Source organism: Magnolia sinica, chromosome 17, assembly GCF_029962835.1.
Source record: "Magnolia sinica isolate HGM2019 chromosome 17, MsV1, whole genome shotgun sequence".
NCBI lineage: Eukaryota > Viridiplantae > Streptophyta > Magnoliopsida > Magnoliales > Magnoliaceae > Magnolia > Magnolia sinica.
Window position 1 is genome coordinate 11,509,963 of NC_080589.1, and position 59,795 is coordinate 11,569,757.

The following is a 59,795-nucleotide window of genomic DNA, read 5'->3' on the forward strand; positions in this document are numbered from 1 at the left end:
CAAGTACACATCACCTTACACCCATCCCCAAGCAACGTCTAAAGTCAAAAGTTTCTTATAAGCCCATACCCCTTCTTACACAATCTACCACAAAAGTCAAAAAGGCTCTTACACATCCATCACTCCATCACCCATCTCTCTTTACAACCCTCTCTCTATCTCTCTCATTCTCAAAATACTTTCCCAAGCAAGAGAGAGCCACACGTCCAAGCCATTTCTACCTTCTAAGGGAATTGTGTGTGGTCCACTTGATACCCCCCTCATCTCCCATCTCAACCATCCAAACTCTATCTCCTCCGTTCAAATCGAAGCTAAGGAGCAAAAGAAGCCAAGGGAGCAAGAAGAAGACGGTGGGTGTTTATCCGTCAATTTTTATGTTTAATGGCCCACTTGTGGTGGGACCCACTTGATGTATGCATTGTATCTTGCATGGAGGAGCTCATAGTGGCGGAGCTCCTCCCATCTCCACCTCATGTTTTTATCTCTCTCTCTCTCTCTCTCTCTCTCTCTCTCTCTCCTTCTTTTGATGTGTGTGGCCCACCCTGATGCACCCCACCATGATTTATTTATTATATGTCCAGTAGATCTGGACGGTGGAGATCCACCCCACTTTGTCGTGTGTGGTGTGTCCACACCGTCCAACAACTTGGACAGTGAGACCCATCGTGGCGCATGTGTATCATCCACATCGTCCATTCACGGTGGAGCCTACTGTGATGTGGATTTCATCCACGCCGTGCATCCGTTTTGTTGCAGCAGCAGCAGCTGCTGCTGATGTCAATAGCCCTGAGGGCCTGATCGCAAGGTATATGTAAAAAAAAAAATTTCCAGGCCGTCCACTCATGTGGACTCCACCTTGATGCACGTATTATATCCATGACCGTCCATCCATTTGTTGGTGGGTCCCACACGTGTGGACCCACCTGCCACGTGTGGACCCCAGCTGAAACGTGAGGATTTTAAATCCACACCGTCCAGCTTCCAGGGATGGATCCCTGGACGCTGGCTTGATTGGTTTTATATATATATATATATATAATATGATATTATATATTATATTATATAATATATATATATACATCATATATCTGGTGGGCCCCACGTGGGACCCACCTTCTATGTATATGTATTATACCAACGTCGTTCATCTGCTCCATCCAGCCGTCCATTGGGATGTTTTGCTGGATAGGACTCCCTTTGACTTACGTGCTGTATATGCACACCGTCCATCTGGACGGTGCTACATGGGACCACCATGATGTATTCGTTTCATCCACGCCGTCCAGACAGCGCTGGATGGCACTGCACAATGTTTGGCTGGTGTTGTGGCCAACCATGATGTATTTGTCTCATCCACACTGTCTAGATAGTACTGGACGGTGCTGAACAATGTTGGATGGTGCTGATTCACATGGACAATGTATGGACGACGCTAATTTGTTTGGACAATGTCTGGACGTTGTTGTCCTCTTAAAAGGGTAAATATATTATTATTATAATATATATATAGGTGATATATGTGGTGGGCCCCATGTGGAATCCATGTTGATGTATGTACGTATCTGGTGTCCACCATCCATTGTAGGAAGGTGGGACCCACCTGATATATGTACCTTGTATCCACGCCGTGCATTCCCCAGTCGTGGTACCTCACCTTGATGCATGGGTTGTAATCCACACTGCAATGGATCCCACGTGATGTATGTGTCGTCCAGCTGATGGACGTGGGGTCCCACCCGGAGATTTGTGTTTTATCCGTCGTCCAGAACGCTGGACGGTGGGACCCATCGAGAGGTATATGTTGTATCTACGCCGTTCAGGGCCAACAGGCCCAACCGTGATGTATTTGTTACCCGAGCCATTTAGGACCAATAGGCCCATTTGTTGCTGTAATGAGGCCCATTTGCTACTATAATGAGGCCCACTTGTTTATATATGAGGCCTGTTTGATGTATGTGTAGACCCAACATGAGGCCATTGTGATGTATTCGTGGCCTATGGGCAAGGCCCATTATGATATGTATTAGGCCCATGACGCATGGCCCTTTCGATGTATTTGAGGCCCAGACGCGTGGCCCATTTGATGCATATGAGACCCAAGTGTAGGGCCTACATGTTATGTATATGAGGCCCATGTGTAGGGCCCACCTGTTATGTATATTAGGCCCATGTTCAGGGCGCACCTGTTGTGTATATGAGGCCCTGTGTGATGTACGTAAGGCCCAAATAGCAAGGCTCGATGTTATGTATGAGAGGTCCATGGTAAGGCCCACTATGATATAATTTCGGCCCATTTGGTAGGGCCCATTGTGATGTATTTTCGGCCCATATGTGCGGCCCATTGAGTTATATATGTGGCTCAGGAGTGAGGCCCTGTGTGATGTATGTGAGGCCCAGATGGCGAGGCTCGATGTGATGTGTGAGAGACCCATGCGATGTGGCCCACTTAATGTATATATGGCCCTTATGTGAGGCCATGGGCCCACTATATATTATATTTGGCTCTATGTGGGCCACTTCTTGGGAGCAATGTTGGTTAAATGTCCACATTTATGGGCAATAGTGGTTGAATGCCCACATTTTGACCGATTTCGATTGACGTGACCGATTTGCCGATTCTGATTATCAATTGATTTCGATTGCCGTGACCGATTACTGATTGACGTGACCGATTTACCGATTCTGACTATCGATCGATCCCGATTGTCGTGACCAATTGTCGACTTTGATTGACATGACCGATTTGTCGATTCTGATTATCGATCAATTTCGATTGTCGTGACCGATTGTCGATTGACGTAACCGATTTGTCGATTCTGACTATCGATCGATCCGGATTATCGTGACCGATTTGTCGATTCTGATTATCGATCGATTTTGATTGTCGTGACCGATTGTCGATTGGCGCGACCGATTTGTCAATTTCGATTATCGATCAATTCCGCTTATCGAGGCCAAGTATCGAGGCCGATTCTGATTTGTCGAGGCCGATTGTATAGGCTGACTCCGATTGTCGAGACCGATTGTATAAGTCGATTTCGATTTGTCGAGGCCGATTGTATAGGTCGATTGACCGATTATCAATCGAGACCAATTATCGTGGCCGATTGCTGATTATGATTGTCGTGGCCGATTGGCAGATTATCGATCGAGGCCAATCATCATGACCGATTGACGATGCCAATTGTCGGTGCCGGATTTAAGGCCCAATGTGATGTATATGAGGCCTACGTGATGTTGGCCATTGTGATGCATTTGAGCCGATTGTGGATTCCGATTATGATGTATATTAGGCCCATGTTTGAGGCCCATCGTGATGTATATTAAACTCGTGAGGTATGAGGCCCATGATGATTGTATGAGGATCTCCTGTGAGGTCATGGGTCCACCATATGTGATGTATCCATGAGGGCCATACCTGATGGTTGGCCAATGTTGCTTAAATGTCTACATTTTCGAGGTCGATTGTCGATGCCGGTTGTTGATACCGATTATGAGTATGTGACAGCATATCATCATAATACATACCCATACACATCATTTGCATGTTTGTTATGAGATGTGATTGACCATTGCATATGCCATAGGACAGGTTGTTCATGAGACTCCCTGATAGGCGAAAATTGTCTCACATAAGTACACGATATGCGCAGGATTGATGCATGACTGGATTGTATAACTCAAGCATCTTGTATTGTGTGTTGTGATTATTATACGCCCTAGCGACATCAGGGTCGTAGCCTCCACAGGTATTTCGTAGATTGACAGATGGGACACTAAAAATGCATTAGACATGGGGTTGTTCATGAGATATCCTTGGGTGAAAGTCCCGAACCCACTTGTCTCACATAGAGGTTGCTCACGTTTAGGCGAGATGGATGCATGAGCGCATGAGATCCGTATACCGTTATTCAAGCATCTTGTATTGTGTGTTGTGATTATTATACGCCCTAGCGACATCAGGGTCGTAGCCTCCACAGGTATTTCGTAGATTGACAGATGGGACACTAAAAATCTGTTCTACATGGGGTGTTATAGATATCCTTGGGTGAAAGTCCCAGAACCCACTTGGTTCCAGAGGTTGCTCCAACGTTTAGACCGAGTGGATGCATGAGCGCATGAGGGTCATATACCGTTAGGCCGCGTCTCTCACTGTGTCATGGTCGGTTGGAATGGGGTACGACCTTACTTGCCCGAGAGGAGGGGACAATGCTAGGCTGAGTCTGACCAGCTCGAGGAATGGGTCTGCTATCGACGAGTCGGGCCCGATATTGGCAGGCAGATAGTGAGGTCTCTTCCACTCACCTTATTGCGTGCGATTGGGCGGCAATTTGGTTTGGAGTGTAATAGACCCCGGTGATTCCCTAGAGAGAAACCGTACTAATATGTGGACTTATTGAGCAAGAATTGCATATTCATTCATTCACTATCCACTCAAGTTGGTGGTGCGTAACTATTTGTTACGGGTACTTTCGATGGCTAGGATTTTGGTTGGGCGCGCGACTAACCTGAGATCAGGAGTTTACCACATTGAGTCTGACTATCTAAATTTAGGTATGGGACTGGTTTGGATAGAAGTTCCTTGTGGTGAACCCCGTAGCCTGCGATACTACGTACTATCATCCTGACTTCATACTCCAGCATGGTCATTTCATTCGCACCGCATATTACATTGCATCCGCAGTACTTAGCATTTTGGGTTATTATGTTTCTGCACTTATATGGCCTAGACGGACTTAACAGGATTTACATATTGCATTTTACCTCGGCATCTGATATTTGACTTACTGTCCTGGCATTAGATAGTCGATCTACATTGCTTCATCAGTGTATGATATTATTTTTATTATATTTTTGCATCGCATAGCCTGGATAAGGCTGATGATATTTATGGGCCTATTAGCATGTGTTCACATTATTTTGATATTGTATGACTTATGAGCTTGTCAGTATTTCCGCTTACTCTAATTATTCTGATATTGCTTACTTAGCACTTACCTTGTGCACACACTTACACCACCCTCTAAGCTTTCTATAAGCTTATGCATGATAGATGCGTGCAGGTGATGTTAGGTTGCAGCAGCGTGGAGCTTGGAGCATGTAGCTGTCTTTTGTAGCTTTGATTTTATTTTGACATATGCATTTCCCTTTCAGCATTGTATTCAAAGTTTATATTAGTGGATATGTGATGATGATATTGCTTTTGTGATTTGGGTATATTTGTAGTTATGCTTCTTATGAGACAAATGTACGTTAAAAAAATCCTCCTTGTAGAACCCCAAGATCGGAACCTGGCGTATGGACGCTGGGAGCCGAGAATGGGGTACTACGGAGGCTGTCGGCACCGGGTTCGCCCAGTTTTGACCCACTCTAATAACGAGTTAATCTGGACCAGCTTTCTAAGTCAAGTTGTTTGCCATCTGTCGGGCGAGATGGAGCTAATCCGTAATCGAATCATCTCTTACTCCGATAGCCGACCTTATAACCGACCTAATCGGGTCAGTTTTACGGTCAGTCGGGCGGCTTCTGAACTTAAGGTCTTAATCGGCCTTTTAGATGTTGCTGCCTCGTCGTCCGAGTCAACTTCATACATCTATGTAATTTGCATTTGTCTCATGACTATATAAGTCTCGGTTCAAGTTTTTATTCCTTATAAACCGAGCTAAGTCTCTCCTTAAGGCATTTAGGTCTCATGCCTCGGTTAGGCTTATTGCCTCGAACTCCTGGGCCGAGTCAATAGAGTTGGTCCATTCCATAACCGGGTCTCCGGACTTGTCATATTTTTCCCCAACAAATATTTTTACATTATTTTGATGTTAAATTATAATTAAAATAAGTTGAAATTGCTCTTTAGATGGAGAGATTTTTGTATTAATATAATGAAAATGTGTAATTACAAAAAAATAAAAATAAAAATAATAAAAATCCTTGTTGCCTGAATGTATAAGCATTGACCAATAATTCATATTTAGTTTGACAATAGTAAAATTGTAATGATAGCGTATTTCCTTTATATTCTCGAGATAATTGGCGAAATAGAAAGGCCATGGTGAAGAGGGCCATTTTCAGTCACATATATAAATTAAATCTAACGGCTGAAACCACTCCACACATGTTGATGCTAGACACATGCATGCGAGATTTGGATTATTGATCACGGAGACTTCGGCGAAGTGGATCATTGCTAACCTCGCAAACACCTCTACACGTGGCTGCATGTGCGAAACCAACACTTGCGGAGGCCATACATGCTGAAATTTGGTTTTTGAAATTTAAAAATATTCGAGATTTTGGAAAATTTCAAATGAAAAAGTATAGTTTATGCTTTTGTCCTATGTCGAAAATGGAAAAAAAAAACGTGTAGTTTATATGTGGAGGTGTGTGTATTATTCTTACTTGAAGTTTTAGATATTGAAATCCTCGAGTTGCGTATTCCAGTGGGTAGCACTAAAATGCACACGCGTGCTTAGGCACAGGCTTGGGCAAGGGAGTGGGCGGTGGGGTTGTAGTGGCGCTAGTTGGCACACGTGCGCATTGCGTTGCAAAGTGGTCGCTTCCTCATGACCTTATATGAACCGTCGCGAGACGGTGCTAGTGGTCTGATATGAGCGTAGGTGCTATGGATCTAAAATAAGCTGGGGTTTTATAAGCTACTGAGAATAGTCGGATTATTAATCTGAAATGGTTAGCCATTTTTTAGAATGACTAATAACCTTAAAAGCTACAACAGTCCAAAAACGAACGGAATATGATGATCCAACAGTTAGATCTTTCGATCCGATGACTAGAAACGGCTCAAATTAATGATCAACGGTAAAAAATATTTTTCAAACGTTCTGAACCATTAATGGTTACTTAGCAATGGTCCACTCCCTAGTGCTTATATAAATTGGACCATTTCGGTCCAATACTCAATCAACTCCAACAAATCTCTCCTCATCCATCAGATCATCTATAAAACATCTCCATCAAAGAATACTATAAATACGTCCATTGTTTAAGTTCGTCAAAAGACCTGCTGCATTGAATTGTTTCTAAGTAGACCATTTGTATGTTGCAGGCAAGATCTGGATAAGCTTATCTTATCCTGAAAGCAATTCGCCTGTAACCCATCAGCAATTGATAATGGAGCGAATCACGCTTTAAGGACAATGCAATTTAACAAAAATAATTAATTTTTATTCTATTTTTATTTTTAGGTATTTCCAACAATACATGCAGGTCATTCTACTTGGTGTCCGTAGTCTTCGTATACAGGCAGCCTACTTGTTTGCTAGCCATCGTCTGGTGGGTCCTACCTGATACACGCCTGGATGTCTGCCACAACTACAGTGTTCTCATGTGCAGTTGCATGTGGAGGAGAGCTAATCAATGGCTGGGGCCACTCTGACTTTAGGCCCGGCAATGGGTTGGATTTGGTTTGAATCAGGGATAGCCCAATCCCATCCCATTTAATAAACAGGCTGGGAATCTGGCTTTAACCGTTAAATCCTTTAAATAATAATTGTGTCATGGTCGATTCACTTACCTAGTCATACCTAAGATGCTAATTGTTTTCAACTGTGTTTGTCCATGCTTCCTTATGTTCAAGGTAGCTTTGTTCTTACTCCATGATCCTTTGGAATAGACCAAAACTATATGGTATGGGTATAAATGTTTTGGGTTGTTAGTTGGGATTAGTTGGCCCGGCCTATTGATTCACCATAGGGGCGGTTGGGTCAGGTTGGGCTAAATCCAAGCTTGACCCACTTATTCAACTAACATTTTGGTCCAAACCTGACCCACAACTCCACCCAACTTGGCTAGACCTGGCTTCTAAGTGGGTCGGGCCAATTGATCCATGGGTTGACTTGACCCGTTGCTACTCCTAACTGAGCTTCATGTTGGCCCAAGCTAGCCTAAAATCACTTGGCCCAAATAAAGTATAGACGGTTTCAAAAAAGATTTTTCAGGCATTGCCAAGACTCCACCCCTTGCCCAAAATTGCAGCTCGGTGAGGCCCACACCAACTTGTGTAGGTATTGACACTTCGGTTTGCTTTCTATCATGTGTTGTGTGCACAAGCATGCCAAAATCGATATAGCAGCCCGATCAAAGCCGATTAGCTTTGACCCGTCGTCGAAATAAGCAAATACATCTAATGTGAACATATATTACTAGATTATGAGAAGATTGGTCGTTTACTAAGCCACTTTGTAGATTTTGATAATGATCAAGCAATAATCGAATGGTGGAGTCTTCCTCTGAATAGTGCCTTCTCCAAAAAAGTACAGTCTATCATGTAGGGTCCACCTTGGATGTGGATCATTCATTGTAAGAGGCCTACCTTTAATGTGGATAGTCCATATTATGTGGGCCCCACCTTGATGTTAGTCATTTATCATACGGTGCTTATCTTAGATCTGGGCTATCCATCATGTTCGACATTGGATGTGGATTGTCCATCATATGGGGCCCACCTTTAATGTGGACTTTTCATCAAGCGGGGCCTAACTTTGAAGTGGGTTGTCTATCATGTGGGGTCCGCCTTAAATGTGGATCATTCATTGTTAAGGCCCAACCACTAATGTGGACCATCCATTACATAGGGCCCACCTTCTTGTGGGTCATTCATCATTTCGGCACCCACCTTGGACGTGGATCGTCCATCACGTGGGTCCCACCTTTAATGTGGGCCATCCATCACGCAACACCCAACTTCAAAGTAGTCCATACATAATGCGAGGTTGCCTTGAATGTGGAACATTTATCATTAGGGATCAACTTTTTACGTGGACTGTCGGTTATGTGGGGGGCCCATCCTCATGTGGTTCATCCATCATGCAAAGACCATCTTTGATGTGGCCCGTCCATCATGTCGGACATTAGATGTGGATTGTCCATGACGCAGGGCCCAACTTTAATTTGGATCATCCATCATACAAGGTCTAACTTCAAAATGGTCCATCCATCATTCGAGACCCACCTTGGATGTTGGTGATTCATTCTTAGGGATCAACCTTTAATATGGACCGCCCATTACGTGGAGCTCATCTTGATGTGGGTCATCTATCATGGGGCCACCTTGGATTTGGGTCATCCATCATGTTAGACATTAGATGTGGATTGTCCATCATGTGGAGCACACCTTTAATATGGACCGTTTATCATGCAAAGGCCAACTTTAAAGTGGGTCATCCATCGCGTGTGGTTGCCTTAGATGTGGGTCATTCATCATTGGGGGGTCAACCTTGATGTGGATTGTCCTTTTATGTAAAGCCCACCTTCATGTGGGTCACTAATCATGCCGGGCTTGCTTTAGACATGGGTCGTTCATGGTTAAGGCCAGACCTTTTATGTGGATTTTCCATTATATGGGGCCTATCTTGATGTGTCATCCATCGTGTGGGGCCCGTCATCAATGTTAATTGTCCATCACGTGGCATGCATCTTGACTGTCCATGTGGAGCCTACTTTGATGTCGGTTGTTTGTTATGTAGGCCCCACCTTTAATGTGGGTTGTCCATTGTTCCTGTCACCTTTAATATGGATAGTCTATCAAGTGGAGAGATGAAAAAGATGATGGGAGATATAAAGTAGAAGGTCTACTAGCTTTTATTGGACAAGTGAAATTTCCTTTAAGAGTTAAAAAGATAAAACTTGATCTCCAAGACAATAAGTATTGGACTAAATCATTGCTAAGCAACCCAATTTCAATGAAAATACTTGATTCTATTTAGTTGACTATAAAATGCACGTAAGGAGTAAATAAATCGTCATAATAGATGCTTGCTATTCAATTTAAAATGGGAAATTCACCTAAAAAATCAGGTAAGATAGTCTCTACCATGATGTCTTTGTTATATCCACGCCATTCGTTTTTTGTTCAAATCATTTTAGGGCATTAGTTGAAAGATGAGACAAATCTAAATCCCAAGTGGACCACACCATAGAAAACAATGGGGATTGAATGCTTACCATTGAAAACTTCTCGAGGGCTATAAAAGTTTTAAATATGCCTCTTCTTTGGTCTCATGTTCTAAAATGATATGGCAAGATGAACTGATGATGTGGATAAAATACATACATTGTTGCACGGCTCACAAAATTTTTGTGAGTTTCTTTTTTAAATTTGTGCTAGTCAATATCTTTACTGTTGTAAAAGTTAAAGTAAGTTATCATTATTTATTTACCATAATTTACTTGCATTTACGACTAATTAAAATAGACATTAGAAATAAACAATTAAGTTCTCACATATAAAAGCACCTGACCGCCCTTAGATCAAGTAATATTGTGTTTTAAAAGAGAAAAGAATAGGTGAAAAATAATCACAGGTGGATAAGCCAAAGCAATGAAGCCAACCTCCGTTCACAAGTTAAAGGATATCCCATAAGTTTGAAAGACAAGTCTAAATCATATCAGTGATATTGAGAACCAAATGTGGTGAGATTTGATTGACCCAGCTTGGCTATTGACCCCAGCATAAGCCAGCCAGTTGGTCTCAAATCTCCGCGGGCCCTACTATAATTTATGTGTTTTACTCATGTTGTCCATTCATTTTTTTCAAGTTTATTTTAGGAAATGAGCCCAAAAATGATAAAAATTACCAACAAACCATATTACAGGAAAATAATGTTGATTACTCGTGCATCAATTAACACTTTATAAGAATCATTGTAATATTTATTTACCACCCAACCTGTTGATAAGGTCACACAAACTTGACAAAAGAAAAACACAAACAAACATCAGCTGATCTAAAACTTCTGTAACCTTGCAAAGTATTGTAAGATAAGCGTTCAAACTATACTATTTCATGTGGTCCACCCGAGACTTTGATATGCCTACTTTTGAGCTAATACTCTAGAACTAGCTGGTAAAATGGATAGACACTATAGATAAAACATTGGATACTGACAAAGTCAGTAGCCAAATCTCTACTAAAAGTGATGTCACCCTGCTCCATGAACCCCACCATGATGCATGTGTTGTATTCATACTGTCCAACTATTTATAAAGATCATTTCATGGCATTACGAAGAGAATGAGATAGATCTAAATTTCAAGTGGACTAGCACAGAAAACCATGGGAGCAATCACACCCACATTTGAAACATTTATAGGGCTCACTGTGGTGTATTTTTGAGATCCAACTTATTCATAAGTTAACATAGAGATATATGAAGTGAAAACAAAAATATCAGCTTGATTGGAAACTACTGTAGCCCCTAAGAAGTTTTGAACGGTGGATGTCACTATCCCCACTATTATCTATGGTGGGGTTTGCTTGAACTTTAGATCTATCTCATTCTCTTTGTTATGCCATAAAACTATCTCTAAAAATGGTTAGACGGTATGGATATAACATATGCATCATGGTGGGGTTCACATGGCTTGGTGACGTCACTTCAGTAGCCATTTAGCTACTGACCTTTTCAGTATCCAATCCGCGCCCTATGATATCGGCGGAGCTTTGGCACAGCTAGTAAGATGGTGTTAGGGTCACCAGCCAAATGAAACCGACTTTCAAATATGCTTTGCGTGCTGGCATCAGTCTCACCTCACGGAATACCGTGTTTCGCACGCCTCGCCGAGTCAGTTCTGCCGAGATCTGGCCCAGATACCTGTGCCGGCCTGAAAGCCCACGGCCGTCCCGTTGAAGCTCTAACGTGCGGGGGCGCACGTGGCGCCACTGAACCGTCAAAAGAAGAAAGATTGTTACAAAAGGATAACCAATGGTCCACATTCAATACACCTGCGATCCATCTTACAAGTGGCTCAGTCCGGTTTTTAGTCAGGTACTTCAAGGTGGGCACGCGTGTGATGAATGCCCAGTCTATCGGCGTGCGCACGCCGTGTATTCGTGCAAGGCGGAGCTCGCGCGAACTACTTTTTTCATACTCCCGCGAGTTACCTATATTTCTCCGCTCTCTTTATATTTCTCGATACCTGCACTGCTCGAGGAGCAAAAGCAAACGCGAACTGAGTCGAGCGAGTTCGGTCTGAGTCCTTTCATTTCTAGGGTTTTACTTTTGCTGAAATCGCCACGAGATGAGGTGATTTCCTCTATCTCCTTCTGATTTCTTTCTTGGATTGATGATGATTCTTATTTCATTTCATCTGCAATTTGATGAGTTTGGCTGTGAAATCCTTGGATTTTTTTCGTTCTTCCAGTGAAGTGAGGGTTTTTTTTTTTTAATGATGTTTTTCTTTTAAATTTTAATTTTCTTTCTTGGCTGCGTTTGGATGCACACATTATTTGGTTTGCGAAATTACAGATAGGAATGATATTTCATAGTATTCGTAAAGAGGAAGTAGTGCTGAAATTTTTTAGGTTTCTTTTCAGACCAACTTGAACGTAGTTTTTTTTTTTGGTAATTTCGTTTTTGCAAATCTCTCTTCGGCTGCGAATGGTAGCGTGATAGATGATGCACAGGCACTTAGAAATTACATAGGAATTGCACACTTGGAATACAAATATTCAAATTAAACTGTCCAAACTATGAATCCCAGTCTAGATGTATCATGACCCAATAATTACGCTTATTTCATTATCTGACTATTTTATTGGGCTATTGGTGGACATTAGTTGGATGGTTTAAAATGTAAAAATAAAATAAAAATCCAATGGTCCTATTTCAACAAACATTTGCCCGCTCGCAAATCAGAGGTTAGAATCATTCAATTAATCTGATTTTGTGACTTTTACTTAGTGACAGTGATTTGCACAATTTACCAGGCTTAATTTGAGTTAATTTATGACATGTACAATTTCTGAGCACCTGCATATCATGCGTCATACGCAGCCAGAGTATCAAATAACTCCCTTATACATAATGGGGAAATAGTGCTGAAATTGTGGCTGGGTTTATTTTAAGTCCAACTTGGATGTAATGTGATTGCAATTTGGAGTTGCTTCCTCAATTCGAATGCTAAGGAAGCTACACTGAGGATTGCAACTTGGGTTGATAATTCATCCAAGCTCGATGTAGAATGTTAGATGACATCCGAATGGGAAATGGTGCAAACGGACTGGAATTTTTATGTACAAATGATCATAGGGATTGTTTGTTGATCTTTGTTTTAGTGTCTGAAGTGATAAATTTGCTCAAAATGATAAATCAAGCACTCCTGGCCTGGAAAGTGGTTATGGGATTTCAGCGAATAAGCGAACTTGTGGATGAAAGTGGCGCTGTTAAAATACGGGCCGAGGGAAAATGGTTGGTCCACAGTAAATGTTCAGGATTGTGGATAGTCATTATGGAACTGAGACTTTGTTCTTCCAGAGTATAAGGTTTGAGGTTCGGAATGGATGGATTGCAAGGTTTTGGGAGGATGGTTGGTGCTCAGATGGTCCTTTTTAGAAGATGCTCAGGGGAGGAGGAGGATCTTAGGAGGTTAAGGTTTCTTAGGAGGATAAAGATAGAAGGGTTTGGAAGTGGCCTAAGAAACATATTCTCAATCAGATTTCTTCTTACCGAAACCAGTACTTAGCAGCTGATATTGCTGCCCTGCAGATGGATCTGTTCCATTGTGGAACCACATCCTTATCCACTTTGGACTTTCCATATCCCTTCTTTTATCAGTCACTTTAGCTAGTCCCTTGGTGACTGAGCCAGGTGGAGGAACGGGGCCATCTCGTATTCAATTTCCCATAGAATCTGTCTTATCTCTGTGATTTTCCCGGCTGGGGTTCTGTCTTGTCTTGTTTCCTTTTCATCTGGAAATTTGTCCTAGCTATATATCAATGGTTGTTTGGTGATGGTGCCACTCCCCATTCGGTGTTGTCTAGTCAATTTCTTGCTTCGATGTCCTCTCTTTTGAGGTGTCAAAAGTTGGTCCCATGAAGAGTATAAGGTCGGATTTGCCATGCTCTAGGCCATTTGGCTCGAAAGAAATCATAGTGTTAATTGGAAAGGCAAATAGCACAAGGCTGATAGTCTGGAATGCTTTCAATATGGTGTCGCATTGATCAAAAGTTGACGGCAGTTGCAAAGGTATTTTTCATTTCTATGTTGAAGAAAAATTGAGAAGAGATCCTTGTCTATGTGTAACTCGTCCCTTCAATCATGCTAGCACCTTCAAAGTTTTCTGATGGCTTGCTGCTAGGAATCCAGGATCGGCGGGCAGGCCTTTGTGCTCTGTGTGGAGAAAGAAATGGTAGATGTTTCCGGAATTCGAGCACATCAGTGATTGATGTGTCTAACAAGGTTAAGCTTTTTGTAGTGGAATGAGCCTCTTATATAAAGGCAGCAGAAGCTTGTAAATTTTCTTTTATTCTTGGGATGTAATTTTTTTTTGCAAGAGTTGTAGCTGGTGCGCTATCTTGGCGCCTTTCCTTAACAAATTATTGTTACTTCGGAAAAAAATTAAAGGACCAGCAGGCATTGGAGGAGTCATTTGAGATTCAAAAGGGACAGATCTGTTTAGATTTTTATCCTTTAAAAAAAAAGAAAGATCTGTTTAGATTTTCCGGTCCTATTATAATCAAGGATTCGCCTGTGAAAACCGCTACCCTTCTTCATGCCATTAAAATCATTTCCAAGGAGAATCATTCCTTTCAATTGTTGAAGGCTGACATGAGGAACGCCATCTCTTGGGCTAAAGACCAATAACTGTTCTTGGAAAGCTTGCTGATATGATCAAGGAAGACTGAGCTTTGCAGGGGGGAACAGGTTTCCTACTTGCACACCCTCAGAGAGGAAAATGCTGTTCCAGATGATCCTGTCAAGGCAAGGTTCTCAGAAGTTAATTTAAATGTGGATATGAGCTCTGAGTGACACCTTGTTTTGTCTGCATTTTTGGGCTTAGTTCGTTGCTGGCTGTCTAGCCAGTTTTCTCATTCAGCCCTTGTTTGGCCTCCCGTTGTATTTCTCCTTTTCTCTTTTCCTTGATAAAATTTCCATCTTTACCCTTAAAAAAAGCTTTCTTCCTCTACACTTGGCATCTCGGGTAAATGGACCATGATGTGACTGTTAACCATCATCTTGAAGATACTGGAGAAGTCTGCATGGGTGTTGATCACTGCATGATGAATGCAACCAGAACCACATGGTACAAGTGTAAGACAATCAACGTCTTTAATTGCCAGTGAGCTGCCTAAGGTTTCTTCCTTGACAACCATAGAGCAATCCCACCCCCACCATTCCTAACCTCAAGACCTTCAAGACTTAACTGAGTGGATGCAGGCGCATGACTGCTCATGTCCATTTATTAAATGCTCATCTTTGATTGTTGTTCACGTTTTCGAGTGCTCATATATGTTTGAGATCCAAACTGCTGATTAAGTGGCGCCACCATGTAGATCCCCTGGCCTGAAAATGGGCTGAGCTGCCCATAAGTGGGTCACACTTTTAAAAGAAATGGAAGTTCAGAGAAATGACCAATGGTCCACATTCAATGTACATGGATGACCCCAAAATCAGCAGATTGGTCAATTTTCAGTCTCAGGAGATCCATACTGTGGGGCCCACCTGTTGACTGGCTTTTGATCTTGCACGTGTGCCATGTCGGTGTGTGTGTAAAAATCCCTTGGAAACTGGAAACTCATTCCCATGGTTCTTTTAATTTTAAGATGCTATTGCCTGCGATTGTTTGCTATGCTCATTAAAAAAAACCTCAGTTGCATACTTCTCCATGTACTTCTGTTCTGACATCATTCTTATGTGATCCTTAAACTTCTGCAGTCGTCTTCCCGAAGTGAAGTGGGCGGAGAGGTTGGACAAAGTTTACCTTACAGTGATGTTACCTGATGCCAAAAATGCAAAAGTCAATCTCGAACCTGATGGTGTGTTTACTTTCTCTGCTACTGCTGGGGCAGAAAATCACTCTTTTGAGTTGAAGTTGGACCTTCATGATAAGGTTAATGTAGAGGTAAGGCATATTCCTTGACATCAGCTGGTGGCTGTGAAGAATCCACTTCCACTGATTTCATTAAACATTACTTGTTCTCTAGGGGTGGAAATGGGCTGGGCCTGCCATGGTCTGAGCTCAGATTTCAACTGCTCAGTCTAGGCCTGTGTGTTTACAGTCACTGTGCCTATTCAAAATATTGATTTTGCTCTACTTGGGCATGGCTCACTGCCCAGCCCTAATGTTTCCTTCTTCCCCTTTTATTCATGTTTATGAACGTCTGACTTTTTCAGGAAAGCAAAATAAATATTGGGGTTAGAAGCATAATCTGCGTGATTGAGAAAGCGGAGAGGGGATGGTGGAAGAAGCTATTGCGTGGTGATGATAAGACACCACACTATGTGAAAGTTGATTGGGACAAATGGGTAGATGACGATGACGACACTGGTATGCACTGACCAGTTTATTATGTAGAAAACTTTTTGGCTACATAGTGCATCCTGAATAACTAGTTGGAAGTTATTGAGTTTTAACTGCTGCTTTGATCAGGCCCTGCTGGTGATTTGGACTTGGGAGGGATGGATTTCTCGGTATGGATATTCGATGTATCTGTTGTTTTCTGTGGTTTGCCTCTAGATTTGACCTACTTGTTTTATTTGTTGTTCTTGTCTACAGAAATTTGGGGGAATGGAAGGCATGGGTGAGGACTTTGATGATAGTGATGATGAAGGTAAGGACACTTAAGCCTTTCTGCATCTTGTGTCACACCTGCTGTTTGGTGATTCATTCAATGCATGTGAAGAGAGAGTCAAGGTCCATTGCATAAGTGCAGTGGGTCCAGGTTTCCCATCACACATTTTGGCTGCTTGTAACTTAAATATACTGAAAGGAAGACATGTTTACTGATAATGGTTGTCTGGGTGGGTGGGTGGGTGGGGTGGAAGGTGTCGATGGAGTAGGACCAAAGTGCCTGCCCAATGATATCCTACATGGCACGTTGGCACACTAGTCCAGGTGTTCATCCAGTCAGTTCCATGTTCTTTGGGTCATTGTGCCATTAGACAGTCTTAGCAATCCAATTAGTGGCTGGAAAGAGATGATTAAAGCAATCCATGGTAGACAGTCCTAGCAAATACTATGGACTATGGTAAAGCACTCAGTTAGCATGTGAGGGGTGTGGAGATTGATACCTGCATTCCCATCAAATTTCGTATTTTATCCATAGATAAAAAAGAGCAAGCCAAGCATTGTTCTGCACTGAAGAGAAGCTTTCTGGTGACTCCAATTGACTCTTTTACCTACTCATGGAGCAGAGCGCGGCTATCTAACAGAGTGATGGAATTGTTACTTTAGAAATGGAAAAATGTGAAGATGCCCCTAGGCCATTGCAACTTATTAATAAGTGAACATGTATGGTAGTCTTGACTCCTGAGAACTAGAGAAAGAAGATTACATGAAACTAAAATACAATTTATCCCTAAAACATCTCTACATAAAAATGGCGATTTTAGTGACAGTAGGAGTTGAAACGAGGAATTAGTTAAGATTGCTAACCAAGTGCCCTGAAATGACCATTTTCGATTTCATGGGTTGATAATTGATGAGAACAAAGAGATTGAGAAGGATGTTGCTCATAGAATTAGAGCTGAGCAGAAGTGGAGTTGTGCCTCGGAGTTTTATGTGATTGTTGCTTACTAATCAAACTGAAGGGGGGATTTTACAGGATAGCTATAAGACCAATCGTGCTGTCTTCTGTTTTTATTGTAGACGTTTCTGTATTAGATTTTTTGTGGTGTTGCCTACTGCCATTCTCATAGGGTTCTTCACCGAGATTTGAAACCTCAGAATTTGCTGATAGATCGCCGCACTAATGCGCTGAAGCTTGTAGACTTTGGACTAGCCAGGGCATTTGGTATTCCTGTCCAGACATTCACTCATGAGCTTGCTGGTGCTTTATAACAAAACTGGGATCCAAAATTTATCCTTAGAAGCGATGACCGAAAAGGCGACAACTGAAAAAGCGATGCATTGACTGGAAAAGCGACTACTGGTAAAGCGATGACCGACAAAGCAAAGATGGTAGAGATGACTGGTAAAACAAAGGAGAGTCAAACGACTGAAAGAAGAATCGATAATGGCGATGGTAACGAATGACAAATAGTGACGAGAGATCGTAAATAGAAAGGGGTAGATCTTAATAGAGGGAGGGATTTTTCAGCTTATCCTACTCTATTTGTGAAGGGTTTTCCAGAAGGCTGGCTACCCATTAACTTCTCTAGGGTCTTTGGCTGGGCTGACGCGGTAATGGATGTTGTTTTGCCTAGGAACAGGGTGACTGGCAAGGTGTCCCGTATCGGTATCGGTTGGCGTAATGGTGACCTCCAAAACCGATACGGATACGGGGGCGTAACGGTGATACGGGGGCGTAACGGCCCGTAACGGCGCAAAAAATTTTTTTTGCCAAAAAAATATGAAAAAATATGGATTAAATCCGGAATATTCTAAGCATTCCAAATATGCATTCATTTATAAATTGGAACATGTTTATGGTGGTGTAACGGTCCACTCTTTAGTGAGAAGTTGTATCGGACTGTCTGATGAATTTATGAACCAGATAACCTGAATTTGACTACAAAATTCATATATTTAATTTTCTAACTATCTACTATCAATGATAGATATATTAGAATGAATGTAATATGAAAATATCTTACATTTAGGTGTTTGCAATTATTTTTGAGGGCCAAAATTCATGCGTAAATAGAAAAAAATATAAAATGGCACCCCAAATATGTAAAATGCACATTAACATGTTCTACTATGATTAACACATCATATGGCATCATTAAAACAGCAAAAGAATCATTAAAAATGATTTTTCGAATTTTCAAAAAAAGGGCCGAAATAAATGCGTAAATAGAAAAAAATATAAAATATATATAAAATGGCACCCCAAATATGTAAAATGCACATTAACATGTTCTACTATGATTAACACATCATATGGCATCATTAAAACAGCAAAAGAATCGTTAAAAAATGATTTTTCGAATTTTCAAAAAAAGGGCCGAAATAAATGCGTAAATAGAAAAAAATATAAAAAAATATAAAATGGCACCCCAAATCTGTAAAATGCATATTAACATGTTCTACTATGATTAACACATCATATGGCATCATTAAAACAGCAAAAGAATCATTAAAAATGATTTTTCGAATTTTCAAAAAAAGGGCCAAAATAAATGCGGAAATAGAAAAAAATATTAAAAAAATATAAAATGGAACCCCAAATCTGTAAAATGCACATTAACATGTTCTACTATGATTAACACATCATATGACATCATTAAAACAGCAAAAGAATCATTTAAAAATGGTTTTTCGAATTTTAAAAAAAAGGGCCAAAATAAATGCGTAAATAGAAAAAAATATTAAAAAAATATAAAATGGCACCCCAAATTTGTAAAATGCACATTAACATGTTCTACTATGATTAATACATCAAATGGCATGATTAAAACAGCAAAACAACCATTAAAAACTGATTTTTCGAATTTTAAAAAAAGGGGCCAAAATTCATGCGTAAATAGAAAAAAATATTAAAAAATTATTAAATGGCACCCCAAATCTGTAAAATGCACATTAACATGTTCTACTATGATTAACACATCATATGACATGATTAAAACAGCAAAATATATTAAAAAAAGTATAAATACCTATTTTTGACGAATTTCTGAAAAATGGCCCACCGAGCTTTGATTCAAAAAAATCTATAATATAATGTGTTTTTCTTTCAAATACCTAGCTAAAGTTGGTCGAAATTAGTAGTAGAAGGACTTAGAAACAGTTTGGAAACAAGAGGTTTCAAAAAAACAGCAAAAACAGAGCTAAAAAAAAAGTTACCGTTTCGGGCCCGTTACGGGCCCGTAACGGCCCGTTACGCCCGTATCGGCCCGTTACGCCCGTATCGGCCCGTTACGGGTACAAAAAATCGAATCGGCCGTTTCGGCCCCGAAACGGGTAACGGTTCGCACCGTTACCGTTACGTATCGGCCGATACGGCCGATACGTAATCGATTTGGCATACCATGGTGACTGGGGAACTCAGAGGCTTCGCCCTTGTTAGGATGAGCTCGGAGGTAGAACTCAGCAGGACGGTCTAGATGTTGCACGGTGAAGGATTTGGAGGCGTTAAACTGTTGGTACAAAGAGTGAGGTTCGGATTGGAGCTAAAGAACAAAAAAAGAGGTGAAGCGATGCAGGAGAAGATTATTCCTAATAGGTCGAACCCTATCAGTCTCGGAAGGAACAGAAAGTTCCAAACTGTGGTGAAACGCCTTCCTTTAAGGATATGCTTCTCAAATTGAAAGATTCGTGATCGGAACCGCAGGGTAGTAGAAGAACTTTAGATGATGATGAGAGACCGAAATATAATGAGGGTACTTCCAAAGGTAGCAGCACCTTCATTCGCATCAACTCCGCTCTCTTTAACCGGTCAAGAAGGGCTCTTCAAGATTCGGTGGTGGCGATTACTAAAGAAGGAGCGTCGATAGAACAAGTTAGAAGATGGCTAGATGATTGTTGCAGATTCCTGTAGGAGACTAACAACATCAAACCAATTGGCTACAACGAGCTGTGGATCGAATCGGGCTTAGACATTAACTTAGATTGTTTGATTATGTCGGGAGCAATTCATAAAGACGGGCCGATCAGAAACGTAATGAAATGGGAGGAGTTTTCTCTGTTCGGGATGGAAGAAGTCTAGTTGTTGATTTGGGCAGTCCCTTTGGAACTCTGGTTTGATGAATTCTTTTTATAAGTCACAAATCGTTTGGGGTAGCTCATTGAACTCGACTCTAAAACTAAACTGGCAGAGGAGATGGGTGTTATTAGGGTCAGAGTTAGGTGCAGGAAGGGTGAGCTTCTCCCTCCTCACATTCAGGTGCAGGCGGAAGATAGAGAGCTTCTTCCGGTCCAACGGGAGGAAAAGGACTCCCCATTCCAAGATGGGGTGACTTCTAGGGACAAAAAGGGACTTCGGTTCCTCCAGTAGACGTGGAGCCGGAAGGGATTTTGGAAGGAGTACAAGATCCAAGCTCGCGCGGAGCACCATACACTGCTAGGACGACGTGGACATGTCGAGCGTCCACTGCTAACAGAGGAGCTGCTGTTAGATCTCAATGGGAGCGTTCAACACATACCCCCACTGTTGCTGTGTCATTGACGCCTCAATCCTCACCGCACACTCATCTCGAGACGGTACGGTGTGATCAAGTGCTTTTGGCTCCTTACACGCTACCCCTTTAAAAGGTTAGCTCAGGCGAGACAGGTGGCAGCTTCGGAGCCGTTGCAGGATCCGAACGAGAGGCTCAACAGTCTTTAGTTGGCTCGGTAGATCCTTATATCGAGGCGGTTGCTTCGGAAGCTCCAACCCTACCTACTTTCGATTCGGACCGTTCTCTCAACGTGGTAAGCTCTCACGATCGTCAGATTGTTCCGATCCTGCCTCATATCGATTGTCCTCTCGCCCTATCTATCGATGAAGCCCATCGGAAGCATTGCCTTCCCTCGTCTATACCTAGACAGTTTGTGGAGGAACTGCGTCACTTTCCTGTTCAGTTGGATGGAAACCCCTCTTCGGTTAAGGATGCGTGTTGTAGCAGGAGTGTGTCCGAAGCCTCGGATGTTGAATACCTGCCCTGGAATTCGGATTTCCCTGCTTCCTTTGCTTGTTCCTCTCCCCACTCATTTTCTTCCTCAGATCCTATGAAGGATCGAGCCTTAGCAGAGCTCTTTCAGTCCGATTCTGGAGGAGTTATGGAGGTGGGACCTCTTCAGATCAGAGCAAGCATTCCCGATTGCGATGAGGAAAGGAGACATCAGGAGAAAACAGATGAAGCTGAACAAAGGACAAAGTTAATCGATACTATCCAAAAGAAAAAATGGATCAGGGACGCAATGGGCCATGTCAGGAGATCTATAGGAGTCTTTTGGCGATCATCCTGAAGATTATATTGCTCCTTTTCATTGTATCGAAGATCGCGGTCGTCCTCTGTCTCGGATAAGAACTCCCAGGAAAACTCCCATCAGATCAACAGTGACAAAGAACTCCCATGACGTTTAGCCACTCCTCTTCTACAGGCGGGTCTCATTTGCAATGGGGCAGATCAGTTCCAAAATGAAAGTGCTATCTTGGAACATCAGAGGAGCAGGGTCCAAGCAGAAGAGGAGACTCATCAACGATATCTGCGGCAGAAATAATCCCGAGGTGATATGCCTCCAAGAAACAAAGGTTCAGAAGTTCGGTGATCATTTGCTGGGCTCTATATGGAAAGAAAGAAAAGTTAAATAGGTGGCCTTGGATGCGGTTGGTAGCTCTGGAGGTATTTTAGTGGCCTGGAATTCTTCTTTGTGGTTTGCTATTCACAGCTGGTGCGGCATTTTCTCTATCTTTGTCTTACTCAAAGAGGCTTCAGCTGCCTTTTCTTGCTTAATTTCTTCGGTCTATGGCCCTAACCATGAAGATTAATGGGCAGAATTTTGGGAGGAAGTAAACTCTATTAGACAAAATTTTGATGGCCCTTGGTGCATTGGTGGCGATTTTAACATCACGTGAGCTCCTGCAGAGCGATCTCAGGGCGGCAGGTCTTCGTGTGGCATGCGCGCCTATTTTCTCAATGGATTGAAGACTAGGAATTGGTCGATCTCCCTCTCCTTGGTGCTAGATTTACTTGGTCCAATGGCAAAGCTAATCCAACCATGTCTAGTCTGGACAAATTCTTGGTTTCACTAGAATGGTTGGAAACTTTCCATCGAGTCTCCCAAACAACTCTTCCGCGTCCTACATCTGATCATAGTCCCATTTTGCTGGAAGTGGAGGAGGAAGATTGGGGGCCTAAGCCCTTCTAATTTGAAGCTTCTTGGTTGAAGATTGAAGGTTTTCATCAACTGGTTAAAGATTGGTGGGCAAACTTCAGAGTGTTAGGATATGCTGGTTTCAAGCTATGCAGTAAGTTGAGACTTCTGAAAGTCAAATTAAAATGCTGGAAGGCAGAGATTCTTTGTAAAAGAGAAGAGGAAACAGGTGAAATCTTGGTTGAGCTACAGGCCATAGATCTGAACTCTGAATCTTCTCCTATTTCTCCTAGTTCTCAGTCCAGAAGAATTCAATTGATCCAGGACTACTCAGCGAGAGTGTTGGAAGATGAAATTAGTTGGAGACAGCGGTCCCAATGCAAATGGCTAAAAGCCGGCGACAAAAATTCAATTTTTTTCCATTGCATGGCTAGTGCCCGGGCGAGAGCAAACAGGATAAGAAGCATAGTAGTTAAGGGGGTTCGATTGGAAGACAAGCATAGCATAGCTGCTGAGGCCATTCGCAATTTTAGAGACCTTCAAGGAGAAGGTTGGAAGAGACCCAAGCTGGATCTTTTGCATGTGAATTGTCTTTCCGAGTTGGAGGCTAGCACGATTGAATCCCCGTTTTCCACCCTTGAGGTCAAAGGGGCCATGGATGCTTTGGGAGGGGACAAAGCCCCTAGCCTGGATAGCTTTCCGATGGTTTTCTTTCAATCCTTTTGGGACACTGTTAAAGGGGATGTTATGGAATTTATGGAGGAATTTTATGATAGAGGCAGACTATCTAAAGATCTCGGGGCTTCTTTCGTTGCGTTAATTCCTAAAGTTCAAGGGGCTGAATCTTTCAAGGATTTTAGGCCCATAAGTCTCTTAGGGAGTCCCTATAAGATCCTCGCTAAGGTGCTGGCGTCTCGTTTGAAAGGGGTGATGGGATCTCTCATTTCTGAAAACCAAAGCGCCTTTATCCCCGGTCGTCAAATTGTGAATAGCACTCTTATAGCCTTTGAAAGTCTTTACTCCAAGCATAAATCTAAATCTCAAGGCCTTCTATGCAAATTGGATCTTGAAGAGGCTTATGATCATGTAGACTGGGAATTCCTTCAGTAAATGCTTTCTCGGATGGGGTTCAAAGATAGATGGTGAACATGGATTGGGGAATGTGTTGGTTCAGCCTTTTTCTCTATTTTAATCAATGGATCTCCCAAAGGTTTCTTCCACAGCTCTTGGGGTCTTCGCCAGGGCGACCTGCTGTCTCCGTTTCTCTTTCTTATAGTGGGAGAGGCCTTCTCCAGAATGCTTAGTAAAGGCCAGGAGGTTGGTATTATCAGTGGCTTCAGAATAGAAGGTATGGCTGATCCGATTTCTCATGTTCAGTTTGCGGATGACACACTCCTTTTTTCCGAAGTAGACCAGGTTAAAATCAGCAATCTTCAAACCATCATTAGGTGTTTTGAGGCAGTTTCGGGTTTGAGAGTCAACATGGCAAAGACCAAGATGTTTGGCGTAAATATGGCAGAAGATCAGATCGTCAAGTACGCGGACTTCTTTCATTGTGCGACGGGTCACTTCCCAACCACTTTTGTGGGCCTGCCTCTTTGCATTGGCAAACCCCCTATAGCTTTATGGGACAAGGTTATTGAGAGAGTAGGTTTTTATCTAGCTAGATGGAAATGTAGGTACCTATCTCTTGGTGGTAGGCTCACCCTCGTTAAGGCGGCTTTATTGGATCTTCCTCTTTACTTTATGTCCTTATTCAGATGTCCTCCATCTATTTTGGCTCCATGGCTAAAAGGCTCCTGATCGAATGGGCAGTCAATTCTAAGGGTTTGAGAGATAGCGATTTTTGTTTTCTAGGCTTTTAGCCCTTGTCCGCTTCCTCGGCCGATATGCTTTTCTTTCTGTTGTTTGTATTTTCTCTTTCCTTTTTCAATATTCATTCCCGTTGTTAAAAAAAGAAAAAAGAAAAAAAGATGTCCTCCGTCTATTTTGGCTTCCCTCGAGAATCTTATAAGGGATTTCCTATGGCATGCCAAAGAAGATAAGAAAAAGTTTCATTTGGTTAGTTGGAAGGAAGTTTTTAAGCATACTCGGGAAGGTGGGGCTGGAGTAAAGGACCTCAAAAGTATGAATCGGGCTTTGTTAGGTAAATGGTCTTGGAGGCTTGGGACAGAGAATGGTTCTCTTTGGAATAATCTGATCAAAAGTAAATACAACAGCTTGGTAGGGGGATGGTGGACCAAAAGTTCTTCCTCATATAAAGCCTCGGCCCTTTGGAAAGGTATTCCAGCTAATAAGGAGGCTGTCCTTAAAGGTTCTCGTATTTCTATCGGTAAGGGCAACCGCACTTGATTCTGGGAAGACATATGAGTGGGTGACGTTTCGCTTGCGTCTTCCTTTCGGCGTATTTTCAGTCTGGCTCCTAACCAGTCTATTTCAGTGGATTCTCGATTCTAGGGAGAGTAGTTACATAGAATCCGTTGTGTAGAAGAAACCTTCGCGATCAAGAAGTTGAAGAATATGTTGCTCTGCTCAACCGTATTCAGGGCAGCAATCCGGACAAATTCTCTGAAGATAAATTAGTTTGGCGTCTCGGCAAAGAAGGGCTGTTTTTAGTGAAATCTCTTTTTAGCCTAATTACTAGGAATCCTCTTTCAGCTGATAAGGAGTCCCCTCACTATGTCTGGAAATTTCAGGTGCCTCCAACTTGGTTGGCTGATTGTTAAGAAAAAAGTCCTTACTGTGGAGAATCTGACAAAGAGGGGCATGTGTATTACAAATATCTGCTTATGTTGTATGGCAAATGAAGAATCGGTGGATCATCTATTTGTTCATTGTCCGTTCACATATCGCATTTGGTCCGAAGTTTTGTCTCGTTTTCAGATTCCTTGGGTGTTTCCTGATTCTGTTTGTAGCTTGTTGGTAGCCTGGCGGGATATTTAGTGTGGTAAGCAAAGTTCTAAGCTCTGGAAGATATCCATTTTGGCAGTTTGGTGGGATGTATGGGAAGAAAGAAATGGGAGGTGTTTCAATGATTCCTCTAAGTCCATAGAGGATGTTATCAGGAGGGTTTTTCGCTTTATAGTTGAATGGGCTTCTGTTGTGGAGAAGTAAAAGGATTGCAATTTGGCTTTTCTAGGGAATTTCTGATTGGCTATCTCAGCTGCTCAGTTTCCCTTTTTGTTCTCTTTTTCCTTTTATATAAAACTTGCTCGTCATCTGTCAAAAAAAAATAAAAAATGTTGGGCAGTCAAGGAACAACATGTTCGTAGGATGAGTAGCTGAAGTAACGATGTTGAGATGGATGAGTGGCAAGACAGAAGAATACAATTAGAAGTGAATGCAACCGAGGGACCTTAGAAGCGGCACCAATAGGTAATACGATGACGGGTAAGTATACTTAGATGGTTTTGCCAGTGTGCAATGGAGACAACGACTACACTGGTTAGGAGTAATTTGGTTCAAGTTGAAGGCTCTAAAAGGGCAAGGGGAAGGCTCAGAGGGATGTGGTTGGAGGTAATAAGAAAACATTCGAGGATCTATTGTTTAATTGACGATACGGTCCTTGTTTGATAAAAGTGGAATTGTGGAAGAGGATTTGGATAATTGACCCCAATCAGTTAGGATAAGGCTTAGAAGATGACAATGGAGATATATAAATCAGGTTATGGACTTGTGAAAATCACCTTTAAAAATAAAGGACACAAAACATTAAAAAATGTTTCATAGTTGCATATGCATCAGTAACAAAGCCTACCTTTTCCTTTGCAAACTCCAAAATTGTCTCCTCTCTCTCTCTCTCTCTCTCTCTCTCTCTCTCTCTCTCTCTCTCTCTTTGTGCTAGCAAAATAGCCCATAAATTCTTCCACAGCTATAAGCATGCAAAAAATTGAGTAACAATTTATACTCCAGATATTCTCATATATGTACACACATAATATATGTACATATATGTATGTGTATGGGTGAATCTGGCATTTCGAGACAAATGTGTGTGTTCGTTCTGCCATTACATTGGCAAAGATGATGGATAAATGCCTTTGTTCGTGCATAGTGAACTCATTGGTATTTGCATGTTCTTGCTCTGACTTAATTTATAGAAACCTAAAGACACGTGACGTCTAGGGCTAAGTTCCACAATGGTGGGCTTCATCAGAACTACCATCGGTTGAGGGCCTATATGGCATGACCGATCAATAGAAATACTCCAACACTCCACCTTATTATGTTACAATGAAAGGAGCTTTGCTAAGTGCACATGCTTCTGCAATAAAGCTCATGTACATGCCACACGTGCCAGCATGGCACGAGATCCAGTCCATCTATCAGGTTGGTCTGACCTTCTACATGTTTTCCCAAAGTAAATCTGGTTCACTCAGCATGTGGGCCTCAATATTGGAAACAGGTGGATGGGTTAGAAAACTTAAGCCTAGTTTTTCAGAGCTGCACATTTGTTTAGCAAATGGTGGCCTGCCTAAGTAGTGGATCAACTTGATTCTTAGGCTAAGGCATCAATATGGTGGTTCCTTTTTGATGGGTGGATTCGATCTTGGACCTATTATGCCATGATGCAACATGTGTGGCTTGTACATGAGCTTCATTGCACACGTGTGTGGGGTTAGCAAAGCTCCCAGCCTCCCACGAAAATAATGTCTTTGGTATATTTCCGGACCATTTTTGTGGCATGTTATGTATCAAGAGGAATTGTCAGTACTGAGCCCTAGGAAGCATACGATTTGCTGATGCCTCTAATTTCTTACATGCCAGTTTAATGGCTTGATGGTCCCCGCCATGGACAGGGTTTCCCCCAAATCTCCAAGACTGGATATCCGAAATTCCTAACCCTTCAATTGGAGGTTATGAATGAACAATATGGAAGAAAACGGCAACTGTCCATGTTCAATGGAATTATGGAACAATAGCAAAAGATCGAAAGGGTTAGGTAACTCTAACATGGGAGATGACTGATGAGGCATCCCCATAGTGCGGCCCATCATATCAACAGCATGGATTGAGTTTCAGGCATTTACGTGTTTGGTACTAGGGCATGAGACAGCTCTCATAGAATTGGAATCATAGGGTCCTCATTCTGCAAACATATAGTTCTGACATGCAGGATTCCACACACGGGAACCAAGGTTCAATAATCCAAACTGCTGATCTGATGGGCCTCATGGTGGATACTGGATGCCCCATAAAATTCCCAAATTGAAGTATCCAATCCCTTGATGTTTGACCTGTTTTCCATCGAATATGACAGGCATATTTTTCCTTTTGATGGTCCGTTTGTGTGCCACCATTTAGGAGGATAGGGATATTCCAATCTTGAAGATTTTGAGGGGTATCCAACATAGATGTCGGGCCCCAAATCCCTCATCACAACTGCAGCATGACAAAGTCTCTTTTTTCATTTCCCCTTATACTGATCTGCATATACTGACATTTGGTTGTAGACCAAGAAGTGGAAAAGCCGGAAACTGCAGAAAAAGCTGAAGTGGTCGAGGAGGCAGAAGAAGCTCACCAGGAGGTAAAAACAGAAGCTGCTCCAAGTTCATAAAAAGGGGCGGCTTTTTTCTTTTCTCATGGCAACCAACTATAGCGGGTGTGGGTTGACGTAAGAGAATTATTGAGGTAGGTGTTTGTCACCGCATGATCAGCTGAATGCGTGCGATGTCTGATAATACCAAAGTTCCTGTTTTCGATCTGGGATTTTAGTTTGCTTGAGTGGTAAGGGACTTTTTTGGCTTAGGATGTATTTGAAATTGGGTTTTACATGATAGCATGACAATAGACATAAGTATGGTATTATCTCATGTATCTGTTCCTTTTCATCTATCCGATCTGATGATTCTGACCTGCCCATTGATTTTATACTTTTGTGTACTGCTTGGCCTCTTGATTTCATGATTTTAATACTCCAATGGATTCTTTTGTTCTTTTGGGCATCCTTCTATTATCGGAAATTAATAGTTTGTTTGTTTTTTTTTTTTTTTTTTTTAAATAAATTTTAATTTTAATTATGTTTCACTGGTCAAATATGGATGAGTGAATTGAATTACAAACCCTCAAATTGCAGTTGCTTTTCTTTGCAATCTATCTTGAAAGCAACCTAATCGCTGGTTGTAGAATAGTCTTGATATGAACAGTAAGGAACTTGCAATGTCCTCCTGTAATTATGGCAGAATTCAATCTGCCTGGCACATACAAATGCACTCCTGAAAACAAGTACAGGTTTGTAGATTGTTTGAGGTGAGAAGGATGGCTCCCAACTTATAGTAATTGTAATTGAGCTGTCATAATTTCTGTGAAGGTAAAGACTTGTTGCACACCTACACAGAACATACTTTGGTTTTCCCATTTAACCAATGATCGAGATTGACTGGACAATCTTGTCCACTTTATTAAACTGATTATTGCAAAATAATTCATTGTATCTCTGCGCATTCAGTTCTTTGCTTCTAAATAGCAGATTCAAAATCCTTAATAAAAAGAAAGAAAGAAAAAGAATCCACCCCAAAGTCGGCATATTGGTATTTGAATGGGGCTGTTGCGTGGGGAACCTCTTTGTAATTAACTAATCTACTCCCAACATATCTTTTTTAAAGTTTTGAGTTGTTAGTGCTAAGCGAATAATGCTTTTGGAGTTTTGTGCTCTCATTGCCTGTTCAAGCCCTGAGTAAATGAGGGTTTTGTTGAAACTTTTCACATAATTTCCATAGTAGGGCCTGATAATACAAGTTCTAGAACTGTCAATGGGCCAGGCTTGGGTTGGCATCCGGACAATATGAGCAGCTGTCAATGGGTTGCGCTTGGGTTGGCTTTTGCCTCCCTTGATTGAGCTGGCCATGTCGAGAAATTTTGATTTTTCTTTTCTTCCCTTGGGGTGGGCCGAATAGCAGTTCATGGGAGGTGGGAACCATTCTCCTATCTCGTCTTGGGGTCTTGGGGTAGCATGAACTTTCGGTTCCTCGATCGGAAGTAGGGTGATGGAATAGTTTGGCAGTCCATGCAAGGACTGCAGGGAAACCCTGTGAAAGATGTGCTTTTTTTGGGGATTCCATGGGGGTGTGTGAGAGGAAGGAAATGTTAGAAAATTTGAAGATAGTGGCTGCTGGAAGCTCTACTAAAGAGCGTTTTTATGATTTTTGAGGAATTCGAGAGGATTTCAATTTTTTGGAACGTCTGATTCCTCCAAAGTACCTCAAAGCTGTCGTGGCGCTCTCTCTCACCAGGATATGTTTCTTGGTGAGAGACGTCTCTCCCCTCTGTATCTCTCTATGCGCATGGCCACGCACGGCGAAGCCTATTTTCTGGGGTTCTGTGACATGTTCTCTAATGTAGTGGTGTATGCAAGGAGGATGATTGGAATAGTGTTCTTTTACGACATTCATCTTTTGGAGTGTTCCTTGTATGTGGGAGGAAGGTAAGCCGAGGTCATCTTTTAGAGAGATAAAGCTTTGTATTTTTATTTCTTGTTTTCAGTGAAGTAGGTATATGGAAAAATCATATAAATCATTGTGCCTCAGTTTCTTGTTTTGGTTCGATTCTTTTGACTCTTGTTTAACCATTTTCTTTTATGTTTTAGCTTTGCTCACGTTAATCACGTCCACATGCATTTTTCACAACAAAAACAGCCCTTTTTGGCATTATCATTTCAAATGCAATCCTCACAGTTTTCAAATCCACTAAATTTCACAATATTTTAAATATTTTAAATCCATGTTGCCAAACGACCCCTTAGTGGAAAGGTAATCTCATGCTTACGGCGTGGTAACCTAAGGTGGGGCTTGGTGCATGGATCATGTCCATGCGTTCATCTGGGCCGTAGATCTGAGGTCGTAAAGACAGATGGCAGTATGACAATCCCAACTCAAGAATTTGAGCATGGAACGGGACTGCCATTGTTTTAGTAAAATCCAGTGGTTAGGATTACGTCCGACTGGGAAGCACTTCCCTCGCGATGAGCGGCCTGGATTTTGTACGTGTTTAGACATGCGCGTGTAAGATTATCATTCTATTGCATTATTAACAGAGATTACTGGTGTAAAGACTCGTATACCGGTTGTTATCAAGCACTGTAATTTCCTGGCATGTGCGTAATACTGCGTATGAGATCTGGACAGCTCATTTGTTGGGCCCCAGTGTGGACGGTGATTCTAGCCGCTAATTGGGACTTTCTGTGAATTATGGTTCGCTCGTTGGAAAATGGCCAACGGCCAATATTCACGGGGCGAAAAATGCCCACAATTGGAGGCGAGGATGATCTCACTCGTGTGGTTTTTTACCTATGGTCCATCCAATGTTAGGGTCCAATGGAAGGTCTAGATTTTGCACGTATGCTGAGGTTGAGTGCTGGATAAGAGAGGCATGATAGCAAAGTGTGGCGTAGTTGCTTTCCCAACTAACATTCTGGGCGATTGCAACAGTTGATCTGATTGGTCTTCGATGGCCTGGATCTCTCACGTGTACCGTGTTCGTAAGTAACCAGGACCAAGATTTAAATCCCACACGCATTTGCAAGCTTTTCTCATTTCAATACGTAAAGCTGTGGTATTGGTACTCGCGCGGCAGATACTACCATGGCACATTCATGCAAGATCCTAACCGTTCACCAGGCAGGCCCCACCGAATACATGCCCCTGCTGAAAAGATGTAAACAATCCAGTCACCAGGCTCGAAAAAGCAAGGATAATAAAACGCGTGGTAAAAGATCGGCCAACGGTCCACATTCATCATAAATGAGCTGATGGGCCTGATCGGCCAACGGACCAATGCACTTATACAGCAAGGCCCACCTGATAAGTGGACTGCATACCACACAAATGTGCCATGTTGGACCTGGGACAGTGGGTGCAGATCCACCGGTCCTGTTCACATCTATTCCATCTTGGTTTTACTCGGCGAGATCGAGCTGGGCCCACATTCAGCCCATTATTTTCTCGCGCCTCAAATTCTGCCATTGACCTGATAAGTGGGCCCTCTAACTCAGCCCAAACCCGGCCCAGACTGCCCAGTTGCAGCACTAATCTCATCATCTTAGAGAAATTTACGACTGTGGACCCCACCTTTTATCCATTGGATATTCTTGGAACAATACAAACTTAACTTCCGAACTTAGACATGCTCGTACGGACAGCGAAGACGAGGACGAAGCTACCCCTTCTTTTTAAGTACGCCAGCCTATGGTTACGGATTTAGTGGCCTCTATGGCTACGGATTATAACCGTAGCAATATGTACTACTAATTCGTAACCATGGATACCATGGTCCAAGGACTAAATAAACTGAGTCAGCTAATTGGGGTCAACCAGGTCAATTGTCTTGCCTACTTGTTTTTTTAAATTTGTCTCATTTTTTTTCTTATATCATAACGAGAGTAGTTAAAATGAATTGACGTGAGACCCATATAGCTTTCAATAGTAAGGAGTTCCTACCATAAGTTATTGTGGGCAATCTGCATCCCTTTGGATTATAAGGAATTCATATAACCCTTAGTTACAGGCAAGTTGCATAACTTTTAAATAATTTAGTTTGCATATGACTTAATTGAGTTTTAAAACTCCCTATTTGAGTAACTTAGTTAGACTCGAACAATCTCTAAAAGAGATTTTTGGCAAGTTGTGTTCAAGCCCCACCATGTGGTGTAATTTACTTTAGCAGTAGAGCTTCTTCATTTATTTTATCATCAAAACCTTCCTAGTAATTTAGTGAGGGAACCTAAGAATTGAACGAGGCAACCTAGGAATTGAGCGAGGGAACCTTGAAATTCAGCTTAAAACTTGCACGAGGCAACGTGGAAATTGAGCTTGAGTTTGGGATTACAACAGAATATTCGTCACCTTCTCAAACCACAATTTCAGTGTATACTTATAGCTTGGGTTTGAGATTACAGCAGAATATTCATCACCTGCAAAGATGAATTGAAAAACATGTCAAACATAAAATTCACAAGATAATCATAGTGTACAAAATCAGAAATAATTGAAAACAATGTAGCATTCAATGAATTTGACTTAGCTTCATATGAAATCGAGATAGAAATTGAGCGAGGAAATACCGAAAATTTAGTGAGACAAACTATAAAAATAAGTGAGGCAAACTAGAAATTGAGCGGGGCAAATTGAAAATTGAGCGGGGCAAACTCGATATTCAGCAGGGCAAACTAGAAATTCAACGGGGCAAACATAAAATTGAGCGCGGCAAACATGAAATTTAGCGTGGTAAACTAGAAATCAAGCGGGGGAAACTAGAAAATCAGCGGGGCAAACTGAAAATTGAGCGGGGCAAACTGGAATTTGAGCGGGGCAAACTAGAAATTCAGTGGGGTAAACTGGAAATTAAACGGGGCAAACTTGAAATTCAACTAGGCAAACTAGAAAAGAGTTGGATGTTTTGTCATTTTGTAGTTCTTGAAACATGACAGCTAAAAATGACATGCTTTGAGCCATATCAAATTGATCTTAGCGAGGTTCTTACCTTTTTTAACAATTAAGCCTTGATGAATCACAATAATCATATCAGCATTCCTCATTGTGCTCATGCGATGGGCGACAACGATGGTGGTGCGGTTGATCATGATCCTGTCTAGTGCCTCTTGCACAACCTGTTCGAACTCTGCATCGAGCGCACTCGTGGCTTTATCCAAAAGAAGTATTCTTGGGTCTTTTAGAATTGTTGTGGCTATGACAATTCTCTGCTTCTGTCCCCCGGACAGCTAAGTTCCATGCTCTTCAACCATTGTGTCAAGACCCTGATGAATGATGGAAATATCATTAAAATTTTCCATTTCCTCTTGATGAAGGGTGCATTACATTGCACCAAATATCATGATATTTCATGACATTTGGTGCAACCAAATGCAGCCTAAATTAACTCTCATTATTCGGTTCATTTGTGTCCAAATGCAGGGTAAGTTACAGTTAAATGGAGATAAACATTCACAATATTCTTTTAGTTAGAAACTTTAGCTGTTTCGCTATATTATCGCAATTTTATTTCCACCGGTCCAACTTAAAATGAAGCCAACTGCAATTTGGGACTGGCTTCACCTCTTATTTGAAGTGCGACTAACCCAATTTTGGGAATCTCACTTTGCTGCAACTTTATTATCAAAATCCAATTCAATTTTACATCTAAACATAGACTTTAATAAATGGTTTCAGAAGAGCTGAAATATTATTAACTTGAGGCATTTCGTCTACGAACTTTGCAGCATTGGCAATCTTAGCTGCAGCTCTGATCTCTTTAATGGTTGCATCATCCTTACTTTAGGCAATGTTATCTTTCATGCTAGAAGTAAATAGCACTGGTTCCTAGCTAACAAGCCTGATTTTCCCTCTTATCCATCTGAGCTGGAACTCCTTGAGATTTATACCATCTATCAACGAGGCAAACATGAAATTGAGCGGGATAAACATGAAATTGAGCGGGGCAAACATGAAATTGGGCGGGGCAAACTAGGATTTGAGTGGGGTAAATATGAAAATGAGCGGGGCAAGAATAAATTTGAGCAGGGCAAACATGAAATTAAGCGGGGCAAACATGAAATTGAGCAGGGCAAGTATGAAATTGAGCGGGGCAAACATGAAATTGAGCGGGGCAAATGTGAAATTGAGTGAGGGAAAAGATGCCAACATTCAGTTTGAAATCCAAGTAGACAATAGTACTGGTAAGCAAACTGGTAAGTGATTATATGTAAAGCTAACCTACACGAGACTATATATATAACCTTCAAACTTGACAAGCTAGATGTGTGGTGTGTGTGGTGTATACATGAGCTTTATTGCATAAGTGTGTGGACTTAGCAAGGCTCATGTTCAGTGCGAGTACAAATATTAAGTTGGCATACGCATTTTAGTAAATTAAGATTTTAACCACTGATTCAAGTTTCAATTTTTGTTTATTAAGATATACTCATTATGCATGCATAAGGTGAAATGAACAGTTATGAATGACTATGATTGAAGTTAAGGCATCTCTTGATAGAGATGATTGGACCACTTAGAAGTGTGCATGCCAGTTACACCTGTCATGAGATTTTCATGTTTTACACTAATGTTTTCAGTATTTATGTTGTTGGAAATATTGACATTGTGATCACGCCTAGTCCCACTTTGATTAATGAGGTGATGATTGCCGTGGTCTAGTGTCGATAGTTCTAATCGACCAAATAATTCAGGATACTTTAGAAGACCCATTAAAATATCTAGTAGAATCTCGATCGTTAATGAATTACCATATAATATATTGCATATTGTTATGATTATCCCAAGTTAGAAAATGTTGGAATCATTGGCCATGTATGGCATACTTTCATCTGGCAATGCAATGATTGGTTTAAATTAATCACATTGGGGTATATATGGTTTTATAAGCATGAAGTACTATACACAACTCAAGATAGAAGTGTATTGAAGAATGACTTCTCTCCTTGTACGTGAGAGATTGAGAAGACGAAGGTAAGTGAAAGAGTTCTACAATGGGTAGACTCTCTCCCATAGCTACTCCCCTATATAAAATGCATTTGGTCCCTAACACAGACCTCATGTTTGCCCCGCTAAATTTCTAGTTTGTTCCGCTAAATTTCATGTTTGCCCTGCTGAATTTCTAGTTTGCACCGCTCAATTTAATATTTGCCTCGCTGAATTTCTAGTTTGCTCAGCTGAATTTCATGTTTGTCCCGCTCAATTTCTAGTTTGCCCCACTCAATGTCATGTTTGCCCGTGAAGTGAAGGGAATTGATCGTAAAATGAATTGAATTGGCTGTGAAGTGAAGGCAATTGACTGTGAAATGCATGAAATGAATTGGATATAACACATATATTCGATTAACAAATTCCACTTAATTTTCCATATTGCAAAACCTACTAAATTCCAGTGTTTAAATTATACTACGTACGTCAAATGAGCCTTTGTGTTATTTTCAAGTTGGATTTGCAAAATTACAATTTGAGGGCCACTTCCTGTCATTCCCTCTTGGTTAAAATGATTGTTCTCGATTGAATTCACCTGTAAGTCCAAACACAATTCAATCATTCGGTTCCTAACACAGACTTCATGTTTACCCCGCTAAATTTTTAGTTTGCCTCGCTGAATTTCATGTTTGCCCTGCTGAATTTCTAGTTTGCCCCGCTCAATTTCATGTTTGCCCCGTTCAATTTATAGTTTGCCCCGCTGAATTTCTAATTTGCCCCGCTCAATTTCATGTTTTCCCTGCTCAATTTTATGTTTGCTCCTCTGAATTTTCAATTAGACCACGCACTGATTGAAATTGACCACGAAGTGAATAAAATGGATTTTCAACCAACGACCTGATGGAATCTTGGAAAACAACTAGGTTGGTTGGCTAAAGTAGCTTCTCCTACCCCAAAATCATATGTGGCACGTCAAGTAACTAATTTTAGTTTAGAAGATATTCTTGTTAAATGAATAAAGAAAGGAATGAAAAAAAAAGAGAGAATTATATATATAGAGAGAGAGAGACACACGTATTTATATAAATATGTATTGGAGAAAATTATAAGTAAAATAAGGTTTTCCATGTAAAAAATAAAAAAAAAAAAAAAAAGAAAAAAAAAAGAGAAAAAAGTGCATAGCATGACAGTTATGGCTACAGTTATAATTCGTAGCCACGGCCCGCTCTGGCCAACTTAGTCGACCCAACTCGCTGATTTTATTTTTTTCTTGTTGCAATCCCAATCGTTTTTGTGGGTCCCATTATGAGGTCTGTGTTATATCCAAACTGTTCATCTATTTGACGAACTCGTATTAAGGCTTGAGATGAAAAATAAGACAGATCTAGCTATCAAGTGGACCACACTGTAAAAGGCAGTGGGGAATTGCACGTCTACCATTGAAACCCTTTTAGGGTTACAAAAGTTTTGGATCATCATGAAATTTGTTTTTTCTTCTCATACAGGTCTCTATGACCCTATGAATGAACTTAGACGGGGAGGATTTCTCACAAACATCACAGTTGGCCCCATTCCCAGCGCCGGGACGTCCGTCGGCGCTCGTCTCTGCACGCCAGCCAATCCGCAAGGTATTTTCGATCTAGAATTCGGTGTCCGTACGAGGAGGTCTAAGTACGGAAGTTAAGTTTGTATTGTTTCAAGAATATCCAATGGATAAAAGGTGGGTCCACAGTCGTAAATTTCTCTCTTATCTGGGAAAATCCTTCGTACTCTGGACAGAGTGTGGTGGATGATACGCAGGCATTTAGAAATTACTTAGAAATTGCATGCGTGGCATACAAATAGTCGAATTAAACCTTCCAAATTATGGCACTCAGTCTAGTCATGAAAAAAAATTAAGCTCATTTGATTATCCGATTGGCAGATTGGTGGACATTTATTGGACGGTTAAAGATGAAAAAATCCAACGGTCCAATTTTAACAAACAAGCGTCCCTGAATCAGAGGTTAGGATTATTCAAACAATCTGATCGTGGTGGGCCCCACAATGTAGTCGGTTTTACTGGAGTAAATATATTCCACGTTTACAATTTCTGAGTGGCCGCATATCAAGCGTCATACGCAGCCTGAGTATCGTATAAACTCCTCAACCCTCTCCGCCGATCTGTCATTATCGAATTCCTGTTTCTCCCGCGTGTACGTTATCCCTCACCACTCCCCGGCGTAAATTAGCAAAGCCGCTCGCGGAAGAACCCCACTTCTCCCTGGAGAAAGGAGAAGAAGAAGGGAAGATGGAAATGGATGTAGAGATGGAGACGGAGGAAGCTGAAGAAGAAAGCAGCAGAAGCAGAAGCCCCTCTTTCTCTGCTATAAAGCGCCTGGGCGTGAAAAACACCATCCAAACCAACTTCGGAGACGATTACGTCTTCCAAATCGCTTCCAGGTATCTCTCTCTATTTTCTTCTCCTCGATCGTTTCAGATACAGCACTCACGTGTACGGAGATGATTTCTTTCGTATTTCCATTTCCCGTACGGTATACCATGTGTACAGACGTGATTTTGCTGATATTTCCATCAGATATTCATCTGCACGTTTGGATGTGCTATTGGATCGAACTGCGATTTCAGCAGTAATACCGAATTGTGATTTGGGCGAATTCATATTTGAGGGTTTGGCTCCGAATTGCGATTACTTTTTTTCTAAGTTGGAGTTGGAAGGAACGTACTTGCAATTGAAGAATGCCATCTCGTTTGTAATTCGATTCGCTTGTGTATCCAAACACTGTCTGAAGGTCGTCCGCATTTGGAAGTCTTTGATTTTTATAGTTAATAAAAGCGGTAGGATGGGAATCATCTGCAACACCTGTTATATGCAGCGTGTACAACGGTCAATCTCTGTCGGCCCACTGTATTGTGTGTGCGAAATCCACTCGGACATAAGCTGCACCCCACGATTTTAAGCCCTATGTTTGAAATTCATCCCGACCAACAACTGATGTTGGCCACATTACACAAACAATGGATTATGGATGCTAAGTATAAGTTGTTTGTGGGCCTCACCGAGTGTGCATATTCCATCTGATCCATTAATCAGATGTGCCTAACCAGGATGGATAGATACTCCAAAAATCAGCTTCATACACAAAAAGTTTAGGTGTGGTTTTAAATTGTTTTCTTTGGTTTGGCCTACTCGAGTTTTGTTTTGGGATGATGTCTAGGATGAAATGATTAAAATTAGAAGCTGTGCCTGATGGATAGAGCAGATGTCACGCTTAGAACACAGTGGGCTCCACATAACTCGGGTGGTTTTCCCTACAACCAGCGTTGTAGAGGATTCTGGTCTGAAGCCGTGTCCTTCATGAGTTATGGAGAAGAGATGGAGCTGCTGCTAATGCTGTAAGATATAGAGATTGTATTATCTGTCATGTAATGGTTATTTATCAACACATCTTATTTCTCAGTTTTTTATATGTGGGGAAATGTTTTGGAGAATGTAGGTCATGCAGTGGTGTTATCTTCTGTTTCTTTTAAGAATTGACCGAAAAAAGAAAAAAAAGAAATTAGCCTAGAAGGGATATAAAAAAATTTTAAAATTTTTTATTCTTATTTTTTGAAAAAAATTTAGTTGAGAACTGTTAAATTGAAATTAGCTGAGAGGAGATGAAAAAGGCATCAAGGGAAAGGGAATGAGGCCTCAATGCATACAGAAGACCTACATACGCTACCTTCGGGCAAAACATCAGCAAATATATTTGCCTTGTCACCTCCCATCCTGTGTGGGCAAACAAAATGTGTAGCCTCGCGTGGAGGTGGCAGATTTCATCGGAAATGAAAGATAATTGCCACAGCTTGGCGTGATGTTTAAGCACCCAAGTAATAACATATGATGAGCCCCCCCTTCCACAATCATTATATTGGAATGGTTCTTTGCAATGATATGCTGCCCACGTCTAGGAGCAATGGCCTTTGGGTAGGGCTGTCAATGGGTATCTGCATCCGCGGGTACTTGATGGACTCAACCGATTTTAATGGGTCCAGGTTGCATCTTTTGGACATGTTAAGAAATTGGGCCAGGTCCATGTCTCACGTTTTGGACCCAGTTAAAAATCAGGTGTTGTCAGGTTCAGTTTGGGTTCATGTGATGGACTTGTTTAAAGTTGGTTCTAGTTGTAACAAGATAGTTTTTTGTAGTGCAATTATATATATTTTTAATATAGATTAATGATTTTAACAACCAAATGTGGTTTCTTAAGCCACATAAATGTAAGAGAGCCATCTACACACCATTCCCATGTCAAAGTGGCACACGTGTGTGCGATCTAATGCATCCATTGGTGGGGTTTGGGTACCCAAACCCAATTGGATCCGAATCTGATTATTCAAGAGCTAGACCCAGACCCAACAATACCCAAACCTGGTTAAGCCTGGGTACGGCTATCACAGGACCCAACCCGAAACCTGTGGGTTGACAGCCCTATCTCTGGCCTTGAAGTCTCGAAGGAGGACTTCCTCTCCCTTTCTTGTTTCTCAATCTACTGCCGATACCTCTAGGACTGAGATTTCTTGAGGGAAGAGAAGTCAAAATTGGGCTTCCAGCGGGCATAGCTTTCATCTTGGTCACTTCACTATCTACTAGACTTCCACCAATGGCCAATTGAATAAGAGGTCACAGGAGTTGAACCTTTGGAATTCGGGACATAAAAGAGCTCATGAACGAGGCCACTTTTAATACCTTCCACCACCTTCATCAATGAAACGTTCTCACCATTGAAGGTCCAATTGTTCCTTTTCTTCCCAATGTATCAAGGGGGAAAAGTGAATTTAATTGAATAGAGAATTGCAAGTACCACTTTAGAGCTTCAATCTTCTCTTTCAGATGCCACAAAAGAGATGATAGACCAAATAACTGGATTGTGGAAAAACTATCCAGCAATAATCTATTTTCTAGAACTGAAAAAAATGTTCTCACCATTGAAGGTCTAATTGTTCCTTTTCTTCCCAATGTATCGAGGGGGAAAAGTGAATTTAATTGAATAGAGAATTGCAAGTACCACTTTAGAGCTTCAATCTTCTTTTTCAGATGCCACAAAAGAGATGATAGACCAAATAACTGGATTGTGGAAAAACTATCCAGCAATAATCTATTTTCTAGAACTGAAAAAAAAAAAAAAAGGAAAAAAAAAAGAATAAGAAGAAGAAAAATAAAAACACCTCCAAATAAGAAGTAGAGGTCCTGTAGATGAACCCAACAACTTTCTAAGGGGAAAACCTACTAGAACTAAAGAAGGATCATAACTTAAACAAAAAAAAGACTTTATTCAGTTGAAATATCATGTCCGTGTATGGTTGTATACATATAGGCTATAGCCCTCTTTGCAATAAAATCATTTTTAAAGTTAAATACCCACTCAACTCTTGTTGGTTTGCATATATCTTCTCTAATGTAACTCAAAAGATATACCCATGTAATGAATGAAGAAAAAGAATTAAAAGTAAACTAACTAAAAGATTCATATACTATTCATATATTCTATCTATACAATCATGTGGCTCTTGCCCAATAAATTTCATCTTAAAAAAAAAAAAAACCCTCCCAGTTTTGTGTGGATGGCTTGTATGTACCCTAAAAAAGGTGGGCTCCAAAGTCCAATCCATTTCTAATTGTGCCATCTGATTGAGTTTGTGGGTCTCATAGTCAGATCAGATGGCAGTTTTGGCTGAATTTTCAATTGGTCAGCTTGTGGAACACATCTTTGGATCCCCGTTGAATGATGGGTTGTTTGGATGCATCACTTCCACTCCCTTGAACAAAAAGCCATTGGAATCATACTCCAAAGTCCTGCTTTTATCTTAATAAACTGTCTTGTTGTTGATCAAGAAAAAAGAAGCAAAGAATAGTATGTTTTTGTCATTTGCCCTTTGACCTACACACAACGTTGGAGCTTTCCCAACTGTTGAGGCCAGATAGTACATTGCATATACGAACTTGCAGTATTCATTCTCTTGTACATTATTATAACAATAAAAGTTGAATCTGTATCATTTATGTTCTTGTGAGCAAGATCTATCTTATATTGTCTAATGTTTAAATATTTCCATATCATCTTTTGTCCCTTCTTATGCATTACATGTGTTTTTTCCTCTGTTTGGTTTGAATGCAAGCCAGGAGATTTCAACTTTGGCAGTGTCATTATCAACAAACGCAATTAAATTTTATTCCCCAGGAACGGGTCAATATTTTGGAGAGTGTAAGGGTCACTCTGGAACCATCAATGAGATCTCCTTTTCAGTTCCATCATCTGCACATGTCATAAGCTCCTGCTCTTCTGATGGGACTATTAGAGTGTGGGATACAAGGACTTTCAAACAGGTGTGGAGATGCTTCTGCTTATATTTTGCACTATAAAAGAAGGCTTCTCCCTTATGTTACTGATGGTTTTTTAACCAAGTTCATTCTATTTTGGTTTCTGTTGCACCATAAGCCCTATCTTTCTAGTTTTATACTTGTTCAAATCTTGATTTGTAATTATGGGAATTCTTGTTTTATTTGTTTTCTTCCATTCCCATGCCTTGAGAGTTTCCCACGTGCCAATGCACATGCAGTAGAGAAATGCAGTGGCTATGTAATGTTTCGGGTGTGGCCTTGGCACAAAAATAGGCTGGTTTTCTCAGCAAGTGGGCCACATTTTTATGTTGACTATGGGCTATTAATTCGTTATAAGTTATATTTTTATACACGCATGGCAACCTAATATTCAGATCAGTTGGTTCTCTCTCACAAGCATGTTGGAACTGGGGCAACCTTGATGAACACCTAGATCTTGACTCGCGTACATTTTCCATGTTGGCATGTGTGAAGCTAGTAGGGATGTGCAAGCAAAATATGGAGACAGCCATTGAGACTGTGTTTTAAGTGTAGCAACTAATTTCTTTGTAAAGAGTTCCAAAATGCAACTCTGATCAATGTCATCGAGGAATTGAATATCTCTAAATATTAGCTCGCCTACTATACCAAATCTGCCACCTAGTGTATGATGCTATTGGTCTCCCTTTAAGTGTATTATATATGAAAGATACGAAAGAAGCATGAGACTCGAATCTCATAAGAGATTTGCTCAAGGCTTTATGAGGAGAAGTATTGGTGGTTCAGTGAATCACACTAAGGATGATCCTCAGTCAAAGAAGGGGACACGTGTTTCATGGGAGTGTGGTTTGCTCATTGTCATCAGTTGGGTGAGTACAAGTGAATACTTTCCTTGAGGACCAGTCTCTCCATTGAGGCTTTTGGATGTATGTGAGACTATCAAGGTTACTTTTCATTGAACCATCGAGAAACTAACCACTCTGATATTTGGATCTCTCTTCCTACAACTATACCATTCCCTTCTTTATTTTGTATAAACACTTTTTCTTTATTAAGAAAATAGTTACCACCTAGAAGAAATGAAGCATAAACATTGAGGCTTGAACTGAGGTCTTTAGTCTCCGCTCCAAACCATAGTTTCATGAAGTGTGAAGGGAAGAGGCAACGGATTCAAGTGCAGGAGTGTGGAAGAGTCCGTTTCAAAGTGGTAGCAACCATAAATGGCCAGGAAGCAGGAGTAGGAACGATGCTGGTTAGAGGATTGCACAACTAAGCTCCAAATTCATTTTAGTTCCTTGTGAAAATAATTTTTGCTCTATTCCATTCTTCAAGCAAATCACATCATTTTCCCTCAAACTTGACATCTTTTAAAAGAATATCCAACTGCTGAATACAATCGGAATCAATCCAGCAGAAAAGGAGAGGAACCTTACCTGAAACTAGAAGTGAGACGACACTTTCATCGATTGGGCCACTCTCATGTAAAAGTTGCCACAGTTCCATTTCCAATATCAATCACATCCAAACTATGCGGGTATGCATTGTAGCACGATGAATTATTTTCTATAATCCAAGCAGACCAGGATGACCCTACAACCACTCGAAAAAATTAAGCTCACGCACCAAGATTTGGCCCAAGTCCTATTGTTTTTCGGGGGTTCTAGAGTGCCAGTACATACTTAGCTAAGCTGATAATTTGAGAAACATGGACAAAAGGTAGCACACACAGGCCTTCCTTTTTGAGTTATGTTGATACATTCAAGAAGCAAAGAATAAGCCACCTAGACATTTCATAAGAAATTTTCATCCTAGGGCAAGGTATACAAAAACGGTTACGTAATGGCCATTACGTAACGGTAATGGCCATAACCATTACACGTTACGGGGCCGAAATGGCTGTAACGGCCATTACAGAAAAAACTGCCTGTAACAGCCCCGTAACACTCCAGAAACTTGTTTTAAAAAAATGAAAATAAAAAATACTGTAACGGCCGTTACGGCCCGTATCGTAACAGAAATGGCGGTGCCCGTTACGGACACCCCTACCGTTATTGAACACCATGTCCCAGGGAAATTATGAATGTTTTATTGCATGTTGTTTTAGTTGCACCTTCATTATCCATATTCATTGAAGTTATTATTCTTGGTCCTTTTGGCTAATTTTTCCCAAAAAAGGGGAAAAAAAGCGAAAAGAAAAATGGTGCCCCATGAGCAAGCTTAGTTGCCTGTTAAATACTATCATTCTCTTATATGCTTCTTTTGTAAAAGGTCTCTTGCATGTAAGATTCGGGTCTCATGTATGTAATGGCTGTCTGTATTCTTTTCAAGGTTTGTTTGGCCTCGTCAATCTAAAAAAAAATATCATCTTTCAAAAAAACCTCTTTTATGTTTCTTTCCTTCTTATGTTTTTTAATCTGTAATCATGTATGTTCTGATTTAGGTGTTTTCATACCAGGTATCTCTATTAAGAGCTGCTCCCTCCCGAGAAATATTCAGTTTCTGCTTTGGTGGATCAACTTGTAATCTTCTTGCTGCTGGATGTAACACTGAGGTATGATATTTGGAGTTCATATCTACTTTTCTTTTGAGGTTGAAATGCAATTTCCTTATGCAACATTTGGCTTCTTTCCTCTCTCAACAATGATACAAATTATGTTTCTTGGTTATCTGCGTTTAGAACTCACATAATCTATTCTATAATCTTCTGCCTCCTACTTAAAAGTTCTTTAGCACTTAAATGGATCCCTTCGTTGCACAAATGCTGAATGCTGAGCATACTTGCTTGTGTGAGATGGAAATGGGGCTTTGCGGCACACATACTAACACGGCACATTCATCAGGTGTGGCCTACCATGAACATTCCCTGGCCAGAAAATAGTCTAGTAAATTCATCAGTTAGGTTGCAAGTATGCATTGAATATGGACTATTCGCCAATTTTTTTCAACGGTTCACTTAGGAGTCACCTAAGGGGATTTGAAGTATTGAGGACTCGTGGAGCCATAGTGAGAAGTCAGCCTCAATCGGAGAAGGAACAAGTGTCAATGCCCTCAACATCATTAGTTGGGTGAGTAAAAGAGTATAGTTTCCTTGAGGACCAGTGTACTCCATTTGGGGAATTTTGAATGTATTTGAGATTTGCAAGGTAACTTTTTCCTTGTGTCATGGAGAAATTAATTATTCTTGATTTTCAATCTCTCCTCTGACCAGTGTACTCCATTTGGGGAATTTTGAATGTATGTGAGAAGTGAGATTAGTGAGGTAACTTTTTCCCTGTGTTGTTGAGAAATTAACTATTCTTGATTTTCAATCTCTCTTGTGACCAGTGTAATGCTCCATATATTCTCCATAATAAAACCATCGCTGCCACAATAGTTGTCACATATTTGGCCATGATAGCATTAGTTAGGGGAACAATCGATCCTGGACCAGTTGAATCCAGAATTATCTTTTACTATGGTAAGAAGGTTACGCGATTCCTCTTTGCCTTGGGTAGAGTATGCTCATTAAAAGGAGTACTTGCTAAGATATTGCCAAGGGACATCTACCAGAATTCTGTACCATCTGCATGCAACACCCTCCAACTAATTTCTACTAAGGGAAATTTGTATATAATATATATCCAACCTTTTTGACGTTTGAAGATTCCCCCCTCCCCCTTTGACATTTCTGTTTACCTTCCTCAAGGTTTTTTGGCAATTGCAAAGACCCTCCCCCAGGCAGTTAGCATTAATGGTTGTTTTGAATGAAAAGCTGTCTCTTTAAGAATATAATGATGAAAATGCCCGTGGTTGTCAGGAAAGACCCAAATACCATCCCAAATCAATCCATTTTTAGAAATGGAGTGTTTCGTACCTCTATGAAGTCCTAGAGCTCTCGTACCCTACCAAGTCCTTGTTGCATACGTGTGAAACAACCTTACATACTTCACATTTGTTAGAGATCCTAGCCGTTCATCAGGTGGGGCCCCAGTATGAGAATTCTAGGGACCAAAAAGAATGTTGGTCCATATGATCATGCAAGTCAAAATTCATCACATAGGTGGGCACCATCTGATGATGATATCCAACAGTCTATATTTAGCTCAGATGTGAGGCCTACATGGTGAATGTACTGCCTGATTTTTGGTACATGGCATTTTTATGGTCGACCGTAACTGATGAATGTCATGGATCTCTAACATGTGCACATCTGACATGTGTGGCCCATGAAAATTCCATCTGTTATTGGAAACATTAGCCCATTAGGTGGTAAGAAAAAGCCAGGATATGGTGAGCGGCCCCTTATGTGAGGGGGGCGGATCACATGCACAGGATCAGCGCGTACAAAACACGTCTGGCATCCACTCCGTCCATCAGTTTCACACACTCACATTAGGATGTGAACCCAATAATCAGGCAGATCAAAACCTCAAGTGGGCCCCACCATAGGAAACAGTGTGGATGTGCCACCCACCATTGAAATTTTATTGGGTCCATCCCATTGTTTATCTGCTATCCGACTCATTCATAAGGTCATCCTTGCTAGGATAAAGCGAAAACCCAAATTTTAGCCTGATCCAAAACTTCCAAAACTTGGGTGGGCCGGAAGAAGCTACCATTGGTGGGTGTGCCCATTCCCATTGTTCCGGATGGTGTGCCCCCCTTGAGTTTTAGATTTGGCTGGTTTTTTGGATCATGTCCTAACATTAGGTGGCTCAATTGATGGACCAAGTGGATTTCAAGCGTTCATCAAGTGGGCCCATGATTTGGATGGGTATGACTTGATAATGGGTTTGCAATTGCAACATACATTTTTTAGTGCGCGTGTTTGTTCTTTGCCAAACTATCAAATGAAAACTCTTGCGTGCCTAGTGCTTATGTGAGGGAAACGACTTTATGTTCATGAGATCCATCTTGTCCATCAGATTCAACACCCCTTGTATGCCCTTGATTCAAAATTGAACACCCAGGTGTGCTACCCAATTGGGAATTATATCTAAACCTCTAAGTTCACGTGTTATGACCCACTTGTGTTTTGAAATGGTGTGGTTTTTGGGGAATGCTTTCATCCTGACAAGGCAAGTCAGATGACTAGATTAGATGAAATATAGACAGCACTGTGGATTCTATACTAACTAATGGTGGCTGCTCCATACCCAATGTTTTAAATATCGTTATCGTGTAATGTATTGCACCCTTGGGATACGGATACATATCAGTTATCACATGGGATATATCGGTTGTATCGCATAATGTATCATTGTTCTTAGGACACATGGGAACATTGGGAAATTGGTCTAATTTTTCAATGAAATTTAAGGGATTGTTGAAAAAGACATCAATACACACTTAGAAATCAAAACATTACAAAAAAAAGTGCATATAATAGGGGTTTCCTTTGTATGGGGCCCTAATATATGCGCTTTCCAACTTAACTGATGCAAGTATATTAATATAATTTATAAATGTAAGAAGACGTGTATGGAAACACAAGCAATACATCCATAAGCAAAAAATAATAATCACTAGATCAGGTTACATACATGTTTAATTTTGTGTTTGGATACAAAGATTGCAACTGATTTGCGAGAAATTGAAAACTTTCAATTTTTCTCAATTTTCCGCAACTTGACCCATCTTCCCCAAATCTCAAAATCAAAGTTCCAAATCCATGATTTTTCATGGAAAACATAAAGATCATAGATTTGAAACCATTTAGCATTGGTTTAGTGTGATTTACAACAAAAACATGGACTGAAATTTGAAAATGCTCACTGGATCGAATAGGTGGGATATATCGGCACTACTTGTGCGTTTCGTATTGCACAGGTGGGATACTAGATATATCGTGGGATATATCAGCTGATGTCGTCGATATTTAGAAAATCCAAACCAACTGTTTCCTATGGTGTGGCCTAGAGTTTTTGATGGTCATGATATCTGGGTTCCGGCCTGAATGGGAAGCAGCATACCTGATGAATGGGTTGGATGTAATGAAAGTTTGACCCATATGGCAGTAGGTCCTAGTGGTCAGGTTAGCACGGTTCAATATCAAATGCCTACTCAAGGCCCAAGAGGCAATCTACTTAGCACTCTTGCAAGGCTATGACTCTTTATGACGGTTAATGACTCTGTTGAGACTCATGATCTAGCGTGTGTTGCCGTCAGTGGAGCTCACATGTTGAGTGATCTGATGATCGAAACCACATTTTGTGGAAAATGTTCTGTTAGTGCCACCTTTAGAAAATTAGGGTGAAAGGATGACTAGGACTATCACTATGTGAATATTTAGGTCTTAGGTGTGATTTTATATTGCTAGCTGTTGAGTATCCCATCTGAGTATTGTATCAAAATGGTTGCTGGTGCACACCGAGAGCATAAAGAGATTCACAAGACGTACGGTTTGGATTTGTATAAACATAATGGGTGGACCCTATGTAGCTTAACATATAGTGTCTACTGTATGTCAAAATATATATCATCATACAACAGCCACTTTCTAAAAAGTCAGCTATGGAGGAGGCTTTTGTTAGAGATATTTTGAAGAGGAGTTACTTGATACTCCGGCAGTGTATGACACTTGATAAGCATGCACTGACAAATATGTTTACTCAGATTAAACTGACCGATAAAAGTGTGTAACTCACTGTTTCTATGTAACAGCAGTGTTCGTAGTATCGGTATTGTTACATGTATCAATATCACCGATATTATCACTGATACCTGGAAATGTATCGCTGATTGAGGGAAACATTAGGGAAACGTGAGGAAATGGTAGAATTTCTTAATGAAACTTCAGGAGATGCTAAAATACACGTAATCACATATTTAGGAATCAAATAATTGCAAAAATGACACATACATAATAAGTTCCTCTTTAATGGGGGTCTAAAAGCATGCAAAGCAGACTCAGGGAAACATTAGAGAAACATAGGGAAAATGTTGGAACTTTTCAATGATACTTTAGGAGAAGCTAAAATACACATATTTGCATATTTAACAATCCAATAATAGCAAAAAAGACACATATTTGCATATTTAGGAATCAAATAATAAGGTTGCCTTTAATGGGGCCAAAAAGCATGTATTGTTGACTCAAGAAAACATTGGGGAAACATAGGGAAAATGGTGGATCCATCCATCCATGCATGCACATTTATGCATAAAAACACTCATGCGTGATCCCTCCATCCATGCATGCACACACACATCCATTCGTGAATTCATGCATATACACATACAAACATGCATTTCATCATACGACGATGCACCCATAAAAAATGAAATGGATTTTTTTTTTCAATAAACAGAATTTTGGTGATATTGATACATTGACGATACAAGCGACACCTGGTATTTACACAATCGAAGATATTGGCAAATTGGCAATACATTGGCGATACTTAGTGATATATAGCTGATACTTGGAATCAATGTTTTAAATATCGATGATATCCGCCGATATAACCCATGATATATCTTGTATACCACATGTGCGATACGAAACATATAAGTAGTGCTGATATATTCCACATGTTCGATACGATGAGCATTTTCAATTTCCGATCCTTTTTTTTCCGTTGAAATTATGTTAAATCAATGTCAAATGTTTATAAATTCATTGGTTCTTCATGTTTTTCATGAAAAATCATGGAGTTGGAGCTTTGATTTCGATATCCATTGGTTGTTCATGTTCTCCATGTTTTTTTCAAAATTTTCCTTCAACCAACTGTCAATTGATACAACGCATTCAATTTTAATATAGTTGTATTAGTTTAGTTAGACAACGCATTGCTTAGGACATTATACAAAGGAAACCTATTATGTACTCTTCATTTTTGAGATGTTATGATTTAAGTGTGTATTAAGGTCTTTTTTAAACAATCCCTGAAGTTTCATTGAAAAATTCAACAATTTTCTCAATGTTTCCCATGTTTCCCAAAAAGTTCAATAAATTACCCAATACAAACAATATATCCCATGCGATAACCGATACTTATATGTATCCCAAAGATGCGATACTTAACGCGATACCAATATTTCGAACACTGCCTGGAATTTTTGATAGTACCGGTGTTATCGCTATTGCTGCGCTAGAGATACTGATAATAATATCGGGGATATTATTGTTAATATTGGGGATACTTGGAACAGTGAGTACCAGTCCGAAGATAAGTTTTTTTGAATGATCCTGAGGTTTGATTCATGGACACTTATTTAAAATGTGATCATAGGATGTTTGCATTTTAAACTGCCCAATAGATGTCAATCAATCTGATTCAGATGATCAAATAAAAGTAAGTTTTGGTTCATGGTAGATCTAAATTGGGAGTAGGGACCATAATTTGGATGGTTTATATGAATTAAGTGTGTTAAATAAATGCAATTTCTAAGTAAATTTTAAATGCATTTTCTCATCCATTACACTCGGGCAAGAATCAAAGTTTTTCTCTTTCAATAGGGGATTGCAATGGAGTTTTACTACACACACATCCGTATAATGCACAGGAGAAAGATCCAAGCCATTCATCACATGGGTCTGACCATTTATATGTCCTGGCTAGAAATCAAGTTGGTTTGCAAGCTAGGTAGGTGGACTAAAATCTTAGAATTAGTCACGAAGTGAGTCCCACATTTGGGTGAAATCTGGAGATTCTGGACCATTGGAGATCATTTAAACAATAGCTCACTTTTCTCATCAAAGTTTGACCTCCCTGATCAGTGAGACCAACTTTTTTTTGGTCCATGGAATTTTTCCAGTGGACACCACTTGATGAACAGCCCAGATTTTGAACATGTGTAGAGTAAGGTTGATACACACTTGTGCAACAAGGGTACAGTCAGCCTACTTGGAAATGTGGGTCATTTCGAAAGAGGAGGTTGTTTCGGTCTTTTCAGTGAGAGTGTTTCTGTCATTTCATTCATATAAATGTATGGCATTTTGTTCAAAAGTAACAGCCGTTAATGGTAACTGACAGCAAGGTATTTCCAATCGTTGGAAAGCCTCAGGGAAGGTAAATATAAATATCTGAAAAGGATGAGGGACTCTGCAAATGTAAAAAATGTGAGGGGGGTATTATACAAATTTCCCTTCTATTAATGGTACCTTACTATTCTTAGAAACTCCATTGATGTGTTGCTTTTTGCCTAAGTTGTATGTGGCCAGTAAACTTATTAGTTATATAATATTTGCCTTTATGTTTCTTCTGAAAATTGATTTTTCCAAAATGCTCTTCTAGATGGTTTTGTCTTTTCCTTTTTTATTTACTTTCAAATATGTGGATTACATGCAGATACATTTTTGGGATTGGAGGAATGGAAAGCAGGTGTCATGCTTGGAGGATTCCCATGTGGATGATGTTACTCAGGTTTGTTTGTTCCAGTTTATATTCTAGTTGATTTGTCTACATCTTAGCTTTGCCTTGAACTGGTCCAAAGCTCAGAAACTCTATCAAAAGTCTCAAAGACAGAATTCTGAAACATTCAGAAACCAAAAGCGAAACTTGAAAAACCTGGCTGAGTTAATGCGTGGCTTGGCAACATTTCTAGAATCCAGACCTATTCGAGTCTTGGTCGATCTCAAGTTCTTAAACCTCTAGCTGCCTGTAGTCTCCCCTCAGAAACTTACGACCCATCCCAATCTCCTACATAGAACACCCTTGAAATTCCTACCTATAATGCCCTAACAATCAGAGCCTGGACTTTTCTTTTTAATGGATCAATCAGCAAAACTTTATCCTAAAAAACTCTTTGATTAAATCCTTCCAAAATCCCCATAAAACCAAGAAGTCCCAAAATGAGCATGGTAAAAGCTCTGGACCTCTTTAGGTAAGCATACAATGAATGAAAAGGTGAACCTCTTTGCCATATTTTCACAATTATGTATAAAGATCAATAGAAGGTGGAGAAGCTATTTTCAGAACTTATTAAAATGATGACCGCTCTGAGAGTATAGGGATAAAAGGAGTCATAAACTCAAATGAGGTATGAGACCATAGCCACTTTCATAGGATTAGGATATCTAAAGTGGAGACGTTTTGGAAAAGGCCCTGGGACCAAATGTTAAATTGGTAGAGGTTTGGAAATGCATGACAGATACTGGTTTATTTTTGTTGATAAAATTGTTCGAGAAGATTGTAAGACCAAAGAAAATACCAAAAAAAGGAGGAAAAGTACCATGGTACCCATTTATGAGAATAAAAGGCATGCAGAACCGCACGAACTATCATGGGATTAAACTTATGAGTCATGCTGTGGAACCTAGGGAGGGAATGATCGAGCAAAGGCTAAGGCCTGAGACGAATGCATCAGAAAAATTATTTTGGATTTAATGCCAGGAAGGTCGACCATTGAGGCTATTTTCCTAGTTAGACAGCTGATGGATAAATATAGGGACAGAGGAGGGAGGATCTCCACATGATATCTATTGAATTCGAGAAAGCATACAATAGGGCCCCTAGAGAATTAAAAATCAGTGGTTTTGGGAAAGAAAGAAGGCTCTAGAGGATATATTGATATGATTAAGGAATAGGGATATGCATGAGGGGTTAGTAACAAATGTGAGGACCACTAGTGGAGGAGACAAGTTGGATTCTAATTAATGTAGGCTTACACTGGAGGTCGGCATTGAGCCTGTATCCTTTTGTAGTGGTTATGGACTAGTTAACGAGGCACTTACAAGTAGTCCTGTGGGGTATGTTGTTTGCAAATTCCATAGTGTTGATTAATGAGATGAGGAACTATTGAGGGATGCTTCAGAATCTAAAGGCTGTAAAATTAGTCAGACTTAAACAGTGTATGGAAGTCAATTTTAGTTACAATAGAAGTGGAAATGAGGAATTAGTTAAGATCGCCAACCAAAAGTTACCAGTTTCGAATCTTGGGTCGATTCATGAGAGCCGAGAGATTGAGAAGGACGTTACTCGTAGAATCAAGTTGGGTTGAAGAAGTGGAGATGCTCTAGTGAGTTTTATGTAATCACTACACGGTACATACCAATCAAACTAAAGGAAATTTTTTTGTAGAATAGCCATAAGACCAGCCGGCCTTTTATGGGACGAAATGTTTAGTAGTTAAAGAACAACATGTTCACAGGACGAGCGTAGCCAAAATGGGGATGTTGAGATGGGTGAGTGGCAAGACGAGGAAGGATAAATAGAAATGCATGCATTCAAGGGAACTTAGGAGTGGTAGCAATAGGTAATACGATGACAGAAAGCAGACTTAGATGGTTTGGTGGTGTGCAATGGAGACCAGTAACCATGCCTGTTAGGAGTGAGTTGGTTCAAGTTGAAGGGTCTAAAAGGCAAAGGGAAGGGCCCAAAAGGATGTGTGTGGAGGTAGTAAGAAAAGACTTGATGATCTATGGTTTAACTATGGATATCGTCCTTGTAGAGTGGAATGGCAGTATAGGATCCGTGTAGCTGACCCCAGTTAGGGATGAGGCCTAGATGATGATGATGATGATGACATATAAAAATTTATATAGGCAGAGATAACATTTACACTTACTGTTTGAATTGTTATGGTCATTCACTTACAATTTTGATTTTCTTCTTGATTATCAGCTTGCTTAATGCAGCGTAAGTTATAGTTGTATCAAAAAATGAACTGTTTCTTATGATTTCTTGATTATTACTAGGTCCGTTTTGCTCCAGACAATCAAAACAGGCTTATTTCTGCTTCTGTTGATGGATTGATGTGTATCTTCAATACAGATGGTCATATCGATGATGGAGATAATTTGGAATCAGTAAGTACAAAACCCCTAGTAGATAGTTACTGTATTTTCCTTCTGTGTGTGTGTGTGTGTGTGTGTGTGTGTTGTCTAAATACTTTAAGCATTATCCCATCCAAGTTTATTAATTGTCTACGATTCATATTGAACTCATTCGACAAGTATGACCGCGAGGCTGCTTCAAGTCTTCAACACATGAACCATACTTTGGAGCCCCCATTGTTCTCAGAAAAGTGATCAACATGACATGAATGAGAAACAGAACAAAACCCCTGGTCCCTATTTTACTAAATTTGTTATCTGGTACTGGGAAATTTGCCTTCTAGGAAAGATTGACATCCAATGATATTCGACATACAATACGTTGCCTTGTAGGTTTATAGTTGGTGCTTTGGTGGAGAAATTTGTTTTTGTTTTTTTCCTTTCTTTCTTATTAAACCTTTTATAAAGTCGTGCAAATTGGAGGAACTTGTGTCTAACTCTAATTAAGCTTTATGTGTATGATTATGCAGGTAATGAACGTGGGGACGTCGATTGCTAAAGTTGGATTCTTTGGAGAGACAAATAAAAAACTTTGGTGTTTGACACATATTGAAACTTTAAGGTCTATTTATGTTGAGTTGATTTACTCAAAAATTTCTATAACTTTATGTCTTAGCCACTGATTTCTTACAGCGCTATCTATACCGGTGAACCATTTTTGTTTTTCTTGTTGCTTCATTAAGCTATAATATATTTAGCAAACAGGAGGAACCGCTTCCCAATTTAACCATCATGTTTCTCTGGAAATTGAACCGGTTCTCACAATTTAGTGGTGGTTTCATTCTTCTTCTTCTTCTATTTCTTCTTTTTGGATTAGTAATGAGAATTTTTATTAAGGAGACAAAAGGTCAAAACACTAGAGGCCAAGAGGCTAAACAAACAAAAGCAATCCAATAAAGAATCCATTCCCAAAAGTGGAAGGAAGAGAAGCCCAACTCCACCCAGGAGCAAACAAGACATTTGGCTCTATAAAGCCCAGAGGCCAGCTGCAAAGCTCCATTTCCATATTCCTTTTCTTCTTTCCATTACCAAACTCCAATGTCCAAGATGAATAAATTCACAGCACACTGATATGTATACTAATGCAGGTAGTGGTCACTATTCAGATAAACTCTCGAGTCTAGCAATTCTGTTCCTTAGCATGTTTAGCTTTCCATGATTATTTTTTTTCTTCTTTTAAAAAAACATAGATGCACCTGAGGATTTAGGATTTCGATTTCTAAAATCATTCAAACCCTTTTAACCATTCTTGTTAAGGCCATGATTGATACCCATCTGCAAGTGGAAGAAAACTCTGGCTATCTGATCAACCCCATTTTTTTTTCGCATCTGACAATTTTATGGCTCCACAATTCTTATATCCTCAAAATCATCTACAATACAGCAAAATCTCTCCGGCTGTAGTAAACCAAAATATCAGATTATTTTCAGCTTTATTTGATACTTTCTTACGGCTGAGTAAGTATTTAGGGCGTTCTCTTATTTAATTATCATTCTTTTAACCATGGAATTTGATAAAATGTGTGCCAAGAACCAAAAACTTGTTAAGGCAGTTGTATTCTATCATGGGGTAGGACTCCTATGTTAGTTTTGGAACATATAGGAAATTGGGGTGGCTCTTCAACCACACAGTTGTATGACAGTCCAGACCGGCTAAATTGCTGATCCAACTGTGGATGGAGCATAACCGAAGAGTTGCATGAAGAAATAATATTAACCAGCTCACTTTTCCCTTCAAATTTGAACCATTCACTACTTTTAACCATCCATTTGATAGCCATTAGTTGGATGTTAGGATTACTTGATCAATGTGATTTTAGAGACATGCCCCATCCACAATATGGATGTTATGGATAGCTGTATGTCAGTGCCTCAAATATGAGGATGATACACCACCATCTTCAAAATTTTGCCAACTTTGGAGTCAGCTCTGTATTACTGTACTTACTGCTTTGTTTGAACTGCATTGGCCTTTCCTTGTTTTCCTAGCTTGGTTTTGCATTTAACTTTTTCACCTTTATGTTACAGTTTATGGGACTGGAAAGATGCAAGAAAAGAATCCGACTTCCAAGATGCTCGCTCGTTAGCTTCTGATAGCTGGAACCTTGATCATGTAAGCCACTGTTGCTGGACATTCTTCCACCAAAAGCCAACATTTTTAATGTATTTTGGAATTCTCTATTATTGGCTAAAATGTTCTATGTTTGATGGTATTCCAAATTATATAACAAGTACTTGCATATGCTTGTCTCAAGATTCTCATGGGCATCTTAACTGCACTGCATTTCCACTTAGTCTGCTCGTTCTTTTATTGGTACTTTTTTTTCCCCCTTTGATAGGCAATAATTTTATTTGAGAAGGAGACCGAAGCCTAAAGAACTATAGATCAGACCAAGAAAGAGAAAACAAAAAGCTACTATCTACTACATTTGAAGCTATTGCCTATTCCATTACACTTGATTTCGCCTTTTCAATCACTTAACAGGATTTGCCCACTTCTATTCCTAAAGCAGTGACTATTCCTTTCTCCCCAAATAAACCACAAACTAGCCAGCAATGCCATTCTCCACAAAGCCTTTCCTACTTTGCTCACTCCACCGTGCCACAGAAAAAATAAAATAAAAAATAAACCCTTCAATTGAGCTTGGTGCTACCCATATGGATACAAAAAGCAATTCGGAATGCCTCTTGCAAAAGGTTGGCACTGCGAAGGCACATTACAGATGGGAGATGCAACCTTGAGGGAGTGGGGGCGTGCAGTGCCATAGATTTTGTAGCAGATTCTCACGACAAGAAGATTGATAAACTCCAACGATAGGTCAAGGTGCACACGGTTTGTCATTGATTTGCAGTAATTAGTCGCGCGCGCAGGGGGGGGGGAGGGATGGGATTGGTGCGGCAGGCTAGATGTTTCCAGAAATGGGGTAGGAGGTTGGAGGCCTTTAGAAGAGCCAATTTGGGTGTTTTGGCTTGGACTTCTTCAATGAAGGCCCCATCAAATTGTTCTTTAGCTTGTGTGTTGGTCTAGCATCTAGTAATTTTGGTGCAGAAATCTCTTCTATGCCCCTTTAATAATTAGTCATCTTTCAAAAAAAAAAAGGAAAGAAAGAAAGTGGGGGCCATGGTTTGGTATTCCAAATCATTGATCATGACAGGCTTTGGTACGGATGGGCCATCCACCAGAAATCCAGATAGGAAGATCCTAACCCTCCAGTTGATGACCTGAGTAGACCGGTCACCATCATCATCATCTAAGCCTTATCCAATTAATTGGGGTCAGCTACTTGAATCGTGTTCTGCCATTCCACTCCATCCAAGGCCAGACCTTCAGTTCGACCATAGGTCATAGTTTTTTTTTTTTTTTTTTACCCCACCTCCATGGCTTCATTCACATCTTTTTGGGCCTTCCCCTTGCCCTTTTAGAGCCTTCAACTTGTGCCCACTCACTCCTAAGAATCTAACCGCCATGACCTGAGTAGACCATTAAGAAAGAAAATACAAAAACTTTCATTCAACCGAAAAAGGCTGAAGATTTGATGGCTTACTTCAAGCCAAAAAAAAAGAAAAGCAATGGCTAGGATCTTCCATTTGGATGTTTGGTTCATTGGTTGGTCATGATGGGGCCTTATGATATTGATGGTTTGAATAATTGAAAGTAGACCTGCAAAATCAAACCCAAAAGAGGTATTTTCTAAAAAAAAACTTTATCTCTCTACTTTCCTTTCTATCCAAGACTATCTAAATCATCTTTTTCTTCAACTTTTCATCATCCAACTTCAACCCCAACCGAAATCAACCATTGAGGATCCAAAAACTCTAGCCAACGACCCACATGTGCGAGCCCTTAGGCTAACTGTATGGACAACCACTCAATCCTTTGATTTTCCCTTGCTTTCCCATTAAAACCCCATGATTCTCCATCCATAACCCTACCCTAAACCCTAGATCCCAAATTTCCTATTTTTTTCAATTCTAAAAACCCTAATTCCAAAATCCCTAATTCCCATGAACCCTAATCTTTCAAATTTCAGATTTTATCCTTCTACCAGGCCTAGTTTTAATTGATTTATGTGATTTCTTAGCATGCGGGCATGTGATGTAAGTTAAATCAGATTTTATTTTCTATTATTTACTCTTAATTATTTAGTGGGTTAACATCTTTTGTTAATTCAATTAGATTATGAACTCTTTCATAATCTCCACGTTGCATGCTAGCATTAAATCACGTGTCCCGCATCAATGATCCTCTTGCCATTGGTCGGATTTAGTCTGTTGTATTAGTGTTGAAGTGGCCTTTGGGCCTTTTTAACGTTGTAGAAAAGATGTATCCGCGCAACTAAAAATACACTAAAATACAAATAGGAAGTATATAAATGCTTCTAAAATGCTAGAAGAAAAAATAAAATAATGTTTGTTTATATATATGTATATATATACACACGCTATAATGGAAGTGCCTAAAATGGGTCATTTTTTAGAAAATGGAGTGTCTTTGTTACTTAGTCCAGTTCTATGGATGAGTCTTGTCAGTCAATTTTGGTGCAAAGGGTTGGAAATTTAGGTCCCAAGCTAAAGACCAAATCTCGAAATGGATTCGGATGGAAATTTGGGCCCCTGGCTGAGGCCGTGGTCTAATAATGGACTGGGTTGGAAATTCAGGCCTGGGCCAAGCTGGGGTCTCCAAATGGACTTGGTTGAAAGATCCACATTCTTATCGAAGAACGAGAAAAGAGGAGGTGTCCGCATTTGTTATTGGGGTCAACTCAGTTTCACCATTATCTGTTTTGGCAGGTCGATTATTTTGTTGATTGCTACTATTCAGGAGTGGACGATCAGATGTGGGTGATTGGCGGCACAAATGCAGGGACTTTGGGTTACTTCCCTGTAGATTACAAGGGACCGGGAGCGATCAGATCTCCTGAAGCTATTCTAGAGGGTGGACATGGAGGGGTTGTGAGGACTGTATTGCCTGTTTCAGGCACACACATTGGCGCAACCAGAAAACAAGGCATTTTTGGATGGACGGGTGGCGAAGATGGCCGCTTATGTTGCTGGCTGTCAGATGAATCTTCTGAAGTGAACCGTTCGTGGATTTCAAATGCACTGGTTATGAAATCCGAGAAGATTCACAAGAAAAACAGGCACCATCCATACTAATGTTTGGCTTTGCATTTTGGCGAAGTTGCAATGCGCACTGCCTGAGAAGTCACTTCCAGGTTGGAAGTAATCTGTACTATTGTTGTGTTTTTTTTTTTTTTAAAAAAATTATTATCAGGTATTTGTTTTTTTATATTTTCAAGGCCCAGAATTTTAGGAAGCCTAATAATGGCAGGACCCACCAGATGGTGGTTCAGATTAAATTCCAGCTCATTAAGGTGTTTGGAATTAGAAGAGGAGAAAATGAAGAAACGAATCCTCCTGGGAGGGAAAGCCACAGATGAGCATCTGGTGGGTCCTCCCATGATTAGTTGACCCAAATGCCACGCCTGTTGGTGATTGATTGAATTGTCTAATGATCAGATGGTCGGGATTGCCTGACCAGAATCAATTCTGCATAGTGGGTTATCCACATGGCTATTGAATGAATAGTTCAGATCTTGGGCAATCATAAATTCATAATGATATGCCGTTGAAGGGCAAACACGTTCAACATACATGCCTAGCCCAGCTGATTGGCAAACCTGCATATGGCCATCTACATGTTGGGGGCTACTTTATGCACGGCGCAGATGCGGCGCAGATGCCACGTGCACTTGCTAACGTAGTTGGAAGAGTAACTTAGGGTGCCATTTAGAAGGTTGGAACCTGGTGCTCACTGGAGTTGGACCACACAGAAATTGAAATCCTGATGCATCCATTCTCTACAACTGGAGCCCAAGGTTCATTGAACCATAGCGTTGATTTTTTAGGATATGCTGTGAAACAAACATCATGCAAATTGGATGAACTATCACAATATTTGTTTTTCCTTAATTGTCATTTGTGGGCCTCTGATTGGAGAGTTATCAAGATCTGATTGGTTAATCTCCACCTGAAGCAGGGCTCTATTCGCTGTGAGACCCACCATATGGATGATATGGATAACATAAAAAGGGTTTTTCCTTGAACATGCCCGGTATTGCAGGACCCACTGAATTACCTTTTAAAAACTTGTTTATTTACACCATGTGGGTGATTATATTTTTTTTTGGGACAAAAATACTCCTACCAAGGGGAAAAAAAACCGTTTGGTAGGCTGATTTTCATTTTAAGCATTCAAAGTTACTATTCATCTTCCATGCTCTCTAGCAATCATTGTTGCTTTTTGACTATTTTTTGCCACTTCTGTGTTTTCACCTGTAAAAGAGTCTCTGGGAAGAGCTTCATTCAAACGAGGAAAGTACACATTATCAAGTAGGAAGATAAATTATTATTTTTTCAATCTTTTGTTATTGTTGAGCTTCATCCAGGACGCGAGGTTATAAACCTATGGACTGTACATCCACCAAAATTTGTCTTTAAACCTACGACATTGTAACCCCAAGTTAAAGTTTGAAATGAAGCACGAAAAAAAATCTCAATTATGCTG

At 40.4% G+C, this 59,795-nt stretch overlaps 2 protein-coding genes across 3 annotated transcripts; both read left to right on the forward strand.

Annotated features, from left to right (window-relative positions):
• The first annotated feature begins 11,894 nt into the window (after positions 1 to 11,894).
• Positions 11,895 to 28,548, forward strand: LOC131231910 (uncharacterized protein OsI_027940). Its single transcript, XM_058228278.1, has 6 exons — positions 11,895 to 12,038; positions 15,669 to 15,855; positions 16,128 to 16,281; positions 16,384 to 16,424; positions 16,510 to 16,564; positions 28,146 to 28,548. The coding sequence occupies exons 1-6, from the start codon at positions 12,034 to 12,036 to the stop codon at positions 28,247 to 28,249; spliced, it is 546 nt and encodes a 181-aa protein (XP_058084261.1). The 5' UTR covers positions 11,895 to 12,033; the 3' UTR covers positions 28,250 to 28,548.
• Positions 28,549 to 37,015: 8,467 nt separating this feature from the next.
• LOC131231176 (WD repeat-containing protein GTS1) lies at positions 37,016 to 58,480 on the forward strand. Of its 2 annotated transcripts, XM_058227286.1 has the most exons (8): positions 37,039 to 37,547; positions 41,268 to 41,475; positions 43,925 to 44,020; positions 50,742 to 50,816; positions 53,090 to 53,200; positions 53,698 to 53,789; positions 55,256 to 55,340; positions 58,019 to 58,480. In XM_058227286.1, the coding sequence occupies exons 1-8, from the start codon at positions 37,396 to 37,398 to the stop codon at positions 58,382 to 58,384; spliced, it is 1,185 nt and encodes a 394-aa protein (XP_058083269.1). In that variant the 5' UTR covers positions 37,039 to 37,395; the 3' UTR covers positions 58,385 to 58,480. The 2 variants fall into 2 exon arrangements, with proteins under 2 accessions (XP_058083270.1, XP_058083269.1); XM_058227287.1 differs by lacking the exon at positions 53,090 to 53,200 and having other exon boundaries at positions 37,016 to 37,547.
• Positions 58,481 to 59,795: the final 1,315 nt, after the last annotated feature.

What these genes read in the sequence shown, in the direction of transcription:
- LOC131231910 (XM_058228278.1), top strand. An exon ending in TGGGAGGGATGGATTTCTCG is followed by an intron (nt 16,425 to 16,509) that starts GTATGGATATTC and finishes TCTTGTCTACAG; the next exon opens with AAATTTGGGGGAATGGAAGG. An exon ending in TGATGATAGTGATGATGAAG is followed by an intron (nt 16,565 to 28,145) that starts GTAAGGACACTT and finishes ATTTGGTTGTAG; the next exon opens with ACCAAGAAGTGGAAAAGCCG.
- LOC131231176 (XM_058227286.1), top strand. Translation starts at nt 37,396, where the DNA reads ATGGAAATGGATGTAGAGATGGAGACGGAGGAAGCTGAAGAAGAAAGC. An exon ending in GTCTTCCAAATCGCTTCCAG is followed by an intron (nt 37,548 to 41,267) that starts GTATCTCTCTCT and finishes TTTGAATGCAAG; the next exon opens with CCAGGAGATTTCAACTTTGG. An exon ending in ATGGAGATAATTTGGAATCA is followed by an intron (nt 53,201 to 53,697) that starts GTAAGTACAAAA and finishes ATGATTATGCAG; the next exon opens with GTAATGAACGTGGGGACGTC.